At 36.9% G+C, this 72,089-nt stretch overlaps 1 protein-coding gene across 2 annotated transcripts; it reads left to right on the top strand.

The window, feature by feature from the left end:
• The first annotated feature begins 315 nt into the window (after positions 1-315).
• On the top strand, positions 316-34,027 carry ODF2L (outer dense fiber of sperm tails 2 like). Of its 2 annotated transcripts, XM_031465517.2 has the most exons (17): positions 316-688; positions 6,447-6,619; positions 8,443-8,575; positions 9,217-9,342; positions 10,333-10,392; positions 10,516-10,587; positions 11,146-11,262; positions 14,620-14,805; positions 17,963-18,072; positions 19,025-19,160; positions 23,761-23,871; positions 25,170-25,274; positions 27,202-27,360; positions 28,695-28,780; positions 28,864-29,026; positions 31,202-31,327; positions 33,443-34,027. In XM_031465517.2, the coding sequence occupies exons 1-17, from the start codon at positions 659-661 to the stop codon at positions 33,569-33,571; spliced, it is 2,022 nt and encodes a 673-aa protein (XP_031321377.1). In that variant the 5' UTR covers positions 316-658; the 3' UTR covers positions 33,572-34,027. The 2 variants fall into 2 exon arrangements, with proteins under 2 accessions (XP_031321377.1, XP_031321382.1); XM_031465522.2 differs by lacking the exon at positions 27,202-27,360 and having other exon boundaries at positions 317-688.
• Positions 34,028-72,089: the final 38,062 nt, after the last annotated feature.

Consider the following 72,089-nt stretch of genomic DNA (forward strand, 5'->3'; position numbering starts at 1 on the left):
CCTAGCTTTCACCCTCTGCCCTGTTCCCTGCGTCCCGCTCCCTCCTGGACGACCCAGGGCTGGAGAGCACAGGTACGCTTCCCGGGCTTGCACTAACGTGCGCCGAGTGTCAGACTTGGCGGCCCCTGCAGACTCCTCCACAGCGGAGCGGCGGCGGGCTGACGTCACGACGACGTGTCGACGCAGCTGTGGGGCGTGGGCGCGCCTTCGGAAGGGGAAGCTTAGATTTGCGTGACCGCCCAGGGGGCTCGGGGCGGGGGCGGGGCCGGGGCCGTGGGGTTCGCGGAAGTGAAAGGCCCTCAGTCCGCCCCGAGCTAGGCCTCAGCTCCTTTCTGCCTACATCCTCTCCTTCCCCCAGACAGACAGCTTGGGCTTGGGAAAGGCAGGCAGGCGCGTACTCTCCCTGAGGGTGTGGTCCCTGGGACTTAAGGGCATCGTAGCCGAGGGGTCTGGTCCAGAACGAAACATGGACCGGGCCGGCCCCAGGCATGGCAGCGTTTCTTTTCGAAATAGTGCTCCCTTACGTATTCGACTGGCGTTTAGGTGCACACCATGTAATATGCCGGACTCTGGTAGACTCCGGGGCTCTCTAAGTGAAGAATGCTCCAGGAAGCGTCAGGAAATAACTCCTTCTCCAGGGTTCTAGATTCCAGCCTCTATGGAAACTCCTCCAAGTGTGTGGCCTTGGGTAGGTCCCTAACGGGCTTCAGTTTCCTTATCTGTGAAATGAGGTTGGTGATAGTCAGTTTAGAGTAGTTGTGATGAAAGAGATTAACTAAACCAGTGCCAGATTTTGAGTAGGTGGTCAGTACGTGTTGCTTGCTTAGTGAGAAAACCATAGACTTTGGCCAAATGCTGGGGATAAAGTCTTCTGCAGAGAAAAAGTTCCCCTGTTCCCTCACATGGTAAAGTTTCAGGTGTTTTTGAATGAATGAGGTTTTTGGAGTAGTTTTAAGCACCACCTGGTTAGTTGTGGTTAAAATAATAAGACTGTAGGAAGCCTGTTTGGTTTTAAAATCAGTTTAATACCCTTCTGCTTACAATAAGATTGTCGCGGTATGTTTGCAATTCTTTAACTGCCAGGTATCCACTTCTTGCTTCTCTTTTTTTCTGATTTCACAGCTGATATGTATTAGTATAGTTTTTGCATCTCAAACACCCAAAGGTATGAGAAAATGACTTTGTTTATATTGCTACTAATCACTTCTTAGTTTGTACAAATGAGTGAGACCTAAGGAACTGGTATAGCAATGAGGTTGACATAGCAACTATCCCCTTGGGCACAGTTCTGCTGAAAGTTAATAATTGTTCCCCTGGTCTCTGGTTTAGTGGAACTTAGTGTTTTTGCTGCATTGAAGATGATTTGTAATAATTCTGCAAGAATGGATTTTGAAGGGATTGTTTTGAAGATAAGAGTTGTTTCTATACAGACCTCTCAGGCCTGCAGGTAATTTCAGGAATGGTGGTTGACTTGGGATGATATTTTTTTTTAAGATGAAAAAAAGAGAAGACCTGGTGGGAAAGCAGCCCCAACCAAGTGACCAAAGGAACCCTAAATTAAACGAACAAACAAGCAAACCCCACCTGCAAGTGGTCTACTTCATTCTGTTCAAACCTCAGCACAGCTTTGACTGGCAAAGTTCTCATTTTGTAGAAGAGAAAACCAAGGCCCAGTGAAGCTAAGGTTTTTCTGTGTCAGGTGGTTTGTAAGGACTGAGAACTGATGACTGTGGCCCAGTGTTTTTCATTTTCATGTGCCACCTCTGGACATCAAGGAAAGATTAAATTATGTTCAGTCCTCTGTACCCTAGGAAGGAAGAAATAATACATACTTTAAAAAGATTTTCTTCAAACTGGTCTAAGTTAATTTTGGTACTTAAAGGGATAAGGTACCATTTTCTGGGATTTATGTGTGGAGCAATCCATTCACATGGTCACAGGTAAATGAGGGGTGATAGGTGATCCCTTCTTTCTGTGCTGATCTCTTGCTGTTCCTGCATTCTGCTTCCTCCATTGTTTTTCAGGCTTTTATCACCAATGGGAACAACTTTTGATTTCTTCAGAAATTTTTTATTGGAAAAGAATGTTGGAATTTCATCTCTCATGAGACTTTCCCCTCCATATGTCTAGTCCATGTCCCAAAATACCACTGGATTTATCTCTTACAGATGCACTTCTGTCTGTCATTCCCCTGCTTAAGCTTATTTAATGGTCTGTCTTAACCTTTAGAAAAAAATTCAAGCTCTTGAGCTTGGCGTACAGTGACTGCTTCCAGTGTGTCCAGTCTCATCTTTTGCCTCGTGCCCTTTCAAGTCGTGTTCTGTCACAATTCCTTATTCTTCCTGGTCCTTTATCCTCTACCTGGAATACCTTTTTCTGTTCCCTCTTGCCAAGCTCAAGCTTGTTCTGCTGGACTCTTCTGAGGATCCTCCTCCTCTGGGAAGTCTCCCAGGATCCTGTCAGTGGTTATTAGGTCTCCTCCTGTACGCTGTCCTGGTGCCCTGCCAGGCCCCTATCACAGCCTTCAGCACACTGGCTTTGAGTGGTCTGCTCAGTGTCTGCGCTCTCTTTGGACTTGTAGTCTGTGCCTTCAAAGAGCTCAATCCTTCATTTCCTTTTACGGAGTTTTCTTTTTCTTTTTCTTTTTTTATTATATACTGAATTTTTAAATGTTGTTAAAACCTGACAAAATTAAGGCAAGTTTGTATGTTACATTCAGCTGTGTAGATGCTTATATTTTAGTGTCTGATGGCTTTTGGTTTAAAACTGAGATTCACCACTTCCTTACTTGTGATCTTGGGCAAGCTATTTAACCTTTCTGAAACTTGGTTTCCTCATTGTAACTTTTGGATGTTAATAGCAACCTTGTAGGCTTTATGTGAGATGACCTTTATGAGGTCAGTCAGTGCTCTGTTAATAAATGGCAGAATGTCTTCATGTTGAAGGAAGGGAAAATGTTTTCTGTTCATCTGATAAAGGGTGCTGACTATTTAGAGTTAGACAGTATTCCGAACATCTTTGGTCCAGTTTTTTTCCAGATAATTGGGCTTTTTGTGGGGCTCCCTTCATCTCAAAAGTGTTTCACTTTGAACAATAAATTGGTCACCCTAACTTATATATTAAAACCTAACCTATGCCTCTCACTGTGTTAGGTAATTTTTAAGGATGGAGGTTGATGGGTATATTTATCCTTACAGGTTTAGTAGAAAGGTTAAAGGAGAACTAAAATATGAGCATTTATGGAGCAATTAAATTCTAAACTGTATGATTCTGAAATATTACTAGATGTTGAGGATTCTTGGTTGCTGGATCAGTGAGAGGAACATTTTGAGAAGGAGAGGGGACTTGGGCCTTGAAAGTATGTATGTAACCTGCATTTATAAATCAGTCACTCTTGCAGTCCACTTTTTCCCCATTCTCCCCATTCTGCAACCCTTTTATATTTAAATTTCTTTATTCATTGAACAGAAGCATTAGCTAAATTACTTATCTAACTTAACGTCTCTATGTCCGAAAATATTTTTTTTCCAGTTTTGGTAGCTTTTACTCATAAGATCTATTTTCCACCTCTGGTTATTTTTACTCTCTTCCTACTTCCAAATTTCCTATACCTTTTTTTTTTTTTCATTATGGGGTCCAAAAAGTCATAAATTACTTCTCTAGTAAACTTTTGACTAGTATGTAGAATAGTGAAGGAAACAAACAGCATTCCTATATCTACTTGATGCTCTTTGCTGAATATTTCATAGTGAGTTTTTCAATAGAAGCTGTGTGCTTTTTGTTGGAAGCCAGTGGGAACTAGTTTTCCAAGAACTAGTGTTTGGCAAAACAAATTGAAATCTGGAAAATTCAAATGCTTTTCAGAGAGATTAGTTTTGAACACGTATTTGCAGGTGGTTAGTTTATTTAGAACAATCTTGGTGTTAAGGAAGGTTATGGACTGTAATCTTTCATTTCTCTGACCATGGCCAGTATCACAGTCCTGGAACAGCCATCCCTCAAATGCTTCTTGTTGGCCAAAATGGAACATAGTTTAGTGAGTGTAGCTGGATCAGCATAAACTCATGACCATGCCTGGAAAAAGCTTTAAGTATATGCCTTTTGGGTAAGGAACTGGTAAAGTCATCCTTATATAGGAAATTTAATTCCTTAGAGATTAAAACTATTTTAAATTACTGTTCTCTAGAAATTTGATCATTAAATATGTGTGCAGAATATGTCTCTCTGTTTTACCAGTAACAAGTTATACAAAAGTATAATACATTTGTAAATTGGCAGTTTATTCTACATAATTGAAAACATTTTCTTGTAAAACATCTGCTTTTCCAGACAAGAATCCATTTGGCCCAACAAAATGATGGCATTTTTTATAAAGGCAGGACTTTTTATACTAAAGAAAATTAAATTACATTGTTGTTCACACATATATTTTTGGTTATAGTATTGTCACAACACAAAATTAGTGGAGTATCTTGGAACCTCCAAACAATTTCTATCCTAAATTTATTTCTAGATCGTAAGAATATGATTGTTGATAATTTCTATGGAAATATTTGAGACATAACTCTTTCTGTTTTGTGTTTTGAGAAATCAGTAATGAAGATAACATTTTAGAATGTTGGGCTAAAAGTCATTCTAAAATCTCTATTTTTTACACTATGTTAATTTTATTTCTTTATCTTTTAAGATATGACACAGTTACTTTTTTAGAGATGATGAAGCAGAAAAATGCTGTATGATTTTATCATGTGATAAAACTTACAGAAAGCTTTCAGTAGCCCACAAAGTCAAGCAAGAACTCATTTGAAATACTGATACCAAATCTTATCTCATAAAATGTTTTCTGTAAATAGAAGATCCGTATCCTCTTACACTGATTTTTAAATTTTTATTTTAAATATAGGAACTATTTTTCTTTTAATGATTGCCAAAAAGATAATTCAAGGGGTGAAAAAGCAAGTCTTTATTCATCATATTCATTACATCATGAGCCATGAGTCCTCTCCTTCAATTACTGCTTAGCTTTTACAAGACTTACAGGTGCTGAGGATTCAAATAAATAAGGTATTCTTTTTTGAGCTTCCAGTGTACAGAGATAAATATTTAAACAAATGAATGGATGAAAGATAAATACCCAAATTGTAGATGATAATTCTCTTGATTGCAGTGACTTACCTGAGTATATTCTTCTTCACCTTTAGGTTTGGTTTTTCATTTGATTGTGTGTATCTATATATTTTTAATTCTTCTAGTCTACAGAGAGCTCAGAATTTGTTATGCTCTATTAACAGATGTTGCATGTTTTCAGAATTCAGGTGGATCATCTTAGACTATCTGTATCTTATTCAGCAATTCCATCTTGATATGACTTGCCAGTATATAAAAAATATGAGCATGCTTTTCATTGGCCTATATCCTAAATATTTATCTTTCTGGTATATAAACCCTTCAGACAAAAACACATACTTTTTTTTATAGACATTTTGAAAGGTTTCTGAATTGCTAATTGAATATTGTAAATAATTTTCAACCTTTCATATCTACCTAAAGTATTGAAAATTCTTGAACATATGTATTTTATGATACACATATATAAATATAAATTACAGAGAGGTAAAATATCTCTGAAAAAATGCAGAAAACCTTAAATATAACATTTGATTTTGTATAAAAAAATGAATTCAGGGAGACATATTACCATATATTAGAGTTGTGAAAACAGCCTTAATGATTGCTGAAGCACTGACTCATTACTTAAGATGGAATCGTTTTGAAGAAATTCATAAATATCCACGTTTTAAAAATGACATTTCCAGCTTTGAGAGAAAACAACTAGGTAATTTAGTTAAATTTACAAGTAATGTCATTTATCCATTATCACCAAAAATATCCTAGATTGAGCTTTTTTAATAGGATTTATTTATAGGAATAAATGAATTTAACTTTGAAAGGTCTACTTTCAAAAGAATAACTTACCTTCTTTGTAGCTATTGTTGCCAGATACTTTCGAAAGTATTTTAAATTTCTCCTGTTCTAGGTAGGAATAACATACATCTCTTGTTGGATGGATCTAATGAAATTGGGAATCATAGTTGTCCCGTGGTTTTTATATTCCTTTTCTAACCTGATTGGATTAAGATATTATTGTAATACTTCAAGAAATAGACCAGTAATTATTTCTGCATTCTTGTGTGTGTGTAGAAAATGGCAGGCTTTTTGGAAATTGTGTATGGAGGTTGGCAGTTGTTGAGTGGTTGTGCTATGCAATTTTGATACTGTTTGGAATTAGTACCCCAATGAGTAGCAGTTATAATTTCAGTTTTGTGTGTGAAATAGTATTCTTTTACACATCTTTAGGATTTTGATCATATATCGTAGGGTAATGACAAAAAAAGAATCTACTGAAATGATTCTTTAGTAACTGCAATAATTAAAATATTTCCTAGCTTTCAGCTTGTGTGGAGAAGTTGTTGTGGAAGCCACCTATAAATCCATTCACCGAATTTATGGAGGAACCTGCAAATGTTGGAAGTCATTCAGAAGAACTGGTTTCCCACTTTAAACGTAGACCAGAGAAAGAACATTTACCACAGCATGCCAGTGAAAATCAACTCAGCTGGTATTCTCAACAACAGCAGGGGATATCTTAATCTTTTGATTTCAGGGTTTCATGTTTTGTCTGTATTGTAAATTATTTGACTCAAACGCAGCATTCTTTCAAGACTATTTTCTTCCAGTTTAGTAATTCATATTTATTTAATCTGATTACAAATGTACTCATTTAGCAGAATTTGTCTAGTTAATTTGGAATTTTAACAAAAGCAATCAAAAATGAAAACCTTATCTATTAAGATTTTGTAAAGTATATAGCTTTTTAAGTAAGGTTAATGAAAATATAACTACTATGGAATATTGGAAATACAATTAGCGACCACTAATTCACTGCCATTTGGTATATTGCTCTCTAGCAAATACTGGTCATGTTTTGCTTCTTTAGAATGGGGAATGTGCTTATTATTTGTATAAGTCATTGCTCCCCAAAATGACAGTCTTAAAATGCCATTTTTGTTGCTATGGATAGCATAGTCCACTTCTAGTTTAGCTGGTTATAAATGGAAATGGTATTTGGTCACCTACAATCATTCTTGACTTTCTGTCCGTGGTTTTTAATGACAGTTGTCATTTGTAGCCAGTATCTTCTTAGGCCCATCATTTTAAGCCACTGGTGCTTAAAAATACAATCTACTTTTTGACATAGCCTCTAAGATGCCATCAGTTGTTACTGAGCCATTATATTATGTTCCCTAAAAGAAAAAGTGTCAGTTAAAGAAGGACACGATGCTTTCTCATCACTCGGAATTTGATTTGTAAACATTGGAGAAGCTCTTTCAAACTTAATTATACGTAGATTTTTAGTCCAAATAACTTTTAGCTCATATAAAAATAAGATGTAAATGAAATAAATTTGTTAAGGCATTCTCAAAACTTCTTTATACTCAAAGTCCAACTCTTCTGAGTCACTTTGTGACTGAGAGCTGGCCTTGCTGTTGAGAGGATTGGTGATACTGGCATTTCTGAGGAGCCTCTGTAACTGAAAGAAAGTTGGTTGGTCATAGGCTCTTCCTTGCAGTGTATGGCAGTGTACATTGGAGTCTTGCTTCTAGAATGTCGCTAAACGTTACTGCTTCACCAACTCCCTCATCCCTCTCTATGGCCCTTTGTTGCTGAAGGGTAAAAAATGCTGCACCCCATCTCTAGGTTATTCTTCAAAACTTTGGACACTCATTCTGAAAGTTTTGGGGACATACAGGAAAGACAGCACAAGACGAAACATCCCGATTTCAGGATGTAAAAATGTGAACCCCCCAAAAATGTACCTTACAGTGGTACACAGCATGTCTAGGTAAAACGCAGCCAAGAAGGCAAATCATATCAGTCTTATTCTGAGAGATGTATTAAGAGTTTTAGATATCTGGAGAGGTTTAATTTTTTGTGTTCAGTTTCTTCAGCTTACACATTCTTCTGGAGGAATTTTTTTATAAAGAACAGTGAGTTTCAAGAAAGGGCTTGGGAGTAAGGTCTAAAAAGGCAAATCTTTTAGGTTCGGAGTAAGGGAGAAGGGAATTTGAAAAAGACACTTTCACACAAGTCATTTTACAAAAGGGATGTTGAATAATTGGCAGATAACACAGTGATACATTGCTGTTGGTGCTCTTTGTGTTTCACATATCTTAGCATTTTAAAAACTCTATAGTTAAGTGTAGAAAAATATGGAACTGTAGGAAAAAATTTATACATTTTCAGTGGCAATTTACTGTTACTTTCTGGAGAGCAATTTATGAAACTATAATATTTAATCAGGCTGTGCTCTATTTGCATGAAAAGTATAGCTAGTTTATGTAACAGCTTTAACTTAAATTTTATTTGTGTGTATCTTATTAGCCTAAAGCAGGACATCCTAAATGAAAAGACTGAATTGGAAGCCACATTTAAGGAAGCGGAGATAGCAACTTGTTCTGTGGAATTACTTTTGCCATTGTTTAAGGAAACCATTGAAGAGATAAGTTTTGAAAATGTGAGTACTTGACTTGTGAACGTCTAATAAAATGAGAAGCTAGGATAACGCTCCGAATGCATTAACTGAGGTCTCGTACAGCAGTTATGCTCACGTATTGCTATTTGATGTACAAAAATGTAGATTTATCAGTGTTCTTTATTCCTATGTCATTAACTGCAGTTCTTTTCCTCAGAGGTAATCTCAGGCATGTACTTGGTAAGAAGCTGAGCTGGAAACTGTATACTTTAGTTCTTGACTTACCTGGAGTTAAACAAGAGTCAACTTTTCTCAAGAGTGAATTTAAAACTAAAATATTTTGAGGGATGAAATATATCTGTTTTCTACAGTGTTATGCAGAATAGAGACCGCTGTTCTAAAATTTCAGTGTTGGGGGCAAAAATTAGATTGTATTCTATTAGTTTTATTAAAATGCCTGAGCTACTTTAGGGTTTAAACCCTTATTTTGATTTCATTTTACTTTAGTGCACCATGTAACACGTACTAGTTACTGTGAATAAACTTGGCAAATTTTCCTTACTATGTGCAAAAGAATGGTTTTATTACTAGGAAAAAGTATTCTTTGATAATCGTAGCATTATATTTTAGAATGTCTTAATGCCATGTCTTAAAATGTGTTTGTGTTTCTTATATTTTGTCAGGCTAATCTTTCTGCATCTAATTTGAAGATTTCTAAACAGAAGGAAATATTAACAAAAGAATTAGACACTTTAAAATGTGTAAGACAAGCTTTAGAACATCATCTTAGAAAGAAAGAATACCAACAAGTAAGAAATACTAAGCACTATTTTAATAGTGATATTTCTCACTTGAAGGGTATATTATTTCTTAAATTGTGGAAATTAAAATATTGGAATATTTGAAATGGAAATAATTCTTGAATTTTTATTTGAAATGGCAATCATTAACCTCTCCTTTCAATGTTTCATTGTTTTACATGAAAGCAGCATGTTTTTATAAAAAATATATTTTTATTTATTATAATTCATTTTAGTTGATTATAATAAAATACTTCTAGAATTTAAGCTTTTGTGTACATTATACTTATACATTCATACATTAGTTCTTTAACAGTTTGATTGAGATATACTTCACATACCAAATAGTTCACCTGTTTAAAGTACACAATTCAGTGATATTTAGTGTATTCACAGAGTTGTGTGGCCATCGCCATTATCAACTTTAGAGCATTTTCATCACTACAAAAAGAAACCCTTGGCCCTTTAGAAGTCTGAGTCCTGTCCCCACACCCCTCTTTAGCCCATTGTCTACTTTTTCTGTCTCTATGGATTTGCTGATTTTGGATATTTCATATAAATGGAATCATATAATATGTATGGCCCTCAAAATGAATAAACATTTTTCTATGTTCTCATTTAAAATATTTACATAGAATTCTGTTACTGATTTGCTGTAATTCTTTAAGAAATTTCTTTTTCCTAGACTTTAGGTTGTTGATAATTTTTACCTATTTATGAACAGCACTGTGAGCTTTCTTTGTGTATAAGATTTTTGTGATTTTTGTGTCATTGACTTGTACTTTCAGAAGTATTATTTAGAAATTGTGGACAAAAATTGATTTGGAACACTTAAGCAAAAAATCCTTCTGATGGTTTTAACTTAAAAAAAAAAAAAACTAAACTGTGCATAGTAGTTGTCCATATTAGTTTCTTAAGTGATGCTTATTCCTCTTTCTGCTTTTTTATGTAGAGAAATACAGTTTGTGAACACTGATTTATAACATCTTTTTTCCACAGGTGGAGGGCAGTTTATCCAGCATGTTAGAGAAGCTGACTGATAATGAAAGTGAAAACGCTGTAAGTCTATACTTGGTGTCTGTTCTTCTGATATTTTTTGTTTATATGCTGGTTGGTTTTATAAAATTAACCAACATTATCCAAGTTGTGATATTTCTAACTCTTATGTTACATTTGCTGAAGAATCTTAAAAAGAAGCTACTTGAAAAGGAGACCTGTATCCAAGAACTTTCTTGTCTGTTTCAGAATGAAAAGGTAAGCACATTTGGAGTTTATTTCATCATATTTTCTTGATATTGACTCCCTCTTTCTCTTCTTTCCGTCCTGGCCCCCATTTCTTCAGAAATACACAGAGAAAGTTTTTTAAGATTATTTTGATATTCTTACAAGTTTTATGTATCAAATATAACATCTTATTTTTTTAAAGTTGTTTTTCCTTTAAAGATTTTTATGCTGTTTCCAGTTAGGGTACTTTGCATAAGTCAGGGACCTATGTGTAAATTTGTGTTTCAATTTTAGTATAAATGAAGGAATTTCAGTGTTTGTAGGAGCATTTTAGACATACCCATAGTTTTACCTAGGAAGATAGGTAGGATCTTTTTAAAAGAGAGAATTAGGAGTTATTAACTAAAAAGGGGGGAGGAGGAGACAGCATCCTGGTTTTATATAAAATCCATTTGCAATGGGGGGAGTGTTGTGGTTCATGTAAAGTAGTATTTTGCTCTTTATCAACTTTTTGGATCATGTCTAAATACAGTAAAGTTTAATATTGTGTAGAAATACATCAACCAACACATTTTTTTTCTGTTACAGGCAAATGCTTTGAAAGCAAACCGTTTTTCACAATCAGTAAAAGTAGTACATGAACGACTACAGTTCCAAGTTCATAAAAAGGAAGCAGAGAATGATAAATTAAAAGAATACATAAAGGTTATAAATATTCATCTTTTTATAGTTTAAGTATTAAAATTAATGAACGACTATGAAGTCTTTCCTTAGTTCTGGAATTTAGTGGTTTTGAAAGAATTCTATTTAAGTGTTGCCATGGGAAATACATATTTGAAGCAGGTCTTCAGCTTTCTGGTCTTTCTAAAGATTTGGCTCCAAATCCCAATATAAAAATGCTATCTTTTTAGTGCCAATCTAGGAAAGATTTGTGACTCTTCAAATACTTTAAAAATCTCTCCTTTTATTAGTTAATTTATGTTTATTGTGGAAAATTCGTTGAATATAAAAGAGAAAATTAAAATAGCTTAAAAATACTGAAACCATTAACATTTGATATATAGTATTCCAGACTTTTTTCTGCATCTATACATAGACATATATATGCTCACACATATTTAGTAAGCAGACAATGAATGTTTATTATTTTATATTTATTACTAATGACTTTAAAATCAGTTAACCTAGCTTTGGTGTTTGGATAATTGAGTAACCTCCTTGTTTTGCAGTTTTTTAGCAGGATAATTAAAGGGAATTTTCTAGCTTATACCGAGTAGTTGAAATATTCTTGTGGAAGCCTCACAGTCACTTTGAGATAGGAGTTTGAGATTGCTATGGTATGACACAAGCTAACTGGGTCTGCTGTCATTATTTTTGCCAAAGGAAAAGAAGCAGTGTTTCCACTTTTGGAAGAGGAGTGTACAAAACACACCCCACTCAGCATGAGGACTTCTGTGTTAAATTTCTGTCAGCTTTTGTACCCCTGAATCATGGCAGATGTCTGCAGCCAGAGCCCCTGCTTCAAGACTGCATACTGGGGGTGGTTTTTTTTTCTTCAATGACAAAAAGCCTTTGCCCATCAAAGGGACATTAAGCAGGCTTATGGGGTTATAAATTTTGTCCTTTGCCTATAGATGCTTTTAAGCACTTTCCCCCAAAGATTCCTTGTGTTCTTTGCATCGGTATCGTAGGCATTGCAGATGAACTAGGCTTGAAATTGCCATTGCTCTGTCACGGTAAAGACAAAAGAAAACGTGTAATTTAACATCTTAGATCATCTACTAAAATTTATGTTTCTTACACAATTTTTAATTATATCCTCAAACAGCAATTAGGGAAGTTCTTGAAAATATTTTTCCAGTTTAAAAATGAAATAATTTTTAAAAGTTAGCAGTTAAATCTGTATATTCATGATAATTTAGAGAGCAAATATAAGGCTAAAATCCTAAGATTTTGCCATGACATTCACCTGTCTAATGCTTTGAGTTCAAATCCCCTTCCAAAATGCTATTGTTTAGAAATGATTAAAAAGTTGCATTAGGTCATGGATTTTCTTACATTCCTTTTAACATACACTTTTGAAATTTAAGGCATTAAATAATTGGGGGTCAGAATTTAGTTCTGTTTAGGTTTACAAGTTTTTTTAAGGATACAAACACAATGAACTAACTCAATTTGTCAACATAAATTTTATATTTTTAGTATTGTTGGAGTCAATTCATTGTATTGGCTCTTTTAAAATTTTAAATTGCATTATAATTCTCTTGAGAACTACTCCAAAGATGGTTTGAACCCATTTTTCTTTCTAGATATTTATAATGTAATAGAAGTTAAGCTAGAATATTTTCACATTTTTAGAACAGACAGATAATTATCTTTATAATATGTTGCATGTATAATTCTTTGGAAATAGGAAAAGGCAAATAGTTGGCTTTATGTGTACGTTCATTTGGGAAATGACTGTGAGAGGTTATTTTGAAACTATAAAAATAATTTGATAGTTTCAGAACAATTCCTAATAGTGCCCAAGGTATGGGATTTGATCAATCTAGTGAGAAAGTTTTGACTGGAACCTTCTTCAAAAAATTTTATTTCGCCTTAAGTGTTAAAGGGTTTTTTAACTGCTAGTGCGGCAGTTATTCATGGTGTGATGATGACCCCCTGTGGTTTCTTAGAGGAATGACATCTGTGTTTCTTTGGAAGGAGAGGATTCTTTGTTTCTCTGAAGTAAACTTATTCTGTTCATACGTGTTTTCTCCAACTACTTATTGAAATGCTTCGTGGGATTTTTTTAGTTTAGATAGATTTTTAAAGACAACTTAAGAATGTTTTGTGGGATTTTTTTAGTTTGAATAGATTTTTAAATACAACAAGTATATTTTGCTTCTTCTCTTAGTCCATGGAATCACTTTTCAAAGAGATCAAAGTCTTTAGATCTCGTTTAAGATGTACTTTTTAACCTAAATTTTAGTGGAAGTTAAGAAGCATAGTTTTTGTTGATCATAGAGTTAAGTAGAAAAGCTCCATCTTTTACTGTGACATCTTTGATTTTTTTTTTTATTACAATGATCGTCCAAGGAATGGAAAACTAAAACTTAAATTCTGTAATAATTTTACATTCTTTTCAGTATTACATGACTTCCAAGGAATGTAAAAGCATTAAAATCTTAAGTCTTTAAATTTTTAGATAGTTAGTACTCAAATATTTTTAAATACAAAGTCTTCAAACAATTTGAAATAAAAACATGAGAGTTATCACACTAAATCATAGCCATCATCCGCCTAACCTAATATTCTGGGTCTAGTTCTATCACTAAAAGTTAGGTAAGGAAACAGGCATATCCGTTAACACTGTCAAACTCGATGGAAACGTGCCCTCAAACACTTTTTTACCCTCACTAACTCTTATGGATCTGAACCTGTTTGGTCTTGGAATAATAACTTTCACAAACTTACTACTCATTGGGCAAAGCAGTACTTTTATTAAACTCGATGTAACTTACTCAAATGTCAGGGCATGCCCCTTAATTCTGGTAAATTAAAATTTTGTAAATGTGTTGATCTCATCTTTACTCTTCATGAGCTGCAGATTTTGATCGTATATCCTTTACATATTTTTCATTCCAGCTAAAGAGTCCTAATATATTTGGGAAGCTGCTGATTCCTTTGAGCTTTGTGTACCTATTGTTTGAATTGTCTCCAGCTCAATTATGTTTTTTTGATTTGCAGTAACTACTATGTGTAATATGCTAGGTGTGAAATTTAAAAAAATTTTAGTTAATCAAAAAAGTTTTAAGGAAGTTAGTTTTTGTATCACCAATATTAATATTTATAGAAGGGGAATATTAGTTTTATATAGGCTTACATATTTTAAATTTGCGTTTTATAACTGGTTACAAATAAACATTAGTGAAGTCACCTTTCTTTACTGTTTTGCTTTCTATTACTCGCATGACTACTCTTTTTGATGAATTCTATATGGAAGATTACTTACATATTTTTACAATGTTTATGTAAACATTGAATTTCTGAAGTAATTTAATTATTGCTAATTTTTTTTAGAGCTTAGAAACCGAGATATCAGAATGGAACTTGCAATTGAGAAAGAGTAAGCGTGAGGCTGTAGCAATAAAAGAATCAAGTAGGCAAAAAGCTATAGCTTTAAAAAAGGCATCTAAAATTTACAAACAAAGGATTGAACATTTTACTGGAGACATGGGAAACCTTACTTCCCAAATTAGAGAGCAGGTAAGTATATGCATTCTTTCTTAAAGAATTGTTTTATGTACTTAGTTTATGTAGTTAACCTCATAGTGCTTAATATAATGTTGTTCTTCTCTTAATGCTGATACTAGAAAAACTTTACTCGTACTCTTTTGCTTCAGACTTTATTTTGAAAGATTACATAAAATGTCAAATTGGCATATTGAATTATATCAGCATTTCCTTGGGACTTTATTAGAAGAGTGTGTTAAGTGTGTTCCAAAGCATCTATGGCCAAGTAAGGGTAACACTTCGTGCATATTCACCCTTGGAAATTTACAGTGCACATTAACATTAAATTAAAGGCACATTAACTTAATATTAAAGGCTCTGAGAAGGCCTTCAGTAAAACTAAAGCAGTGTCATGGAGAGCGAGTATTGAATTCAGAGTTCCCCACCACTTATTTAAGCACTGAACTCTTCTTTTATCCACAAAGCAACTCTTGGAACTGGTTCTGAAGAATACCAGTTTGGGAAATGCTGATTTATGTTATTAGACCATATGACTTTATTCAGTAATTCACTTCACTTAAACTCTGTAATGCATTTAAAACCATTTGCTGACGTAAACCCACCATGTGAAAGTGATCTTTGGGTGTATTACAAAGTTGAAATGTACTTAGTGCTTTGTTGTTTTTAATGAATTATATTTATTCAATTACCAGTTAATAAAACATTTACTCTCTTAAGTATCTTACTGATATCTTGCCTCTTAAGAACTTATGCTGTGGCTTATAGAATTATTAGAGGCTTTTAGAAATGCAGACAGAGTTGCATAAATGCTTGTATAAATAAAACAACTCAATATTTTATGAGTTTAACTCTTAACATTTTAAGACTCTAATATTTAACCTACATTCAGAAGAACTTAATTAGATAAAAAATAGAGGACTAAGTTCAAAATCTAGAAGGTTGTAGGCCTACTTGAATGCCTAAAAATATTGACTGGCAAAAGCTAACTGAATCGTTAACACACTTGGAAGTTTCCTATTTAACTAGCATCGTATCACTCATGCCCCAAATCATAATATAGGAAGGTTCCTCCACTTGTGCCTCTGGGTAAGGTACATACCTCCTCTAAGCTTCAGTTTCCTTATCTATAAAATAGGGGCTAATAGTACTGCCTATCTCGTATGATTGTGAGGGGGAATAAATGAGAACATACATGCCGGACCACAGTGCCTGGCCAGACTGCGTTTTTGCCATACTGGCCTCCTTGTGGTTCCTCTAATGCTTGGAGTGTGTTTGCTTCATTGTTCCGTGCTGTTGCCTCTGGCTGCAATGTTCTTCTCAGGCTCAATAATAGCTGGTTCTTTTAAACATCATTCTGGTATCTTTTTAACTGACATTTCTTCAGAGGGACCTTATTTTACTACTCCTTTTGAAAAAAGTCCCACAACAGTTAATCACATCAGTGTCTTAAATTTTCTTTTTAGCATTTATTTCATAAGTAAAATTTCTGAATATCTTAATTTATATTCTAATATAATTGTCCTATGTACACTTCATAGTGCATATTAATATTTATTTTACATAAAATATGAAAACAAACAGTCTTTCTTCAACATATCAAAACCATTACTGGTAAAATGTAAACAAAAAATGTCTTGCACATAGTAGATGCTGAATAAATACTTTTTCAGCGTGTGGATGAGTGATGGAAGGAAAGAAGGAAACAGTAAATGTTGACTGTTAACATTGTTACTTCTAGGTCTTCTGATTAGTAATTACTGGCACTTCTGTCACTCTAGTGTGTTTGTTTTTCTGTAGATTATAGAGGTGGGTACAGTGGCTGTAGCTCTCAAGGTGGATTTGTAGACAGTAGATTCATTTGACAGTTACTTACCGAGAGTCTGCTGTATGCCAGGCACTACTCAAGACTCTAAGCAATGAACAAAACAATCCATCTCTGGGAGCTCACATTCAAGGTGGATAACCCACCACTACCGCTTTCATTTCTTTGCTGACAGTTCTAGTGTTTGAAGGCCAATGGGTGATCTCCACAAAACAGCTTGGCATAGAACTACATATGGCCCAGCAGTTGCTCTCCTGGGTATTTATCCCCCCAAAGTGGGAACACTAATTCAAAAAGATACATGCACCCTAATGTTCATAGAAGCATTATTTAAATTGCCAAGATACGGAAGCAACCTAAGTGTCCATCAGCAGATAAATGGATAAAGAAGTTGTGATACACACACACACACACACGAATATTACTGAGGCATCAAAAAGAATGACTTTTTGCCATTTGCAACAACAGGGATGGACTTGTATGCTAAGTGTTTTATGCTAAGTAAAATAAAGTATTATGCTAAGTGAAATAAGTCACATAGAGAAAGACAAATACTGTATGATATCATTGATATATGGAATCTAAAAAATAAACTGGTGAATATAATAAAAAAGAAACAGATTCACAGATATGGAGAACAAACTACTGGTTACTAGTGGGGAGAAAAGGGGGGAGGGGCAAGATAAAGACAAGGAATTAAGAGGTACAAACTACTATGTATAAAATAAGCTACAAGGATATATTGTACAACAGAGGGGATATAACTAATATTTTATAATAACTGTAAATGGAATATAACCTTTAAAAATTGTTAATCACTATGTTGTACACCTGAAACTTATGTAATATGGTACATCAAACTATACCTCAATTTAAAAAAAACAGCTTGGCATCTAAAAGATATATAGGCTGCATCATTGAATGTTGGGGAATTGGGGAATTGCAAGCAGTTTCTCTGTATACCATAGAGGGCGTCTTTCTCTGATGCTTATGTGGTTGTCAGCATCTACTGTAGATAGAATGCCAAATGAAAAGTTTAATAAATGTAAAGGGAATTATCTTCAGTAATTACAAAACGTTATTTGAAAATAGTTCCATCAATATCCTTAAAATGTTAAGTTAGAACTGCCACTATGTGCCTATGAAATAATAGTAATATCGAGTCATTATTAAAGGTTACTTTAAAATTTTCCTGTGTTCAGAGCTGTACACTGAAATTCTCTGTAACGGAAGTTCCAAAGTTTATAGGATGGGTGTTTCCTTGTTTATAATGTATTTGTGTTTAGGGCCCTGAACAAAACCTAAGTGTTATTAAATTACAAAATGAGTATTTTATGTGTTTTTTAGGAAGCCAAGTTGTCTGAGACAATTTCAGCTTCCAATGCCTGGAAAAGTCATCATGACAAAATTGTAATAGAAAAAAACGAATTGGAAGTTCAGATCGAAACAATGAAAAAGTAAGAAAAAAATTTAGAGTTTTTTAATGTTTAATAAGTATTTTTAGTTCTTTCCTCTTTGAGTGGTTAGTATTTTGGTTTTTTTGGATTACATGTGGTAAAGCTGTTGTCTATATGATTTGATAATTTTGCTATTTATAATTCTGTAAGCTTTCGTTACTCTACTCTAAAAATACAATGAAAACGATTACCCACTAAAAGTGCATTGGTGTTCACATTTTGAAATTTTGAACTTGTAGGTTAGTATTTGATGTTTGAGTATGTGTCATCTATTGTTTGCAGTAAATGTTAACATTGACCTTGTCTTGAAATGGAAGTGATATTTCTCTACTAAAAATAATATTTAAGTAGCTATATATAACAAAGTTTATAATAAAAACATAAATGCTTCCAAATTTCTAAAAATTATTTTTCCTTAAAGTGTCTTATTGTATAACAAAGAAAATCAGTGAGGGAAAATATGGATATTTTATGATTTGAAATTTATTCATAAGCCCCAACAATAATGAACTCTGAATATTTGCTTTTGAATGCTTCATTTTCTGTATATTTTCTTCAATTTTATCATTGAAAACTAATGCATATACTTTGCTTCTAAAGATTATTTATTACATCACTTGATCCTTTATTTAAACTTGTCCCTGAAATTGTGCATATGTGTGTGCACATGTGTAAATGACAGACAGACCTAACTGTGGGTGGTAGTTTAGGTGTTTCATTGACTAGCAAAGAGAATGTTGTATAATTTCTCACTGGCATCATAAATGGTTAATTATTTCTAATCAAAGTTGCTCAGGTAGTAGTAATCATACAGGTTACCGCTTCCTATTTCCTTGGTTGTATGAGTTCTACTAACTTTTGAAACAGTGTACCCTACCAAAATAATTTCAGGAACACTCTTAAAATATATTGTTTGAAAATTTCTGTGACTTTTATAAAATATTTTATAAAGGCAAATCATTAATCTTTTGGAAGACCTGAAGAAAATGGAAGACCATGGAAAAAATTCATGTGAAGAAATTCTTAGAAAACTTCACACAATTGAATGTGAAAATGAATCTCTGAATCTTGAGAACACAAAATTAAAGGTACTATGTGTTTGTGTGTGTGTGTGTGTTTGTAATGACAGCTTAGTTTACTTGGTAGAAGTAGCTTCAGATAACAGCATGTTTGGAACAGTGCTCTTGCATCATTTTGTCCCTTATGTCTCTCAGAGTGTTAGAGAATAATTAGTGTCATGATAACAAGTCACTTCTAAAACTATCTATCTGTACATACCATACATACACAGATACTTAGATATCGATTTTTTAATGTTTATAATTATTTACACATACATGTAAAAATTGTTTTCAGCAGCATTAAATAAGATTTATAAAGTTGAGTAACTCTGTCTCAACCTAAAAAAATTTATTTATTTGCCAATTTTAGCAGTTAGATGAATCATCCAAAATTACATTAACTTTAATACATAAGATTATTTCTAGGTGTCATGGTTACGATAGGATATAACCTCAGGCCTGGTCTGTTTGAAACCAGAAAGTATGTTCTTGGCCACTTCATAACCAGAAAGAATTTTCCAACTTAATCAAATCCCAGGGGTGATTGGTTTTTATGTGTAGCCGAGAAAAGATGGGGAAGAAGTTTTTATACTTTCTGAGAAAAAGAATATTTGAGTTACCAATCATAGAAACATGTAACCTGATGAGACTTGACTAAAGACTTTGGCATCATTTTCACTTCCATAATACTGTTTTTGGAGGATGATAATTTGGAGGACAGTAAATAGAGGACAGAAAAGAATCTGTTGATGGAAAAGAAGGCCAGAATTGGCAGTTCAGAGCCGGTACGGTGTCAGAGAACCTAGCTACTTGTTAGCTCTCTACTCTGCCGTTCCTAGGTTGTGACCCTCATCTTCATGATTCAGAATGGCTGCTGGGGCTCCATCCATTATAGCTAAATTTCAGACAACAGGTTGGAGGGAATCAAAAGATGAATTGTGTCCCTTTTCCCCATCGCTCCTTTCTGGGGAGACTTCCTGAAAGCGCCCTACCACTCAGCGCTTCTCCTTTTTCAGTCAGAGGATGCTGTCTTGCAGTCATCCTGAACTCTAGCCAAATAAGAGCACTCACTGTTTCCTGCACTATGTTTATGTTTTCCTCTGTCTATTCCTATATTTTTACTCTTTGTACAGTTTGGGATGCTATTTTTCTCAGTATATAAATCCTACCTTTCCTTTAAAGTTCAGTTCAAATGCTGCTTCCCATCGAAGTCTTCTCAGTTGGGATGAGTCTTTCCTCATAAACGCCCATCTCTGTTCGCCCAGGATGCCCTGGGGAGGTGTGACATATACTTCGCTGTCTATGAATATTTATTGAATGAATTTCTTAAATGTTTTATCCACGAAGAGGAAGCAATTTTGTGTATTTTTATTTTCTTAATTTCCTTGGTATCCTTCAGAGAGAGGGGTAAGAAGGATATTTCATTAATTATAAATCTAGTTTTTAATTACATGGTAATGAAATTAATTTTAAATTACACAAGTATAAATTGAGTTGAAGTTTATATATTATTATAATTAATAATTCTGAAACATATTTTAAATGCATTATTCTCTGGATTTTAAGGAAAAATATCTAAGTATACTTGGCATATGTTATTTACAATGTAAAATTGCCTAGATGTTGTATATTGTTATTTTCAATTACTTTAGAATAATTTTAGATTTTAGTTTCAAATGAAGAAGATGCTAGCTAATACTGTTTCCAAGGCCCAGTGACCTCCTCTAATAAAAACAATGAAAGTTATCTTGAGGGTTATAAAGTTCTATTTGGTGATTATAGAAAGTGTAAAAAACAGAAAAGCACAAAAGGAAAAATTTTAAAAATCACCTATAATCTCACAACCAAAAGATAAGTAGGGTTACTCTTTTAGCATATATGTAATTTTTGGGGACCACTTCCAGTTTTTTTGCTATTGTAAGTAAAAATGTGGATAATTTGAGTCTTTTTATGTCTGTTTTCTTAGGATAAATTTCTAGAGGTGGAATTACATGCTCAAAAGGGTGTTCATTCTTTGTTTTGTTTTGTTTTTTAATTTTATTTTATTGAGTTATAGTCAGTTTACAATGTTGTGTCAATTTCCAGTGTAGAGCACAGTTTTTCAGTTACATGTGAACATACATATGTTCAGCATCACATTCCCATTCGTAATGTTAGTGTTATGTATTTCCAATTACCCATCATAAATGGATCCCTGTACTTTTTCCAGTACTCCAAATATCTCCAAATTTTATAGGTGATCTTATCTAGTGTTGGGGCTTTAAATGCCATCTATATTATGGGCGCTCTCAAATCTCTCTAACCTAGACCTTGCTTCTGAAGTCCCAAAACACAGCTCCTGTACTCCCCAGTGTGCTCCATGCTACAGTTTTCAGTTTCTCAGCTAATGGCAATCATCCTTTCTGTTACTTGACTCCTTTCTCTCACACCTGCTTCTAGTTTGTCAGCAGATCTACTTCTAATATATCCAGAATTTGATCACTTCTCACCAGCATCACTGCCGTTATTCTGGTTCAAGCCGCCATCATCTTTCGTTGTTAGAGTGACATCCTAATTCTTTTTGCTTCTGCCCTTTTCCCTGCAGTCAGCATTCAGTGTAGCCATAGCATAATTCCTATAAAAATATAAATCAGACCATGTCACTGCTCAGCTCAAAACCCTTCAATGATATCTTGTTTCATAGAGTAGACATCTACAAGGCTTTACACCTTCTGGCTTTCCTTTATGTCTCTGACCTCGTGTCTTTCCATGCTCCTCTCTGTTTTCTTGCTTCCTGCCACATTGGCTTTCTTGCTGTTTTTCCCTGAGTGGCCAGGCTTTCTCCTACCCTTGCTTTTCTCTTTGAGACTCCTCTTACCTCAGAGAGCCACACTTCCTTTTGGTGTCTACTCAGAAGTCCCTTTCACAGGGGGCCTCCCTGGCCCATTCCCAACTTGTCCTTCCTACCCTGCTTTCATGTATGATATATTTTACTTCTTATTCTTATTTTTCATCCATCTACTCCTTGTTTCTACACATCTATACATGGGGTACAGTAAGCTCATGACAGAAGGGAATTTTGTCTCTTTTATTCACTGCTAGAAGACTATACAGTGCCTAGAGCATTTTTTAATGACTAGTGAACATATTTTTTTCATGTATTGATCATTTATGTTTCTGCCTTTTTGAATAACCTATGCCCTTTATATGTCTTTGTTCCTAATTATTATGTAAGAACTCTTTATATATTAAGCGTATTAATCTTCTGTCATAATTTTTTACTTTTTTTGCATTTTGTTTGCCTTTTAAATTTTTCAAGGGGCTATGAAATTTTGCTGATATATGTATACATATATATGTGTATGTATTTGTGTGTGTGTGTGTGTGTGTGTGTGTGTATCTTTTTCCTTTATGGCTGCTTTTGTGAGTCTCTCCCATTTCTGCACATCTTGCAAGCCCAAGTACTGACCGCCTGTGATTCAGATCCAGACTATCTTTTCAAGGATGTTTGTATAGTGAACATCTTTGGAAGATAACAATGTTTCCATCTACCAAAAGGCGTGCTTCTTCCTGTTATAAGAGATTTGGGTTCCCTAGACTCAGGGTTGCTCCTCCATACATCCCACTCGTGTACAGGTGTCATCTGGCCCTCTTTGTATTGCCCTGTGGGAAGTGGGGCTTACAAAACTAACACAAATGCTGATATCTGGCTACTGCTATTGCTGTAATAAAGTGATTAAGGCTCTGAGCCAGGAGTCTTGTGTCTTCTGCTAGTATCCATGAAACTGTGCTAGGCTGTCTCGTAAACTTGGAGGGTAAAATGTCAGACCCTTACAGTTCTTGATATTTTCTTTTGATTTTATACTTAGTTGGGTTTTTGCTATCCTGAAATCAAATAAAATTTTACCTGGATCATCTGTGAAAAAATTTAAAGCTTTATTTTTCATATTTAGTATATTTAAATAAATTTATAATTAATATAAAAATTGTGTTTTCATAATCTGTTTTGTCCTAATAGTTATCTTATTACCATTATATAGTGATCCATATTTTCCCTATTTTATTTAAAAATCCAACCTTTGTCATGTACTAAACATAATTTTAGTGTATTTTTCTTTTTTTATTCCATAGACTTATATACTACTCTCTTAGTACCTTAATGATTTTAGTTATTTATACATTTTAATATCTAGTAAGTACTGAGATTCTCTATTTAGAATTCCTTTAAAAATTTTGTTAGCCTCTATTTTTTCATATGAACTTTAAATTAATTTTGTCATATTCCTCATTCCCTCAACTGTTACACTCTTGGTTGTAATTGTGGTAAAGTGTTATGATTTGGAAAAAAACTGGTATGTCAGTAGTATTGAGTACTCCCTTCCAGAAACATAGTCTTTCTATTTTCCAAGTCTTTTTTGGCAAATAAAGTTCTAAAGTTTAAATATGTATGTCTTAAGTAAGTCTTTTTAAGGTTGCTCATAAATATTACTCGCTTTTTGAAATTCCTAAGTTTTAGATGGTAATTATTTGCAATCAGAAATAATTATTTTATTACTTTTGTTGATAAACTATTCGTTTTTATAATACTATAGCACTGAAGTATAAGTGAATTCTAATTTATAAAATCTTTTTATATATTCCTTAATAGACTGCACTTGCTGCTTTGAAGGACGAGGTTGTTTCTGTTGAAAATGAACTCTTAGAATTACAAGAAGTAGAAAAACAACAGAAAACCCTTATTGAAGTTTATAAAACTCAGGTGACCATTGCATATATTTTAATGTTTGTTAAATTTGGTAGATAATTTAAAACACTGCATTTGTTTATGATCTAAATAAGCAGAACTGTAGAAATGTAGAGTTATTATTTGTGATAGAATATATAAATACAATATATCCCCAATATTTCTTAAGGTCCCAAATAGTTTTATAAAATGATGATTCTGCTGATTCCTGATTTAAACATTACCTGTGTTTGTATTGGATAACTCCTACGAGTAAATCTGAAATTAATAACATAGGTATAATTGTGAACCTTATGTATAATCTTGCTAATCTTGGTTATGTTTGTTTTCTTACATTTTTAATGGTATTGATTTAGAATAATGGCTCCCTTCAAGGATCATTAAAGCCTAATATTTCCTCTTTCCAACTAAATAAAGTATAATTCAGATTTACTCACATGAAAGACCTGGAAAAGAACTTATGACGATATATATGAAAGAAAGCATGTGTTCAATGGTAATTTATAGAAAAGCTTATGTTTTGGAAATGTAGTATTTAAGAAAAACTTAATTTGATGGGACTTACTTGGGTCCTTGAATGATGGGTAACAAACTAGTCAATAAAGAACTTGATTTTCTCAGAAGACAGTGTTTGAATTGAAGAATAATGAACTAAAGTTTAAAGCTTACGGGGGGCATACTGTAGGTAAGCAGGAAGGGCTCCATCCCAATGGTTTCTAAACTGGTTTTCTAATGGGAAAATGGAGTTGAGACATCCAGTTAGGATATTGCTGGCGTCCTGGCTGGAGGTAAGAATGGAGGCTGTGATGGACTGTGGGACATGTTACTGAGAATGTCGTCTGGGTCTTCCAGCCAATTGTTCCAGTTTAATCCCTCAGCAAGAATACTGTGGATCAGTTACCATATTCTTGGCTCTGGGCCTTGTATAAAGTCTTCAGATATTTTTTGAGCAGATTTTGACTTGGAGAGTAAAATAACTGGTTTAGGAGCTAGTTTGGACCAGGGACTGATTCTTTAGAGTGATATTGACCAGCAAATGAATCTCTCTTGCTGATATTCAGAGCTCAAGATTCTAGAAGTATTGATGGGAGAAGACAGGTCAATCACAAAAGGATTGTGGATTAGATCACTGAGGGATTCCCATATTTAAAGAAGGAATAATGTTAGATAAACATAGAGTATTAATAGGGAAATAAGGATTTGTTTAAAATTGAAATTTTAAAATTTAAATGTAGATTGTTTGCTTTTATTTCATATATTGGTCCTAATAATAAAATAATTCATGTTACTCTAATAATGTTTTTTATTTTCAGATACAAAAGTTGCAAGAAGCAGCTGAAATGGTGAAAAGCAGATGTGAAAATTTGCTACAAGAAAATAACCTAATAACAAAAAACAAAAATAAAAAATTAAAGAAGGTAAGTTTGACAATTTAAAGAATAAAATAATATTTTAATTATATGTTTTGTGCTTTATAAATTTTATATACATCTTTTTGGTCATTTTCTGTAGTTTAGACCTAGAATTATCTGTCCTGGATTTCTGTGGCAGTTTGTTTTTTGAGGAAATAATGTTTCTTCCTGGCTTGAAATGTTTGTTTGTATGAATGTTTTTTAACTTTTTCCAAAATATTTGGAAAATAGCATAAATGTTTAATTTTTCTCATACAAGAGCAGACCTAAATAGCACAAAAATGGTTATTTGTCAGTGAGCTTCATGCAAACGTGAATACCTCTCATTTTCAATCTCACTTTTTTTTCTTCTGGTATTAAATCTTTTGTGTAAAAGAGCAAAGTAAATAAATATTCTCCACAAAATGCTTTTTTGGAAGAAAAATAACATCATTAAAAAAAAACAGTATCTTTCCCTTCTTTTCATCTTATTGCAAAAAAATGAGGGGAAGGTCAATGTTGGCAAGTTATGATGTTTTTGTGAATATTTTTAAGTTTTTAAATGAAACCGCATCCCTTTCTGGGTCTTTTCAAAGTTGTTTTGGTAAGGAAGCAGTGAAAGTCATAGGACGCTGCCTCCCAGCTGCAGAGGTCATGGGATGTTGCTGGTCAGTTTCAACTGAGTGTAATAAGGTGACTGTCTCTGGGTTGCCCCCACGTCTTGGAACTGAGAAATCTGAGTAAGTCTTACCAATGTGAAGACGAGGTCAGCCAGAGCAGGCATTCTGCTGGTTAAACAGAGATCAAGATAGCCCATCAAATGTGCAACTTACTGCTCAGAATTACTTTTCGCCTAGTTTTAGCAGCCCAGAGAAGAGATCATTTCACATCTCTTGATCTCTTTTTCTCATGAGACGCACCAATGCAAGTGTTTCCTCCTTTGTAGGCAGCACTGTAAATAAAAGCCTATTACAAAACCTGTCTGAGAGGCCAGTGGGGCAGGAGCCTGTGGGTTTTAGATACTGTGAGGTCACAATGTTTTCTTACTGGTATTAAAGTAGACAGTCATTTTTTTTAATGAAATGCTTCCTTTTTCTTTTTCACTGTTTCAAGTCCCCTGGTTTTCTCATGGGCTCTTAGATGTTTGGGGACCCAGAGGTAGGCTTTGTTCTCGTCTTACCTTCAAGGATGCTAGATGTTGCACAGCAGCTCCAGGTGTTCCCTGGGTCGGGGAAAGAATCTCACTCTTGTTTTTCCTCCCAGTGAACATCCTAAATACCCTGTGTCTTGTCATTTTTTCTTAATTAGCAGTACAAACATTTCTTAGGGTTGCTTCTTGTCACATCTCCACAAAAGTGCCACAGCAGCCAAAGAGATTAATATGGATACAATTAGATTTGTTCATAGCAACATTGATGATCAAATTATAGTCTAATGAGGACTGATGGTATTAGCTTTCTTGAAATTACATACAGTAAACTCTACTGATTTGGACTAAGATGGGTGCAGCAAAGCTGCTCTAATTGAAATATCTGAGTTACAAGATTGAATGAGAAAAAGTGACAGTTGCTTTAGACTGATGGCTGGACAGTAGAAAACCACCATGCCAGTTTTATTAGTAATATCCATGCTTGAATAGAAATGACAGGATTCAAAAAAGTTTGCTTTCCTAAGTAGTTTAGACATTCTCCCTGCAAGCTAATATTACCATATTTCATTTACTCAACAGACTTTTTGGAAACCAATTAAAATCCAGCCCACTTTTGAATTATATGTTTTTATTTAGCAGAGTCTAACTTAAAGTTAATTTATGTTTATTTGTTTGAATCTTTTTGTTTAAAACTATTATACCTGAAAATACTTATTATATTGCAAGCATATCTAGTATTTAAGATAGTAAAACATTAATGCTGAATGTGTGATCTTGCACTTATTTCCCTAATGCTACACTCAGATGAGAGGCCAGATGGAGTCTCATCTGAAGGAGTTAGAGCACGTCCGTGATTCCTTGACGGCGGCGGAACAGAGGCTTCACGAGTGTCAGGAGAGCCTGCAGCACTGCAAGGGGAAGTGTGCAGACCAGGCACACACCGTTAGGGAGCTTCAGGGCCAGGTGTCCCGCCGTCACTCTGATTTTTGCCAGATGTGTTAAATGCTTTGGAATAATTTCACCAGTTGAGGGCACTCATGTCTGGGGTTGATAATTTTACTCTCATCTAAATAAGCTGATAAAATATCGTTTCATGCAAATACTGTAATATTATTTTGCAAGCTATTCTTGCTCTTTTAGTATTGTATAGTGAAAAATTGGTAACTGAAATTGATGATTTAGTTTGTTTTTACAAGGCTATATTTAGACATTTGAGGACATAGTAATAGCATGAACAAAGGAGTAAAGCTGTGTTTACATGTATAATTTTTGTTGTTAGGATAAGGTAAATTATGGTAATTTATCTTACACAATTAGAATTTATTTTACTTAGAATTATGCATCAACTTTATCTGGATTATTCTCAATAATTTTTTTCAACATATACTTTTTTACTCTATCAGAAAAGGGATCATGGGTGCCCTGTTAGTCACCATATAGCCACCTCTTAATTTAATGCCTAACACATACTAAGCACTTAATAATTTTTTAATCAATCACTTTTGTTTTTCAAAGAAGCATGTCCAAGGATGGTAGCAAGTCTTTTTCTTTATCTGCAAAATAATTTTAGGAAGGATTCCCTATCTTCCAAATATAATCTGGATTTCAATATTGAAATGCATTCTGTTTTTTAAAACATGCAAATAAAACTTTGCTGAATTTAAGTTCCTGAGAAGAGATTTTTCTAGGAAAATGTTAAATCCCATAGATAACCCAAATTACTAAATTGAAATTATGAGAAGAATTCTTTGTTTTCCCCAAAACTTCTTGAACTATTTAAATACAGCTTTTGAAGCAATGGGAAGAATATTCTGTCTTAGCATGGGCAAATGTTTGCTGATTTTATTCTGCTTCTCATGAACGTGGTTTTTACTCATAGTTACAACTTCTCTGATATTCAGTTATCAGACTATCTGCAGGTGAAATAAAAAACTGTAAGAGTAACGCTAAGTTTTAAACAACAGGAGATTACTGTTTAAAATCTTCACATTTACTTAAAAAAGTCTTCTTTTTCAATAAAACATTATTCAGAATGTTTTAATTACCACCTTTCAGTAAAACTTTTAGTCAATGATTTTCGACTAAACATATTTTGAGGCAACGTAGTTTTTTAAACTTAACCAGGAATTTAAGAACTTGTGTTTTGATGATGTAATATTTCTTGGTGTCTCTCTGTATAGGAGTAATAATAATATTTATACCTGCTTTTTTTTTTATAACTGTTCTAATGTTAAATATATTGATTTCTTTGGAAGTTGATTATAAAGAAAGTAACCAAGAAAACTTTTTTCTTTTAGGTTGATGGAAATCATAATCTTCTGACAAAGCTTTCTCTGGAAGAGGAAAATTATCTTATTCAGTTGAAGTGTGAAAACCTACAACAGTAAGTATTAAATTGACTTCAAATTGGTGTTAACATTTATTCCCTACACACTATAATTTAAAATATATGTCTTCTGTAAAAAGAAAATTAGAACAGATGGATGCAGAAAATAAAGAGCTTGAAAAGAAGCTAGCAAACCAAGAAGAATATCTTAAGCACAGCAATCTTAAGTTTAAAGAGAAATCCGCAGAATATACAGCATTGGCCAGACAGCTGGAAGCTGCTTTAGAAGAAGGAAGACAAAAGGTACAGATGGCCTTTATTTAGAAACTTTTTAATTAGTTTACCAAAGAGTCATCTTTTTAAACAGACAATATCTCATCTTGCCAAACCTATGGTTATTGTTTTTATCCTGATGACAGGGTGAAGGGAGCAATTACATTTTTGTTTTTTACCTACTTGTCCCTCTTGGAGCTAAAAAGATACGTTACTGGTCCAGAGTTACTTCACTAGATAAATGATGATGTGGCAGGTAAATGGCAGACGTGGAAAACACTTCAAAGGAGTCCTCCTTCTTTGTTTTTTTGTTTTGTTTTGTTTATTTTTTGATTTTTTTTTAAAGAAAAAAAGCAAATATGTAAATTATTGAACATTTTGATCAGGATCTGGTAAGCTGTAAAGTTCAACTCCCTGGTTTTTTTGGCAAATGTTGTATAAATAAATACATGTAAGAATTAAATGCAGGAAATGTGACGATGCAGAGAAGGTACAAGGTACATCGGGGGCGTGGTTAGTTCAATCTGGACATGAGGGGACTCATTTAAGAATATCTCGGTAAAGAGAGAAATTTATCAAATGCTTTGAAAATGTAGTCTTTTAAGGACACAAGGTGGGCTTTGGAATCCACAAGAAGTGGATTTGAATTCTGGCTCTGACACATTCTACCCTGACCCAGGGCAAGCTACTTCTGTAAACTTCAGTTTCTTAATTCGTAACATGGGGGTGAAGAGTTTCCTCATAGGACTGAATGATGCTAAAAAGAGACCTTCTATATATCCTGATGACTCTCCGGTGTATACTTTACCCAAGACTGTTCTCTCCCCTGAAATCTAGATTCACACATTCTGCTACTTACTTGACACCCCCACTTAATTTCAGGATCGCAGTCTTAACACATCCAACACCAAATTCTGGATCTTTCCCTCTAAACTCTCTTCCACCCATGGTCTTTCCCAAGCCTGTTAAAGGCACTTCCACAAGTCAGATTCAAATCTGGTATCCTTGAAATATGGCTATTAAATCATGTGTCATATAGATATATGGTTATTTTTTTAACTCTAGGAAAACAATTTAAATTGATTCTAAAAGACACACATTTGAATGAAAGCTGAGTAGTAAAACTTACTGCCAGTGGTGGAAATGTAACTCAGATTTCTCAGCCCCAACTTGTAGGAGGAAAAGAAGTGACTTTATCCTGGGTTCAACCTAAATGGACTTTGAAAGTGCTAGATGCTCTCAGATTCCTTCATAGAAGTGCTTAGAGTCCCCAGCGATGTGTCTGCCCTCTCCTTTCTTTCCTGCTGCAGAGGAACACAAGCTGTCCCTAGTTCCTGCCACGTGAGGAGTGCATCACTGCACTGTCCTTGTCCACACTGAGGGACACTGAAAGACACACTTGTCCTGAGGGCTCTTCTGCCACAGCTTCAGATCCTGCTAGCATTCCTCACTTGGCATTTGTGCACAAGAGATCTTTGTAAATAACTTGATAGTAACGTAAACCTTAGTGCATGGAGTTAGATTAGAGGATGGTCCTTCCTATTAGCTCCTTGCTCCTGAACTAGTCCCTGCCTCCACTTCCCATTCCTGTGCTTTCAACCCAGGATCCTGCAGATAGGCTCTTGCACACCTGAATCCCTGGAGAAACACAGCTAAGCTAGACTTCCTGCTAAAGTAAGCCATCAGAGAGATACGAAAACTCAAATTCAGACCACTTTGGGAGTGAATGAATGAAAAAACCAATCTCTTTTTTGTGTCTGTCTGTCTGTGGAGTATAAGTACCACCTGCCCTGTCCCTAATTCTATCCATGTTAGTCTGTAATCAGCATTGATCGTGAACTTCCTATGCTCCACCACCACTCTAGACGCTGTGGTGACTATAAATACTGTAAAACGTGGCCATTGGTCTCAGTAGGTTACAGAAATGCAGTACTGGGGAGAACCTGCCTAAGTCACAGAGCAGTGCAAATCCACACGCTCTTCCACCCGAGCTGATTTTTCAGATACTTACTCAGCAAAGAGGAGTATACATGCTTATGCTATCTGTGTTTCTCCAGATAGAACATCTTTAAACACTTTCCAGCTAATTGTCTAATATCTAAATAATATCTACTTGGAAAGAAGAGATACAGTATAACTATGTCAAGGCTTTAGTTCATACCTTAAAGCACATTTAGTTATTTTATCTTTTAATTAAAATTACAGGTTTCTGAAGAAATAGAAAAAATGTCATCTGGAGAAAGGGCTTTACAAATTAAAATATTAGATCTGGAAACTGAACTTAGAAAGAAAAATGAAGAACAAAATCAACTTGTTTGCAAAATGAACAGTGTAAGTATTAGTATGACAATGTATTTTCATAAAAAAAAGTTAGCATTTAACATTCTTACAGTGGAGTGTAGTTTAAAGTACAAAGTGAGGGGAATCAGGGCTATTGCTTTACTGATAATATTAAAAATAAAGACTAATATAAATCATAAAAAATTAAAATGTCAGCATTGTACTGAAGAATTATTATCCTGCATCCTTGGTAGCTTCTGTCCCGTTTCCCCCAAAGCCTTGTCAGGCCCTGTCCCTGCATGTTACTTTTGCATGACAGATGCTTAATGGAAGTTACAGATATTGTTTACTTATTTTCTTTCTAGTATGTTTATTTTTTTAAGACAGATACTATTATTATGAGCTGGATTTTGATATGTCTTAAATAATGACTTATATTTTAGAAAATTATAAGTTGGTGTTAAATAAATATTTTATATCTGTATATGAAGTGGGTACTTGGATCTACTCAACCGTGAAATGAGGATACCAAATTGGCAGTGCTTAATCAGTCTTCTAACGTTTTTTCCTAACTATTCATGAAATAGTCAGTTGGCATAACATACTGTGAAAGCCAGCGCTAGTTGTGACTGAATTACTTGAAAACTATCTGCTTAACAATGACATAGGAAATAATGATACTTTTATTTTTTCCAGGAGCCAGACTCTATTAAAACTACTTTTTCATTCCCAAGTGTCTCAAATGTTGAAAACCTGAAAGGTTCAAAAGTTAAATAATTCTTGACATGCAATGTTAGTTTAATTTTATTACCATCAAAAGTTCCATGATAGTTTAATCAGATCAAAACATTTCTAGGGTAGGGGGTGTATAGCTCAGTAGCAGAGTGCATGCCTAGCATGCACAAGGGTTCAATCCCCAGTACCTCCATTAAAAACAAACAAACAAACAAACAAACAAACAAATAAAAGCCTAATTACTTCCACAAAATTAAAAAATAATAATTTTTTAAAAATTTTAAAAAGACAAAACATTTCTCACTTTTAATTTAGCACAAGGCTTCCCTTTATTTCAATACTTTTTTTTAACTCATAGTTAATTGTGTGCTAGTGTCTTCCATGGTGCCCTGCCCACAACAGCAGGCCTCTGCAGATTTTCTGCCCAAGTCCTCCAGTGGGAGGGTGAAGTGGGTACACAGACTTAAGGGTAACCCTTGGCAGCTTAACCTGGACCAAAAAGCCTGAAATGTCTTTGGAATCTAATGTGTTATACCAAAATCCATGTACATTTTACATTCTACTTTACAGTATAAGTGTGTTTGTATTAACGTTTTTTCCCTCCAAGTTGTTGAGTAAAATCAATATTCCTCAGAGATTCATTGTATTCATTCTGTGACTTTGCATAGCTCAGCCGAGACCATGTTTCATATCACCACACTTCCCTGGGGGGCATCGGTCAGTTTCAGAAGGTCTCAGATGTCACTGAATACCCAATAGGAGATAAAAGATTTTTCTTCCCAAGATGCCTGCATTTAAGTTGGAAGCTGGATGATCTTTGCGGCCTATCTAAAGTATTTTCAGTGAACAAATCTACTTGGGAATTTATATGCAACTGAATATTTTTAAAAAATATTAGATTTTAAAGTTTTTTCCTCAAAGAACACTTATGATATTGAGGGTTCTTTATTTTTTAAAAGATCCTAAAAATAAAATGTTTATATTATTAAAACTAGAATTCTGTCAATTTTTAAGATACCCAAAGTCATTCTTATGGTATAAAATACAAATTTTTAGGCAAAGAAAATAGCAAAAACTAGTATTAAAATATGTTGTTAAATGTAATGGAAATTAATTGTGACAGTTTTAAATAAAACCAATTTAACCAATTTAAGTTAATCATGTTAAATATGTAATAATCTAGGGCTAAGTGAATGTGTATTGTAACAAACTCTACCACAGTAGAGATCAACCATGTATGTGCTTTATTTACTCTGGATTTTAAATAAAAATGAACTCTAAGATAAGTTAATAATGAACACATCAGATGTTAGGATTCTTTTAAAAAATTAAAAATCATGTGCTCAATTATTGTGTATATAAATTTTATATCATGACTTTCCTTTGATGTGAGTGTCATTATTAATTATCTTTATTTCTTTTTTTATTTAGAAAGCACAACATCAGGAAGTATGTTTGAAAGAAATACAACATAGTCTTGAAAAGTCGGAGAATCAAAATGAGAGTATTAAGAATTATTTACAGTTTCTTAAAACTTCTTATGTAACAATGTTTGGATGAATTGTTCGATTTATTTTCTATAAACTAGCTTTTTACTATGAGTCTAAAAAGTAATTAGGTAAAAAATAAATATACTATCTGTTGTTACACTTTATAATTTATGGGTGGTAGTATTAGTGTTTTTATGTAAAGATTTTTGAAACATAATTTATTATCCAGCTGAAACTTTAAAACAAGGTACATGTTAGTACTCCTTTTTTGCTAGGTAATTTTCATTTAGCTCTGGGTTAATTTGTATTTAATTTATTTTGGTTTTTAGAAAATTTTACACAGACATGGAAGAGAAGTGAGAATGATTCTTTGTGACTGTTGCCACCATTCAAGTGAGTTTGTAATAAACCTAGGCCAATTGTGGGCCCAATACATGATTTTAAATAATGTGCATAATTGTTTCATATTATGGTGCTGTATATGTATATATAAATTAATATAATAAAGGAAATATCCTGGATGTTATTTTTTTATAATGATGTCTCAGTAGACTTAGTATTGTTTCAAGTATCTGCTAAGATGCCATTATAACCTCTGTGAGGTTTTAAACATAGAATTTTAAGCCATGGCTACTAAATGACAACTGGTGGTGACAGATGAAAACACGTTGGCATGCGCTGTTTCTTTAAAAAGAATAGGCCTTTAGGCTGTCCTGTGAATTCGTAGGCTCTTTCGTTCTTCATCTTATGTTAGTAATTCTCTGATATTATTAGTGTAGACATTCTGAAGCCCCTGAGTTAACTAGAAGATTAAAGGGGAGCAACTTGTCCCACCCCTTCCCATGGCCACTCACATGGGATGATCAAAACAAGCACTTTCAATACCAAGAAGCCTTAGGGTAAGGTCTTTGTTATTGGGATGATGTTGACGAGATACCAAGAACGTGTCTTTTGTAATCTCCTACCCTGTGTGTCGAGGGTGGAAGTAGCTGACAAAGGATCAAGTAATAGTCATTCCTCTCGGAGAATGGCTTGAGAGCGGTTTATTCAAAGGACGCTCAGGTCTGGAAAGATCGTTCAAAGAGGCAAGTTGTGTTCTACACTGTCCAGCCTATGAAGAGAGCTCAGTCTCTCCGGAGTGTTTTATTCTCTCCTCTGACCAGAAATGGGGCCCTGCTTTTCTGCGGTCCCCTCACTCCTAAGACTGCTATATCATCTGCAGGGGCTTACTTCCCAGTGACCCAACTGCTTCACAGTATTTTTCTTAAAATAGTAAAATACAGTAACTTCAGAAACTGGCCTCATTTTTTGCCCAACAGTTGGTAACAACATTAGTGTTGCCCCCTTTATTTTCTTTTAAATCGTAGTTCTTGTGGCACTACAACGCATGCTTGAGGCTCATGGTCCTTTTTTTGTCTCCTAAGGCAAAGGGAACCTTAAGAAATATTCAACGTGGAAGAAAATTAAGGTTCATGAGTATTGCCTACTAGGCTGTGAGCTCTTTAAGGGCAGAACTGTACCTTATTCATGGCTCTGCTTCAGCCACTACACACTCCCTGGTGTATGGACACTCAGTTGATGTTTGTGGATGGATAGATAGATGGATGGGCGTTAAAAGAGGGAGGTATTCATATTCCTGTCTCAGATATGAAAAAATATAACCACAGAAGAGTTAACTACTGCGGCTGTGGTATAAAACACTTTAGGTTTTAAAGCTGGCATTTGAACTCAAGTCTTCTGACTCTAAAACTGAAGTTCTCTGCACAATCTGTTTTCCTGTTGCAAGCAGTGACCGTGGCCGCAGCCCAGCAGCACCATTGCTATTATTTATTGAGCTCTTTGCCAAAGTTCTGACTGTGGTACATGTGTTAATTTATTTACTCTTTACGCCTGAGATAGGTGTTACTCATTACATTTACTTCTCGGGAAACCAGAAGACAGAAAGGGTAAGTAACTTGCTCACGGTCACACAGCTAGCCAGCAGCAGGCACCCACAGTCTCTGCTCTTAACCAAGACTAGACCTCCTTCATGTGTATTTCATGAATAAACAATCCTGCATTCAATGTCTCTACAAATACTTTCTCTTTTTTATATTTTTAATTTTTAATCAATGCAATTTGTGCACATGGCATTTAAAAATTGGTCCCCACAGTGTTTTAGATAGACTGTGGAAGGGAAGACTTACCAAAAAGTCCCTAAGGTTGCTATTCAGAGGCTAGTCACACAATAACAAAGGAAGTTTGCCAGAGCCTGGAAGAACTTTAACAATCTCTGTGCTTAAAGTTTCATGTGAAGCATTAAGCACAGACATTGTGTGTGACCCCAACTCAGCATCCGGGAGGCCCAGAGTCAGTCCCCTGTGCCCCTAAGCAGTGTCGGCTTCCAGCTTCCCATCATCCCAGAAAGCCCTTGTTCCCACTGCTCACAGGCCAGCAGAATTTTCTCTTTTCCTCGATATTCAGGGCCTCAGAACTTTCTTAAGTTCTAAAAGTTTCTTTCCATTGTTTATGTAATTATTATCTCTCCACATGTTTCTTCACTCTTCCTCGTTTGTCTCCTCGATCTGACCTCCTCACAACTTGCCTTTTCCCTCGGGGTGTCTCCCTCTGGGTTCCTAGTGAGGTATTTCTTCCACCCGATTTTTCTGACCATTTATATGGTCCTCAAAGGCAGTCATTCTCTTTTTAGTTGGATACGGGAATTTCTAAATAAGAAATCATGACTTTTATTTCCTGAAAGTGATTTTTTTTTGCACTGTAATTCCATTCCATTTTCATTAAAATTCTCTTGTTTCTTCCATTAGTTCTACTTCAGTGGGCATCTCCTGTTTCTGTTCTGTTGGCTATCTTTCTTTCCGAGCGCCATAAATGAGTCTTAATTCGCCCCGCCTGCTTTTGGTTGCGGTCTCCTCGGTACCTGCCAGCAGCCTGCCTTGCATATTTCCTGGGCAGTAGCAGACTAAGTGGTGAAAGGCGCGAGGCCTTCGGTTCTCATGGGCCTGAAACCTGCTCCGCTTTGCTGCAGTGCTGTGGGAAACCATGCTGCTCCCAGACTTTCTCAGTCACAAGCATCAGAGTTTTTCCAACCACCAAGATTGGAAGCACTTCACTCCACTGAAGAGTCTGCTTCGAGTTTTTCTGGAGTCAGCAAGTTTGTTGCAGCAAACAACTGAAGTCCCTTGTGGTGGGAAACCGTGGGCAGCAGCTGTACCTGGAATGGCGCGCAGCACTTTAAAGAATGAATTCAGTCTATCTGCTGGCCTGAGATGTGTTCGTGAGTTTTATTTTTAGGTAAAGAAAAGTCACAGAATTTTGTGTTAGGCATCATTCACTTTTTGTAATCAAAGCAGGCGTCTCTGTTTATGTATGTAAGTTCACATGCATTGGTATGAGCATGGAGGATGGTGTAGGGAAGCCTACATGCCTTGATAGGGATGGAGGAAATAGTAATAACTTTTTACTTATCCTGATGAAATTATATTTCAGTTTTTTCCTAATCAGAGAATAAAAAATGCAAAGGTTGGAGGACAGGCATGATGGGTGTAGAGAATGGGAAAGTAGGCTGGATGAGAGGCTGTGGTCTGAGGAGGAAATGCCGGAATTTGGTTTTCAGAGGTGGAGTAGTTTGGGACTCAAGGAGAAGCTGAAGAGAGGCCTGCTTGAGGAGGGGCTGGAGGTCCTGGAGTCTGGATGTTGAGGAACTGAGGAGAAGCCTTGGGTGTTGAAGCTAGCCGAGCTGCCGAAGGAATCAGGGTCGAGCTGAAGGACAAGCATTCTGGTTAAATGTGAGCAGACGAGTAGACGACTGTGGTGAGGAATAAAGTTTTAAAACTCTACCAATATTTTCTGCTTGAATTTAGAACAAAAGACAAAGTCCGAACATGACCCTCAAGGCCCTGCATGGTCTGGTCCTCGCATTCATGGCCTCAAGGCCCTGCCCACCTCGTCACACCCTCAGACCACTCCTCACCCACTTGCCCAGTTGCACTTGGTTTCCTTGGGAACTGAGTTGATTCTTTCCTCCTTTTCTCATCTTAAAGTGCTCTCCCTCACCCTTGGCCTGACTGAATCCTGCTGGTTCTCGTGCACCTTCTTGTTCTTTCCTTTCACAATCTACAGCTATTTGTGAGATGTTTTGTATTTGTCTTACTAGGTTTCAACCTCTGAGGGCTTGCTGTCTGTAGCCCGCATCTAACACAGTGCCTGGCACGTAGCAGGCACCAAGTACTTACTTCTGTTTGTTGGCTGGGTAGACAGACGGAGGGTTAGTGATACTGCTGCCAGTCCTGAGCTTCACGGCAGGGAGAGGGGATTTGCTTCAAAGAGAGGGAGAATGAGGAGCTTTCACTCCCGAGGGCTGCAGGGGCGCAGTCTCCTGAGGGGTCAGGCTCCCACAGGGCAGAGGTGGACACTGATGAGATTTGGGGTGTAGAGACCTTGTTTACAATCAGGTACGGGTTCCAGGGGCCACAGTGGAAGATGGGAGGGAGCTGGTATTGGGAGTCAGGAAGGAAGGATGGGTTCACTGACAGCTGTTTGCTTCAGAGTTAAACAGGAATTTCTCTCTTTTTTTCTTGTCTAAGAATTATTAAAAGTCCCATGTGTTTTCTTTCTTTTTTCTGATACTACTGAATTGGGAAGTTGGTTAAATCCAATGTGCTTACTGTTCCGTTATCTCTGGATGCATCATGACACATTAATTACTGCCCCATCGTTGGGTAGTTATGTTTATTCCATGTTTCTGCTGTGAGTAGCATCATGCACAGTTCACTGTCTGCATCACATTATTACTTTAAAATAAATGCCTAGATGTGAATTATTGTATCAAATGCCATGAAAAATGTCAAGGTTCTTGAAACACGGAATTGTTCGTGCCATTTGCTACAGTGATTTGCAGTTTAGCCATTTATCCTGAAGTAACAATCCGAGGCTAACAGGGATTACTTCTGTTACGGCACTCCATCGCTTAGCCGATGCCCAGCACCTAGAAGAACAATCTTGTCATTTGATGTTCAATGAATGTCAATTTGGTCAAGTCATCTCTCCGTCTTAGTTATAACTGTCAAGTAGGAGTGTGAGCCTGCTTTGAAAATTACATGCAGTTCTGCAGTTGTAAATTTTAATACTTGTTCATAGTTTTTGAAGTGTTACATTTTATTTCTCACTAATATTTAGTTGATAGCAGTTTAAGTGATACCTGAAGCTGGTGTTTATTCTCCCACACCTCTATTTATTTGATTATGCATTTATATTAAAATTCTCTTATGTCATTAAAAGTCAAGTTAGGTTGTATTTGGTGTAAAATAAATTTCAGAAATGAGTGTTTTCTCCTTCTCTGTGAATTGCCTTTCACTTAATTAACCGTGACTGTGATGACTCCAGGGTTTTTGTTTGTTTTTTGAATTTCACATGAAATTTATTAAGATGGGAATTAACCAGAGTTTTAAAATAAATATCAATATTTGTGGTCATGAGGGGTAACAGTCCTATCTCGGGTTCTTCTTACCCTCTCCTGCATTTACATTAGAACTGCCTGAGTAGCAAATTTGTTTTTTTAATTGAGATGTCATTGACCTACAACACCATGTTAATTCCAGGTGTACAGCATAGTGATTTGATATTTCTATACGTTGTAAAAAGATCACCAGAATAAGATTAGTCATCATCTGTCATGATGTAAAGTTACCACAGTATTACTGACTACATGCTCTATTTTGTACATCTCATCCCCATAACTCATTTATTTTGTAACTGGAAGTTTGTCCCTCTTAATCAGAGTTTTTAATTTCAATGTTGTGTCTGTAAGGATTCTCCAGATAAACAGAGTTTACATGGTATGGGCTCATGTGATCATGGAGCCTGAGAAGTCCCGTGGTCTGCTCTTTGCAAGCTGGAGTCCCGGGAATGCTGGTGGAATTCTTTAGAGGCCTGAGAGCCAGGGGTATAGATTCCAGTCTGAGTCTGAGGCCTGAAGGCCAGGAGTGCTGAGGGCAAACAAAGGCTGGTGTCCCAGCTCCTGTACTCAGGCACAGAGCCAGTGAATCTTCCCTTCCTCCACTGTTTTTCGTTCTATTCTGGACCTCAGTGGACCGGATGATGCCCGCCCACATTGGAGAGGACGGTCTGCTTTACACATGCTTTGTATGTGAAATTTCTCTCTAAGCACGGGTTATCTGCATCCCACAAAGTTTGGCGTATCACCTTCTTCATTATCATTCAGTTTAAAGTATTTCTAGCTTTCTATTTTGACTTAATATTCAATCCATGAATTACTTATAAATGGCAGTTCTAGTTTCCAGGCAGTTGGTGTTTTTCTAATTATCTAATGTCTAATTTCCTAACACATGGAGATGTTTCAGATATCTTTCTGTAATTGTTTTCCAGTTAAATTATTTTGTGATCAGAGTATATGGCTTGGATGGCTTCTGTCCTTTGAAATTTGCTGAGATTTGTTTTAGGTCAAATTAGTTGATAGTATTTCTCAGGTCTTCTATAGTCTTACTATTTTCTGTCTATTTGTTTCAATTACTGAAAGAGTTGTGTTAAAGTCCCCAACTATAATCGGGAATTTATCTATTTTTCCTCTCTGTTTGACTAGTTTCTGCTTTATATATTTTGAAGCTCTGTTGTTAAGTGTTTATACAATTAGGATTGTTATGTCTTGGTAAATTGACCCTTAACATTATATGATGTTCCTCTTTATCTCTAATAACATTCCTTGTTCTGAAGTCAGCTTTGTTTCATTTTAATAGAGCCAAGCCAGCTTTCTGTTAATTAGTGACTGCATGCTACATTTACTTTTACTACTTTTTTTATTTTGGTCTCTCCATGCCTTTACACTGAAAGGAATTTTCTTGTTGATAACAGTCTGACAATCTCTGCTTTTTAATTGAAGTGTTTAGACAATTTGCATTTCATATAATTAATAATACGGTTGAATTTCAATCTGCCATCTTGCTCACTGTTTTCTAATTGTCCCATTTGTTACTTAGTTTCCTTTACTCCTGTATATGGTATAAACGTCACCATACATTGTTAATATTTTTGCTTTGACAGTTATCTTTCAGAGTGATTGAGAATAAGAAAAAAGTGTGTTTTCTGTTTGCCCTCATTCCTACCCTTTCTGGCACTTTTAATTTCTGTTTTAAGATACATTTTTCCAGTTGGTATCATACTCCTCATGTCTGAAAAAATCCTTTAATGTGTTTTGCAGTGTAAGTATGTTGGAAATAAATTCTCCAACTTTATCTTTTTCTGGCAAAAACTATTTAGTCTTCATTTTTGAAAGATATCTTCACTTAATTCACACAGAATTTTAGGTTAACTTGTTTTTCTTTCATTTCTCTAATGTATTTCATTGTCTCCTGACTGCCATAACTTCTGACAAGACGTACAGGCCAGTCCTCTGTCTCTGTATTGATTCTTTCTTGTTTTCTTCCTCTGCACTATCTTCAAGGCTTTCTCTTTATCTTTGGTTTTCTGCAGTTTAACTATGATGTGTCTAGGTTTTTCCTTTTTATTTTATTTTATTTTTTTATCATCCTTAGAGTTCTCTTAGATCTTGGAGGGTTTTTGTCTTTAATTAATTTCAGAAAATTTTTAGCCATTGTGTTTTCAAATGTTTCTCCTGCTTTGTTTTCCCTTTGTCTTCAATCCAGGACTAATTTCATGTATGTTAGACTTTTGATTTTTCCCACAGCTCTTAGATGCTCCAACTTCTCTTTCTCATCCACCCATCCATCCATCCATTCATTCTCTCTGTCTCTCTTTCTCTTGTCTTTTCCCTTTTTGCCTTGTTTGTCTAGATAATTTCTGTTCACCTATCTCTTGGTTCATTGATCCTTTCCTTAGTTAGGTCGTCTGTCAGTAAGCCTTTTGAAGTAGTTCTTTCTCTCTGATATCATGCTTTTATTTGTAGCATATTTAATTTTTTTTAAGTTTCCATTTGTCTGCTGAAATTTCCCATTTGTTTATGCATATTGTCCACATTTTTTCACTAGTTCCTTTAACATAATCATAGCTATTTTAAAGTCCCTGTCTAGTAATGCCAACATTCAGATCATCACTAGATCTAGTTTTGTTATCTCCTGACAATGGGTTTTTTAAAATCTTGCTTTTTTTCTGTATAATTTTTGATTGAATAATGTACATTGTGGACAGACAAATAGTAGACATACATATACATAGTATTTATGCCCAGAATTGGGTACAAGTCTTCTTTTGTCAGGTCATTAGTGTGGAGGGATGAGTCAAGGTACTCAGTAGTTGCACTTGGTTTAAGTATCCCTGTTGTGACAGTTACCTTCAGAGCCCACACATTTCAAATCCCTCCAGCAGTTACCTTGTGTTTATTGTGGAATTTGGGGGTGCCAAATAATTTTTCTCAGAACTCCACTTCCCTTTCAACTTTCAGCAGTCCCTGCACACCTGCACCATAGAGGAGGTCACTCTTTACTCTCTTGTCCCTTCCCCAGCAGACTGTGGTTTGCTACTCAGTGACAGACTTGTGATCGAGCAAGAGCTGTCTCAGTTTTGCTGGTCCTGCCTCAGTCTTCAGCAGTCTTTTAGCTAGAGTCTCACAGTAGGGAGGGTTAGCAGTGTTCTTTTTCTTCCTCCCTATGACAGCCAAATTCTGCTTTCTATCTGTATGTTTATATGTTGACAGGTTGAGGGGGTAAATCAGGAGAGCAATTTTCTCTACCTCCCCCAGTGGCATCAAATTTCTGGATAGTAAAGGTATGCAAAAATCTCTCACTATTACTGTGTTTTTCTATTTCTCATTTTAATTCTGTCAGTTTTCTCTGTGTCTGTTTTGACCTTTGCTATTGTTTGCGTACAAATTCTGAATTGTGACGTTCTCCTATGGGTTAACCCCCTTATGGTTATTAGATGTCTTTATCTCTAATAATGCTTCTTGCTTTAAAGTCTATAGTCTGATATTAATATAGTCATACCAGCTTTCATTTGTTTAGTGGTTGCATAGTGTATCTTTTTTCATCATTTTATTTCCAACCTTTCTATGACTTCATATTTTATATGGTCTAAGCCACAAAATATATTTTGTTTGTCTGCTTGTTGCTTTTTCAACTTGATAATCCCAGTCTAAATACTGTAGCCTATTTACATGTAATTTCTAATATTGTTGGGTTTGCACTGACCTTTTTTTCTTACTTGATCCACGTGTTTTATGTCCCTTTTTCTCTCCTTTGATTCATTTTCTATGTCAATCAAGTATCTTTTATTCTAAATTTTCTTCTATTAAAAGAGCTGTAGAAGCTAAAGGTGATCCATATTTCACCAGAGAAGGCTTACCCTTTTCCTGTTAGGCAGACTGAGTGAGGACAGGCTGGCTGCCTTAATCCAGTCAGCTGATTTGAGGCTGGGTTATTGTTTTGGTAAGACTCGGTCTACCTCTGGTCATCCCTTGTTCAGTGGCTTGTCTCTTTTGGCCTTTGAAGTGAGAGTCTGACAGGTCTTTTTCTCTTCAGCACTGATTGACTGCAGGTAATTCTGCTCTGTTCCTCACAGGTTTTCAGGCTACGATTTTAGCCAATTTGCCCCACTTAGGCTTCAGAGTTAAGGAAATGGTTTAACGAGGGAACATGCTGTGTGTTTGAGACCCTTAAGCCTCCAATACCTTCCTCTATTTCCCACCAACACACCAAAATCTCTGCTGGTTTCTCTGAACCCTAGAAGCCAGGGGCCAAGCCTGAATTCTCAGCTTCTAGCCATGTGCAGCCATGGCAGCTGCCCCCTCAGAAAACATGGCTGCTAGATGTTGAACATACAAGGATGATTAAGACCTGTTTCCTTCCCTTGCAGCAGTGCTTCCCAACCTTTTAAAAACCATGGCACATATAGAAAATAGTGTCAAACTATCATAAATAGAGGAGGATGCTTAGAGCCAGAAGTTTCTGGCCCGGAGCTCTAGCCAACACAGGCCTTGACTAGATCACTTTATGGGTTGAGAAGATCAGTATCTCTATATCTGTAACCCGTTTGTGGCATTGGTTAGGACACTTTGCCCTAAGAAACTCACGCTAAGCTGGCATTTCCTTTTATGGTCTAGCTTTTCTCTTGTGAAAGACACTGTGAACTTCTCATGTCCCTTGGGGGAGAAGTGGCACTAACTCCAGATGCCTTTGGGTCTCAGGTGATGGATAGGTGGGCAGGAATCCCTTTGCCCTTCCTCAGTCTGGGTCTCTAATCCATGGCTCATCTAGACTCCTCATAGCCTGTTCCATGGAAGTGGAATCCTGTTTACCACCTCAGTTTCTTCTCTATTCTCTTTCTGTGTATTACATATTTTCTTTCATCCAGAGAAACACATAGTTTTCCTTGTTGGAGTGCAGTGTAATTTGGCTTTGAAATTGCCGGGGTAAAGTTGTCATTTGCAATGAGACAATGACTGAAGCAAAATGATATGTGTGGTTGAGTTTATGCTTATTTATAATTTTATTAGCTTTCTTAATTCTAAGTCTGTGGATAACTTTTTTAGTATTTTATGGTTGATTAATGCAGGTTCGCTGTACAGTTCTCAGAAAATCTCTTGGTTTATTAAAAATGTAAGCCTATGTCTAGTTCACAAATGTTTAATTTATATATAACTGAACCAACAATAAATTGAGAGTTTACTTTGACAGTTAGCTGAGGGGTGATGTGGAAGATTATTAGAATGTTTTCACACATTAGAGTTTAACTGAATCAATGTGATGTCTTTTATGGGATGATAAATATAGAGAGAGACCATGAGCCTATGATTATGGCATTAACTTCTGCTAGAATTAGGTTATAACTGGACATTGTAATCACTGTTAATACTCAGATTGCGGTAACTGGAATGGCCAGGACAAGAGTCCCTGAGCTGGTCTGTAGTCATGGGGCTGGTGCTGTTGGTGGGCGTTATAGATGATGGGCTGCTGTGATTGGTAGTAGTGAACACTGGCCAAGCAGAGCCATGCTCAGTGAGGCTCGGCCATAGGAGATGACAAAGGCCGTGGCCCCCATTGTAAAGCCTTATGAGGCTGCTACAACTTCCTAACCCTAAGCAGTTCAGAAATGAATTAGCAAACCCCAAATCATTAAAAGCAAAAGGACCCAGTTATGGTTCTCCATCCAACTGCTAATAATAAGGCGATTCTGGAACCACATGCTTCCATTGATGATTTTGGGACTCCCAAGTAAAGGGGGACATTTCTACTAAAATAAACAAATAATCAAGTCACCTACTGTATGTTACTGAATAATAGATTGATAAGAGTAAAGAATTGAGGTGTATTGTAAGATTGTAAATGTGTAAGAGCACACTTAATGTTTAATGATTATCAAAGCAGTGGGAGAGAGTATAAAATAGGGTTTCTTACCCCTAATTCTCAATTAAAGTATTTCTATTTATCAGTGTAAGTTTTAGTTTTCTTCAAAGTGCTTACACTTAATTCTTTGTAAAATTATTTCTTAAGTATTTCAGAGCTTTTGTGCAGTCTCAAGAACAATCAACTTCTAACTAGTGATTAATAGTGTACATGGACATGTAATTTGTATCTTGTTTTTAGTCGCATTACTGATTACCTCTTTTCCAACTGATACTCTTGCCTTTTCTAAAATAGGCAGTTTAAGATTGAAATGAGCATTATTAATACTTAACATTGTACTTTTATTAAGTATCATCTGCATTTAAAACGTCTTTTTACAAATGACTTACTCATATCAGGATCCAAACAAAATCCACACATTGCATTTGGTGGACGTGTCTCCTGACTCTATGCAGTTCTCCTTCATTTTTTATTTATTCATGAAACATTTACATTTATGTATGGAATACATTGGATCATTTGCCCTAGAGAATTTCTTACAGTCTGCACTTGGCTGCTTATATTCTCATGGCATTATTTAACATATTTCTCCATCTCCTGTCTTTCCCGTAAACCAGTAGTTAGGTCCAAAGTCTTGACTGAGTTCAGTTTTAAATCTTTCTGGCAAGAATAGTTCATTGGTGGTGCTGTGTGCTTTCAGTTGCGTCACACTGGGAGCAATGTAATGTCTGGTTGTCCTACTATTAGGAAGGTTAAAATGGATCAGTGGATTCAGATGATGTCAGACTGATTCATTTATTAAAAAAGAATTACATCACCTTTTACCAAATGCTTTTAAGCAGCCAATGATGATCATTGCCAAGTCCATTATTTCATTAGGAAATCTTAAAATTGTGATTTTCTAATTCTACTACCCTTCTGCATTTTTTCATTACTCTTTTTCTATTAAAAAAAAAAAAAAAAAAAAGCTTTACCTCGTCAACTGATTAATTATCCTGAGACAGAAAGCTGAAATGCTTGGTTCAATTTTTAGAATAATGAGTGGGTGCTTAGCAGCCTCCAAACATGACAAATAAGATTTTGGTTTTTTGGTATATTCTTACAAACACATAGATTATATATGTCTGTTTTAACCCATTGCAGTAATTAATTTTTATTCTGTTTAAATAATGAAAGACTCTAATGCTTTCAACTTCTATCTGGCCACTTCCCCTAGTAGCGTGGGAGGTGTGTGGGTGGGTATGTGTGTGCCTGGTTTGCATTTTTTGGTTTGTTTATATTTTTCTTATTTCATACATGTGTTTTTAAAGATGTTCTTGCTTTCATTTTAGTATTACAGTAAAAATATGGTCTTTGTGATTTCTGCTGTTAGGAATTTATGAAGTATGTTTTTTCCTCCATTAGTAGTTTTCCAGTTCTTCCTTATTTTGTCTGTTTTATCTGTCATAGAGTAATGCTGATGTGTGCTAACATCTCCCACTGCATGTGGGCTTCTCTCCATTTTTCCTTCTACATGCAATGTTTTTATTCTATGTAATTTAATGTTATTATTTGGATATTATCCACTCCTATTAAAAGACGTCTGAGGCCATTCACTTTTTAATCCTTTCTGGTAGCCACTACTTAAATAGGCTTCATTGTCTTATTTTATGCTTTTTTTGCCTTGAATTATAATTCAGTGGTATAAATATTGCCATCTCTGCATACTTTTTTCTTCATATTTGCCTGATAAATTGTGCCTTTTTAAAAATTTTATTTCAGTGACTTTTGCTGAGAACAAGGAATTTGCTACTTTTTCCATCCTCTCAGACCCTTCTCAGTCCTTGATAATTTAGTCTGGGATTGTAAATTCCATCATTTATTGGTTTTATAATAGTGCAATATAAATATTACTTTAAAATAAAAATTAATGTTGTAAAATTGTCATTTAAATTTATATTTTTATCTTTAATGATTTCACAGGGGTCCACACCTAGCTCGCTCGGAAACCCTGGTAATAAAAGCATGTTAATGAGACTTCAAAACTACTACAAAAAAGATGAGGAAAATGCTTTTTTTCCTTTTCTTTCCAAGTCAACTGACATTTAATAAAGAATTTGGTATTTCTTGATTTTTAGGATAGATTTTTTAAAAAATTATAACAAAATAACATGTAATTATTTCAGTTTTTCCATTTAGTCTTAAGATTATAATTCTAGATCCAAGTTGAGTCTTACTGTTTTAAAACTTGTTCTTATCATAAATGAAGCTACTTTCCAAGTTTCCATCAAAGTAATTCTTTTTCATGACTTCTTTTTCAGTTTCTTCAGTGATTTTTGGTCTCACATGTTTTTTTAACTTAATTTTAGCATTAATAATTTAAGTATGAAGATAATAAATGTTTATTTAAAAATAAATTCAGATGGTACTGAAGAATAAAATGTGAAAAGTATTATTTCAGCCACTTCTCATCCCAGATTCCACTCCCCAGAGTAGCCACTGGTAGTTGCCTCATTATGCTGTTTACCCTTTAAAAAAGCCTAATTCTTTAAGAAAGAAAGAAACAGTATCTGGTTCTTTCACAAATAACAAGAATTAGTTTTAAATACTTTTAAATTTTAGTAGCTCACAAAGCTAGAGATTACTGAATAATATTTAAAATGTTTGTTAATGATGAAATGGCTAAGTAAACATTTATCTGTAATTTATCTTCCATCGTTTTAAATAAGAGCATAAGCTACCCTTTTGAAAAAGATGTTTTTCTATATTTCTAATAGGTATAGCAAGTTTCACTATTCACGTAAAATCAATATATAATTTTAGTGATTTCCAGTTCTATTTAAAAAATGAAAGTATGGTTTATCAGTGGCCTTTTATGTTTTTCATTGATAATGCAATCCTTTTAAGGCCATGCATTCCAGTATTCAAGTTTTAAAGTAGTTTGTATACACCCAACAGGCAAGGCCATGACTTTAATCGTTTCCTCACCAGAACTTCAATTATGCCAAGCACTTTTTAATTATCCTGTAGCCCACAAGTCTATTCTTAGTAAAAAGTCTGACTTGTACACAGGCAGTATATTTCTCTGTGGCAAAATTCAACTCACCACTTTGCAACCCCACCCATGAAAAAGCCCTGTGAATTAAAAGCTACTAAATTAAGTGTGTATTTTTAACAGCTTCAATTTTGAAGTCAATTTTGGCATAAAGGTTGAAGACATTTTTTTGAAGTACAAAAATGCTATGTTGGCATTTCATGGTATTTTCAGAATGCAGTTTGTTTCTCTGGTTGTCTCTGTTACAAAGCTAGTTTCTCCTAACATCACTTTTTTCCTAAAGAGAATATAAATAATCATCTTGCCCTATCACTTTTCATTTTTATGTTATTTAAGAAAGAAAATTCTGAACCCCCCCCCCAAAAATTATAGAAAAAGGACTTACTTATGTGTGATGACAGTGCCATAGGGTAGCAGGAAAGATCTGGAGGCCCAGGAGTTGGCGGGGGAAGCACAGAGCTGAAGTGTAGCTGGGCTTAGCAATTCATGCACAGATTAAAACTTGGAATAAAATCCTGAAATTAAGAGAAGAGTAAATGACATAGAATTATTGTGTTTTACTCTTTTTGCCTTCTAGTAATGGAAAATCTGTTTTTCCAATGTATGCAAATAGAATACAAAGTCATTTTAGGAAAAAAATGCTTATATGAGGTTAATGCTTATATAATATATTCATTCAAGAAACAGTTAATGAGAACCTGTTACATGTAAGGCTCTGTGCTGCTTTTATGTCCTATTGTAGCTCCAATAATTTATTGCCTCATGATCTATCTTAAGAGAATGTAGTATTCAAAATCTGTACTTAGGAAACGTGCCAGAAACTGTGGGCTCCAACAGCACAGTTTTCCTTGCTTTTTTGGCTTTCATCTATTGTAGAGGCTAGGATGTCTAAAAACTCAGTTACCAAGCTTGCCTTTCAGCTAGAAGTCGCGTGAAAGGATTCTGGCCAGTGAGGTGTAAAGAGAAGGCCGCTGGTGCCACGCGGTCTCTTTCCGCTGGAGGGCCCTGGAAGTGCTTCTGTCATCTCCAAGGGCGGCAGAGCTGACAGCCAGGAGCCTGGGGCCTTGAAGGTACCCTTGACCACCATGCAGCTGTGGACTGCCTGCTCTGGGGCTTCTTACGATGTGAAATAAAGGAACCCTTCCCTTGTTTAAATCACCATTTCAAGCACTCCTGTTACTCTTAGCTGCATACATTACTAACTGACTCAAGGAAAACTTTACTTTGGCAAAAAGCACGACAGTGGTCTTCATACTCCAAACTGTGGTGGTCGGTCTCCAAGTTGGCCTACAGTGATCCCCACCCCCTTCACACCTTGTGCAGTCCCCTCCCACACTCTGCCAGGGTCACTGCTACAGCCTTGTGACACCGTAAAATTACAAATTTAACAATAACTGTAAGATAATTTATATTTCCTTTTTATGGAATGCCATTTTTCTTTTTATATATGACATGCTTTCTGGTCAATTATATATGTATCCTTTATTAAAATGGAAAAAAAATTTACATAATTTCTAAAAACCGCTTACATAATATGATATGCCAGGCTCTCTTCTCTGTTAACTTTATTAACTCCCTTTTTTTTTCTTCAAATAACTTCTTGAGATATTCTATCAACCACTTTGCATTTGGAGAGACTGAGGCAGAGAAGTTAAAAATCCTGCCCAAGGCTACACACCTAGGAAGTGGCAGAGCCGGGACTTGAGCCTAGACGGGCTGGTTTCGGCATCTGTGATGCTCTCACCACATAGAAATCACCTGCAATCCTCCTAACCAGATAAAACTGGCCTCCTTTCTATACATATGCTTAAGCAGTTGTGATGTGTAAGTTGCTTGTAGCATGACCAGTCAGTTTATTCACGGTTCCTTAAGTATCATTGCTCCTCTGGGCTTTCAGCACCTATGGGAGTGCTGAATGTCACCAGTATTCTGCTGGGATAGCCAACTTTGTCAGTTACTGTCCACTCAGGCCATCAGGACCGACAGAGGGAATGTAGTGCAGGACAGTGACTGTAAAGGCTGGAGGAGCGAAAAAAGGAAGGTGTTAAGTTTACCTAAAGAACAGTGACTGCTGGCAGCCACTGCTACGCCTAAGACGAGAGGAGCAAAAAGGAAGCCGTGGCCACCAGACCCCGCCCACAGTCCCTGCACCCCAGGCTGCTGGAACCCCACTGCCGCTGAGGCACAGGAGAGGGAGTTCTGCAGTGTTGGAAATGAGGCTCCGCAGGTTTCATTACATCCTACAACGTGAAGCATTTTATTACCCTTCTGGGTTATATTTCCATCACAATGACTGATAGAGAAACTTCAAAACCACGGCATGACAGTCTTACGCTTCTTTGGCCATGTACTTAGAATAGAGCCTTTTCTAAATTGTCCTTTGACTTCTATGAAAATAAAATGATCGTTCAAAAACCGAAACGAAAAACATCCTGCCGACGTTACAGAGTCCAGGAACCCTACTGCTCAAACCGTGTCGCTTGTCAGGGGCTCAGGCTTACCTGCTGCTGCTGTCGTGTTTGTCGGCACTACCTCCAGAAAAGGAGAAATCCTCCTATTTGCACTTGGCCAGAGTATGAAAAAGCCCGGAGTACACAGACTTGTGGCTCCCTGCAGCACGTGTGGGGGACGGAGGGGGCGGGGGGGGGCAGAGAAGTGCAGAAATGGAACCAAGGGTGCGTGGCCAACAAGCAGACCTGTTTTTAGAACGTTTATCCTCCCTTAACATGTTTTTCATTTTATTAACTATTCTACAAATAATGGCTGCATCATATTCTTTGTTACTATTATGTTTATTTGGTTCTGGTTATGTTTATTTGCTTTGTGTTAATTTTTCTCATTGTATCTGAAATTTTCATTTGAGGGTTTATCTTACGTGGATATTTCATCCTTCTTCCCGCCAAGCTTCCATGTTTATCAGTGTTTTGGTTGCCTCCACCCTCCCTTCTCCCACCCTCTCTAGCCTGGGGCATGGTCTTAGTTGGTGGCTTGAGCTCTTGTCCCTCTCTGACTGGCGATATCGGACATCTAGTCATTGAGCTGGCAAAGGGCACACTGTCCTTGCTTCCAGCTTTGGGAAGGATGCCTTGCCCTGTCATCCTACGCAAGTCCAACTCTGGGCTGCCTGGGGCTTCAGCTCCTGCATACTGCTGCAGCTCTGCATTATCCTACTTTTGAATATGATTGTGACTTTTCTTTATATTAAAAAAAAATCTATCTTTGCTATGCTTAGAGTAGAGGGAGGAATGTAAAGCACAAATGCATAGTGTTATAGAAATGATAAATCTGTCTTAATACATTTAGTTGATTTGCTTGGGTTTTCCAGGTAAATAATCGAATTACCCAAGAATAACAAGAATTGGAGCCACCACTTTATCAGTACTTACTGCATGGTGGGTACACTCTGCCATGCACTCTATCTACATGTCAGGACTTGGAAGTGGGCAAAGAGGATTACTGGTATATTTCACTGGAGTGCTGGGCATTGGCCAGGTGACCCTCAGGGCATTATCTGATTGTAGGAATGTGCACATTCAACTGACTTCCTTTTGATTGGATTATTTTATAGCTCCTTAGAGGTAGCTATTAAATTGTGAAAAACAAATAGCAATGCAAGTAGTTTCTGTTCATACCAATGCAAATGAATTCTGACTGGTAAATTATAAAGTTTTGAAAGTCAGATTCCCATTTGAGTAGGTCTTACCATCTTATTGGTTCCCTGAGTAATTCCTTGAATAAAAGCTTTGATGCATGTCCATTTTATATTTATATGAGTCATGATTTTAATTTTTTGATAATTATGCTTTAGCATACATAGTATCTTTTAACAGACACAACCTGAGAAATAGGTATTATTCGCATTTAATAGATGAGAAAACTGAAACTTAGATCAAATGACTTACCTGCTCAATGTAAGTGGCCAAACTGGGACTTAAGCACCAAATTTTGCTGCTTCAAGATCTGTGCTCTTACGTATTACTGCCTGCCTTGGAAAAACTCCATTTGCTCACAAAGAAAATGATTTCTTTTTCAAAAACATCTTAACATCAGCAAAACAATAATATCTAATTGTTTACCATGTGTCATGCACCAAACTAAATGCTTACGTGGATTAACTAATTTAACCAACAGATGAGAAAACTGAGTTTATAGAGTTCCAGCAACTTGCTCAAGGTTTCCATGCTGCTGCTTTCCCTTCTTTGTCCTAACTCAGCAGCTCTCAGCTTCAGCTGCACGTTACAATTATCTAGAGAGCACTTAAAAATCAGTTTATCACGATTTTTTAAAAGCTCCCTCAGTGATTCTAATATGTAGAATCACCATATAAATGAGACCATTTAGCATCTTGCATTCATGTCTAGATGATACTTAAGAGAATTAGACAAACCCGTATTGTTTTTCCCAATACAGCTTGGAATGGGGATAATGGGCTGAGACCTGTGCTGTCCTGAAGTCTGAATGTTTAGAAGTGTCCAGGGTTTAAATAAAAGCACTTGAAAAACTGAGCTCAGCTGAAGGTCAAATCATAATAGGAGCTTATCATATTCAGAAAACATCTCAGTGGTAAGTAAATGATAACGCTGACTCGTTAAATCAGTAAGATCTGCCTCGTACTGCCAAACAGTAACACTTAATAAATGTCAGTATTTGCTAAGGAAATGTTCTCTTTCTGTGATTTAGAATATTTGGATGGCCTGTTAATACTTTTTAAATAAAATTGCTCATCCTCTTGCCCACAGAGGCTGACAAGGTGGCTTAAAAGCCATTCGCAGTCTTTCACTCTTGCCCTTTTTCTACACAGTGGCTTGAAAGCTAAAATACTCAGCTTTTACAATAATCTTTCCACTAGCGGTGACCATGTGACCCAGCTCTAGCCAGTGATATGGAAGTCGCTGGATGCAACTTTGAAACAGCATTTGAAAAGGGCTAAACTAAGCTGCCCTGGTCCTGCAGGGAGATAAGTCACGAGGTGGTACAGCCATCTCATGACCCGTGTGGAGAAAACTTGACAAATAAAATTGTAAGATATTTAGAGTGTACATCATAGTGATTTAAAATACATATACATTGTGAAAGGATTCCTCCCACCTACCATCTAGTTCGTTCCTCCCATCCATCACCTCAATTTATCTTTTTTTTTTTGGTAAAAGTATTTAAGTTCTACTCTCAGAAAATTTCAACTATACCATACAGTGTTATCAACTCTAATCACCATGTTATACATTAGATCCTCACACCTTATTTATCTTATAGCTGAAAGCTTGAGAAAGCTTTCTTATATCATCGTTATGTCTACAATTTCAGCCTTTTCCTCGGAAGAGAGAATTCACTTCTCAAAAGTGAGTAAATTGTTATATAAAACTCATTCTGATTGATGCAAGTAACTCATCCTTTTCTGTATGGATTGTCCTTATTGTCTTGATTATTAACGGATTAATGGAGAGAAACACAACCATTACAATTTTCTCAAATTGTGGAGATGGGCAAGCTGTGGGCAGGTGTTTTTGAATAAACATGTCATCTCATCATAAGGGCTTTATTGAACATGTTCACTAATGTCTTGCACCAGTGGAATTTTATATCTGTCAGAATCCATGATCCCATTCAGTCGACGTGAAATGTAGGTTGACAGTATCAATGCTGCCAGAGAAGACTGTGCAGAGGATTGCACCTCACCCTCTCCAGAAACGTGTTGCTTGATAATGGAGCTATGAAATTCCTTTGGCATCATCTCATGATGTGAGGTTTGCATACATAGTGTGCCATTTGTTATAAAATTCCTGGATAAAGAGATCAAGTCTCATGTATTATTTTTAATTTTTGAATATATATTACTGGCATTTTAACAGTTGAGATATTAATAGGTATCAGGAAAACAAGCACAAAACATTATGTTGTATTGAACACCTTTTGGCCAGCAGGGAAGGAACCAGGAGCAGTGAGCCACATAAAGAGCCTGACTTGGGATTGGGCAGGCAGGTCCAGGATGAGGTCCAAGAGGAGTAGAATCTTAGCTCTAATTGCAGTGAAGTTTGGCCATGAGTGTTTGGACATGGACACAGCATTTGGGGAACCTCCTTCACAGAACAGGAGAATGAGATAAGAACTCTCCAGCTTTCTTCCATTCCACCCATGAGCTCATGTGGGTCCCAGTCATCCTTCCTTGCATCACACCCGCCACCCTGGAATCACTCTGCCTCCCCCTGTCTGAACCTCATCCCTCCCCCGTGCCCTGAATCCCGGTCCTTTGGTGCATGCTCAGACCTTGGTCAGGAAGTCATCCCTCCTCTCGCCCGTCTTCATTCTCTAAGCATTTACATATATTTGAGGTTTTGCCTCTCATCCTCCTCCTCTCTCCCCTTTCTAAAGCAAGGTTTCTTTATGCAGTGCTGACTGTCTCCACTTCCGTATCTCCCCAAAATTCTCTCCTCAGTGTGCTAAGCCTGCCTTCTGCCCCCACGGCTCCACAGCAACTGCTCAGGCCCCCCTGCTCCACCAGCCATCTCCGCCTACGACCTGCCAGCCCACGTGATCCAGCCTCATCTCCTGCACTCTCCCCCTCACTCCAGCCCATCCAACCCCCACCCCCGGCCTCCTTTTTAGAACCCAAATCCCACAAACCCTCGCCCATTTCCAGACCTTGCTACTTGTTCTTCCCCCAAATCCCAGATTCTCTCCCCCAGCTCTCACATGGCTGGTTCATTCTCATCCCGCAGGTCCTGGCCCAGAAATCCACTCTCAGAGACGCCTTTCCTGAACCATCTATGGTGTGTGACTTTGGGAATGTCACTCAGCCTCTCTGTTCAGTTGCTCACCTATAACTAGGAAATAACTGTACCTATCCCCTATGGTGGCTGTAAGGATTAAATAAGATTATACACATAGTCTCTAGAACAAGACCTGACACACAGCAGTAATTTAGGATTAATTACTGTTATAGGCAACATCTTCATCTTATTTTCCTATTTTCTTCCTTTGTTGCACTTAGGAGCTGTGATTACACTATTTATTCACTTACTGTGTGGGGTGTGGTCGGATGCAAGGTCCAAAGGACAAGGGACTCATCTGCCTCGGTTTTTCTACCCTTTACTTCTTGCTTGAGCCTGGATCACGGTCGGGCTCAACGCTTTAGACACTTCAACCACTCTCTTACCTTGGGCTACACTAGTCATTGTTGGCCATGCTGTTCTTTCTGAAACCCTTTCTCTCTATTTCCTTTCACTTCCTTGTCTTTCTCTGCTCCCTTTAAAATACCAGGGCATGTCTGAGAGGGCCCAGGATAGAACAGGGGTAGGGGAATGGGTGGATGAGATTAGGGTAAGGTGCTGCTGCCCCAGACAAGAAGCTGGGTTCACAGGAGCTCTAGTAAGAGGAGGGAAGGATGCGTGGACCTGCTGATCATAACTGAGGAAGGAAAGCTGGGACTGGGCCTACATGGGGTGACGCTGGGAGTGAAGGGCTGGGACTTGCTCTTAAGGCTCTAGACTAATTCATCATCTATCAAGCACCCCATGTGCCGGACTGAGCTAAATGTTAGGTTAAAAATATAAATAATATATACATCAGATATGTTGATGTATAAACACAAACACATACTTGCAATTTACAAACAGGAAGTGCTCTGCAGAGACGTGCACAATGTGCAAGTTAGGCAATTAGGAGGTGATCAGATGTCTGGGGGTGCTGGAAGTTTCAAGAGGAGAAATATGAAATGGGCCTTAAATTTATCAGATAAAACAAGGAGAGAAATCCCAAGTTGAGGAAACAGCACATGCAAAAGTATAGACAGTCTTCTTATCAGTATTCAGCATGGTGGATGGAGCTGACATGAAGACCCACCTCCTACTGTTCCTCTCCCCAATCAAACAAAAATATTTAGCATCCCTGAGATTGTTATAAAGTTGATACAATTTTTAAAATTTAATTTTTACGAAAGTGTAGTTGATTTCCAATGTTAGTTTCAGGTATACAGCAAAGCAATTCGGTTATGCATACATATGTTATATTTTCTTTTCAGATTCTTTTCCATTACATTATTACAAGAAATTGAATATAGTTCCCTGTGCTGTATCCCTATATATAGTAGGCCCTTGTTGTTTATTTTATTTATAGTAGTGTGTATCTGTTAATCCCAAACTTCTAATTTATCCCTCCCCTACCCTTTCACCTTTGGTAACCAGTTTGTTTTCTATGTGCCTGAGTCTGTTTTTGGTTTGTAAATAGAATTTGTATCATTCCTTTTTTAGATTTCATATATAAGTGATACCATATGATATTTGTGTTTCTCTGTCTGACTTCACTTAATATGATAATCTGTATGTCTATCCTTGTTGCTGCAGATAGCATTATTTCTTTTTATGGTTGAGTAATATTTCATTGTGTGTATATACATATATATGTATAAACACACATACATACACATATACATATATATTATATCTTCTTTATCCAGTCATCTGTCGATGGACATTTAGATTGTTTCCATGTCTTGGCTACTGTAAATGGTGCTGCTATGAATGTTAGGGTGTGTGTGTCTTTTTGAATTACAGTTTTCTCTGGATATATGCCCAGAAGTGGGATTGCTGGATCATATGCTAAGTATGTATTTAGTTTTTTTAAGGAACCTCCACATTGTCCTCCATAGTGGCTGTACCAATTTACATTCCCACCAACAGTGTAGGAGGGTTCCTTTTTCTCCACACACTCTCCAGCATTTATTATTTGTAGACTTTTTAATGATGGCCATTCTAACTGGTGTGAGGTGATACCTCATTGTAATTTTGATTTTCATTTCTCTAATCAGTGATACATAATAATTAGCAATATTGAGCATCTTTTCATGTGCCTGTTGGCCATCTGCATGTCTTCTTTAGAGAAATGTCTGTTTAGGTCTTCTGCCCATTTTTTGATTTTTTTTTATATTAAACTGTATGAGCTATTTGCATATTTTGGAAGTTTGTCCTTTGTTGGTCACATCATTTGCAAATATTTTCTCCCATTCTGCAGGTTGTCTTTTCATTTTGTTAAGTTGATGCAACTTTTTGAGGAGAAAACTTTATGTGGATTTTAAACTATCTTTATTTTGGAGTAAATCCCTTCTCTAATTTATGGTTTGTTGTGCTAGATGGCTGCAAGGCAATCTTAAGGCTTCTGACTATTAGATTCCAGTTTTAGAAGGGAGTAAGGTTAGAGAGATGAGTGGGAGGGGGGAATGGGTGAGTTGACTGGATTTGGGGGTGGACAGGTGGGAGGATGAGGCATGGATGCCAAGGTATCCAATAGAGAATTGGGGTGGTGTTGCTTTATTTAAAGTTTCAGTTGGGTGATGTACCCAAATGCTGGGGTAACCTGGGAAAGCCATTCACATGTTTCTATAAAAAAAATTTGATCTTATTATCATAATAACAGTTACTGAATATCTACCATGTGTTAAATATTATTCCAGGTTCTTTTTATATATTGTCTTTGCCCTGTAAGGACAGCCTGAGAATCTGAGATTTGGAGAAAGTAATTTATTTACTCAAGATAACACAGCAAGTAGACCTACTTAAATCTAAAGTAGATTTTTTCCATGTTTTTCCTACCATATCAGGGGGACAATTCCTCCTTCTTTCTTAACAAGGAAATTTACTTGCATTCTCCACTCTCAAACCTAATCATGGCTCTGCTTCAACAATTCTTGTGATGTAAAGGGAAGTGAAGAGGGGCACAGCTATTCTGTTTTTATGATGATTCTCTTTTGGTGTAATTGGTTTTTTTTCTAACACAGAATGAATTTCTGCACTGTATAATGCTTTATTTTGTGTCTGAACGGTGGCCACCACAGTCAATTTACTCCTGGAATCTTCCTTTTTCATGCCTCTCCAAAGAGAATTATTCTACTGTATCCATTGTGGTTTCTGGTGTTTGCAACTGAGCCCTTCTGGTTGGGCCAAGGGAATTACTGCCTGCCATTAGCTGGTTTATAAAATTATTGGAAGGGCTGTAAGAGGAGGCTCTAGGCTGAGCTTCTAGGGACAACTCCCAGTTTCCAAAGTCACACAGCTTCTGCATGGCCAAGAACCTCACAGTCTCTTCCTGACTTTTCTGCAGGAAACTGATGACAGAAGAACCTTACTGCCCTCGCCAGTATCCACTGGGCATAAAGTGGAAGCCTCTCACCCTTCCTCTCCACTCAGGACCAGCTTCATGAACATGCAACCTGCGCAGCTGTTCAAGGTCCCACACTTAGTAGGGCACCACTTCTGGAGTTTAACTCTCTGTGGTTGCCATCTTGAAATTCTTAATTTATCTTTAAATTTGTGTTTTGAAAAGAGATGCTTTGGGACAGTGGATTGTTCACTAGGAGCTTGGAGCCTCAGCTCCCTCCTCCTGCCACCCCCTGTGACAAGCTATCCCCTACGCCCCAGCACCCCGGGCCTCCCCTTCCCTGCCGCTGCGCAGCGCCCGCCTCCTCCCTGGCCCCGGGGAGGCCCGGCCTCGCGAGCGAGGAAGACCGGGCGCGGCTCGCGTCAGGCGCATGCGCCCCGCCATCGGCGCGCGGGGCGGCGCAGCGGCGTCCGCGGCCCTCGTGGCCGCACAGACATGGAGAGTTAGCGGCAGAGGTGAGCCTCGTACCTGCCTCTGTCCCGGTGCCTGGTGCATCGGGGCGTGGAGGTGGTGGTCCTCTCAGCGGTCACCCACCCTCCGTGTGTCGGGGTGGCGGCCCTGGCGAAAGGGAGACGTGTGACTGGACTTCTGGAGGCTTCGGCCCCGCAGCCCGGGCGGCACGTGCGCGCCCAGCCGGGGGCGGGGCCTGGGCGCCGGCGGTGTCGGCGGTCGGCGCTCGCGTCTCGGTGGGCGTCCCCGCGTGCGGGGAGCGCTGCACTGAACAGCGTGCTAGAAGGCGGTGGCGCGAGAAACCACCCGGACAAAGTATGGAAAAGGCAGCAATTTATATTGGGTCCCACAAATTCTGTAGGTAGCCCAGGCTCCACTTAGTTTGAATGCAGGTCTTTTGGTAAGTGTATCTGGTGGAATCCAAATCGCAAAGTTCTGTTCATAAGGGAGTCCGGGAAGGGTAGTTTTTAGCTTTCCAACCTAAGTATTACAGGAAGCACTGCAGCACAGGAAGGAGGTTGGAATTCATACTGAGTAAAACATCCTGCTTCATCACCAGCGTCGTGAGTCTGGCACGAGCAGTTCCTTGTCTGTACACTGGAATCCGTGGGCCAGGGTCTGGATCTGGGCCATTCACTCCTCTATTCGCAGTTCAGGATACAGGGCCTATCACATGATAAGATCCCAGTATTTGTACGGTCGAATTGCTAATCACCCATTTCTTTTTTTGTATGCTCTAGCTATTAACTTGTACATCTAATGATATATTTTTTCTTGCTGTAGTTTATAGTAACTGGAGGGCTTCATTACTAGTGACAAATTCATATTCAAATACAGTAGGTTAGTAAAAAAAAAAGTATATGAATTGTACTTAGGATTTATTTTCATGTACTGGGTGTAGCTAATACAAACATGGTACCATATGTCTGTGGTGCTTAGTGAATTAAACCACTTATCATGCCATTATGAAACAATTCATAATGTTTACTCAGCCACAGAAACCACCAATGTGAAATTACATTCCCTCTAGTCTTCACCTTTTGAATTTAACAAACTGAAATTAATTTCAAAGGGAATGTGCCTGGCTGAGGTGTATTAAGAGGTGGCAAATCACAGAATAGTCTATGGAAAAAGTAGTTTGATTTAAAAGAGGAATGCCCTGTGCAGAATCAAAACTTTTTATTTACGTCTCACCATCTCCAAAATGGAAAGTAAGGGAATTTCCACCAAAAAGTTTTAATTTAAAAGGCTTTTGGGGTGTGAGTGTGTGTTTAAAAATGTCACTTAATTACGGAGATTAAAGTTAAAGCTTATACCTGGGATTTAATGAACAGTCTAAATTGTGTAGCTATGGATCAGATGACGATGAGGGGACAGCTGGGAATATGTTGGATGATCAGATCATCCAACTCAATTCAGGAAGCAGAGCTGCACCTTTCAGAATTTATCTGGCTATCCCAGAAGTGATGTGGGGTCGAGGGCTTATTCCAGAAATTCTTTAAATGTAATAGGTTAAAAGAGGTCTTTGGAATCTCCATCCTTAAATGTTCACTTCAGGGGCTGCACGTGGAGATTTGGCCTGACAGTCTGACAGGTCCTGAATTAGGTCTAGTTATAACTCAGAGCATATGAGTTACTTAATGGGAATCAATGAGGCAATTGTGTGAATAACTGGTTGTGGTTGCCTAAAGGCACAGTCTGGCCTTTGAGCCAAGGTAGGGAATAATGGAATTCTGGTTCATTCAGGAAAGGCGGGGCAGAGAATGTTGATTTATATTATCCAGGTAATCCTGCCGTTCATATCAATTTGGCTGCAGGATTTATCCTAATCTGTTGTGCCTCTAAATTAAATAGTTACATTGACAAAGTGTTACCCTGATTCAACTCTAAATTGTAACTGCAGTAAAGATTATCCACACAGTTAATCCAGAGTAATCTTCCCATCTCAAAATCTTTAACTTAATTACAAAGTCTGTCTTGGCCATATAAGGTAATATTCATAGTTCCAGGAATTAGGACATGGATATCTTTGAGGAGAGGGGGACATTATTCAGCCTAACATGCATGTTGTCCAAAAATTCACTAAAACTCAAATCTGTTTATTTACTCTGAACAGAACATTTAAGTATGGAGCGTCCAAAGACCTATTTTATTTTTGCCTAGCAGTCATAACCCTAGGTTTCTAAAGAAGTTTATTTTAAAAGAGGGTTGTTTTAGGGAACATTTGGCAATATAATTTCTGTTTTTAACTATCCAGACTAATTTAGATACAGTGTTCAAAACCCCTAAGGGTCAGATTGGGATTAAATTTTATTGTGGTCATTTGGTATGTTATTGAATTTCTTAAATTTTCATGTGCTTCTGTGTGGTTTTGATCAGCATGAGAAAGCTATAAGACATTAAATCTGGAATGATTTAACTTTATTTAATTTTTGTCACCCTGGGACTGATAGGTTACACTTTGAACTAGATTATGGCTGAATTAATAATTTTTTTTCTGTCAGTTTACACCTAACATATCCTTTAGCATATCCTGACTTTGAGCATAGTTATTGAATTATTATTGCTGATGTTTAAATGAAATGGCAGTTGCCTTGTTTCAGGACCCAGACTTTAAATACAAAGGCTGTCCACATCTTTTTTCTTGTTGTGACATTCTGAATACATGTCTCTCACTAAATAATTTTTTTTGCCCTTTTTTTTTTTGTTAAATATTTTGGTGAATTAGAAAACGTAGCCTTCATAGCCCCTTCATAACTTCTCTTGGATTGAAACTATTTTCTGCTGTTGTTTTAAATGTTAGTTATAACACCCGTGACTGAATTTGGGACTTGTAGTTCTGGTTCTTTTAATGGCAACATGCCTGTGATACACTTGGCACTTCTATCAAGCACAGACTCAATGCCAACCACAGTGCCAAGGGGCAGGTGGGTATAAAGAGATCTGAGGCTTGGTCTGCCTCCTCTGGACTGTGATCTCCACGCTGAGACCTGGACTTATTTTACCTTAATCTCCAGCAACTATTCCCCTCTCTGGCACATAGTTAGCTCAGAGTAAATGTCTGTGTTCTGTTTTGCTTAAAAAAACTTTTTATTGAGATATAGTTGATGTTATATTATATTAGTTTTCAGGTGAACAACATAATGATTTGATATTTGTATATATTGCAAAATGATCATTATAATAAGTCTAGTCATCATCAGTCACCATACAGAGGTACAAAAACTTTTTTTCCTTGTGATGAGAACTTTTAAGATCTCCCTTAGCAACTTTCAGATACGCAATTCAGTATTATTAAAAATAGTCACCATGCCGTACATTACATCCCCATGGCTTACTTATTTTATAACTAGAAGTTTATACCTTTTGATCCCCTTCATCTATTTTTGCCTCCTCCATAAATGCCTGTTTAATGAAGAAACTTTTGTTTAATAAGTGACTGTTGAATGAATAAACTGTCCAGAAATTGAGCTACTTACGAAATCAAATAACTGAGATGAAAGGCTTCTGTCTTTAGATGACTTCTAGGTGATGTATGATGGTATGAACAGGGTGTAATGGGACCCACCAGTTCAAGCAAGGAGGGTCAGAGAAGGCTTTGCAGAAAAACAGTCATATGAGTGAGGTCTGGGAGGAAATGAGTCCAATTTTCCGAATAACCACTTCTATGGATTTATGTGTTGCTTTTCACTACTTAGTTTTGATGAGCTAGTTTTTATTTTGTCTCCATAATAGCATTCGAAGGAATATTGAGTTTGTCTCTGCCCCAGCTCCTTGCTGCTGGCACTGAAGGCGCAGGGATGGAATGACTGCTTGGGAAGAGAGAGGGAGCGGAGGCAGCACAGAGCACGGCCCTCCCGGGGAGCAAGGAGACTGCAGAGATGAGGAGAAAGGGCGCAGAGTGTCTAGGGAAATGAAGGAGGGGCCTGGGGGCAGCTTCTTATTTAATAATGTTGCTGCATTCGAGAATCTATTCTTTGTGAATACGTGTTCCTTATGAATGTATCCTTTTGCTCTTGGCCATGACTTGCCTCTCTTGGGAAGCAGTGTGTGCTGACCCTCCTCTTCCTCTTGCCCCTGATAGAAGTCCTCACTCTGTCCCAGCCCTTTCCAGCTGCAGCAGCAGGAATCTGGGTAGAGACAAAGTAAACATTCCTTAAAATGCTGTTACGAAAACAGAATGAAAACTGGTGAACTAGAAGTTTACATAAAATTTTAAAAGCTATTAAAAGTATCCCATCCAATGTGAGTTGTTGTAAACCTTATAAACAGTTCAAAGGAACAAGAAAATTTGGCAAATTGGCCTTGTGGAAAGTTGGCTTTCTGCAGTTGACTTTTGGCAAATTGACCTAGAACCAGTACGAAAAATTAACACATATTCACCTAGCAGAAATGGGGGAGGGTATTCTGAGTACAGAGACAAGATCAGAAGTAAGTTTGGCAGGAACAGATTCGTTTGTTTATTCACAGCCTCCCTTGTGAAGTGAACAGTCCTACCCTCATGAAGCTTCTGTTGTTTCTTTTGTATAAACGTCTGCCAAATCACTGGTTTTAACACGCACACACATGCACACACACGCACACATGCACACTCTCTCTCTCTTTCTCCAGAGAGAAACTTTTTAGATGTTGGATATGAGTTGTGACAGGCAAACAGTAGAGACAGAACATAGAATGATGGTAATTGAAATGAAACAAATGTCTCAAGAAGCTAGAAAAGATCACAGAAATTGAACAAAATTACCATAGAAGAAAGCAAAAATTAATAAGTAATATCAAGAGCCAGTTTTTATAAAAGTCCAATAAAATAGATAAGAGTTTGGCAAGTTCTGACCAACAAAAAAAGATTAAAGAACATAAATGCAAATGTTATGAATGATGTAGGGTATATAACAATAGATAGGAATTAAAGATACAATGAAAATGGGCATGCACAACTTTGTCATTAAAAAAAAAATCTAGGTAGGAAGGATTATTTAAGGTAACCAAAATCAACTTAAGAAAAGGTCAGAAATTGAAATAAACCAGTAACTATAGAAGAAATTTAGAAGGTTTAAAAATTTACTTTCTTAGAGACACCAGAATGAGTTGTTTTAACTGGTGAGTTCTACAGATCAACAGCAAAGATGGTGCCAAAAACATCAAATTCTGTAGCCCAATCTCAGGTGCAGTAATGCATCTGAGAAATAAATTCAAAATAAATTGCTGAAATATATCACATTCACAAGCATGTAAACAAAATTATAGACTCTAATAGTAAACTTCAACTTAGTAAGGTTTTCCTCCTGCAGTGCAAGAATGGTTCAAAGTAGGAAATTCATTGATACAATAAGCTAGTAATGAATTAAAGGGGAAAAAACTAGGCACTCATTTCTATAGATATTAAAAGACAAAATTCCACATTCCTTCCTGATAAAAAACTCATGGTAAACTTGTAATAAAAGAAAACTTGCTCAATATGATAGAAAAATTTTGCACAAGTCAATGGGAACCGCAAAAACAAGAATCATGCCTAGTGCTACAATCTAGAGGCATTCTTGTGCAAGTGAGGAATACGACAAGGAAACGGTTACTAAGGGTATTCAAAATATTTTATTTCTTTTCCTTCCGGGCGTCTGGTAGGGTTACACTGTTCTCAACCCCTTTGACTTTGATATTTGATGTGGCTTGTTTTAGCCAATGAGTTGTGGCCAGAAGTCATTTGGCTTCTTCAAGGTCAGAATAATTGTTTCTGGCTGGAGACCTCTGCTCCTCCCTGCTGTGGTGATTGTGGAAGCATATGTTGAAATGGAGGCCCCATCGGTCTGGGTCCCTGAGTGACCATGCTGAGCAGAGCGCCTGTCAGTCTGTGTTGGAAAGGTGGGTGAGGGGGAGATGCACCTTTGCTGCATCAGGACGCTGGGACACCGAGGCACAGCTCAGCCCACCCTGTCTGACATAGGGGCCTACTATTCTTCTGTTCTATGTTCTTTGTAGTACTGTTTTAACATTTTACCCTAATTTTTAATAATTTATGAATTATTTCTTTTTCTTGTGTGAGATACAATAATTTTTAATGTATAATCAGAAATAATTATTAAATTGTGTCATTTTTATCCTACAGTAGGACCCCCCGGGCATGGTTGTTTTGTTTTGTTTTGGACTCCCCTGTTGTGCTCTTCCTTTTTTATGTCTGCCAAAGCTACACGGATAGCGATTGTGAAGATGGCTTTGGAGCTAGACTGTCTAGGCTAGAATTCCATGTACATCATTTACTAGCTGCTTAATTTTAGCCAAACATATTCTTTCTAGGTCTTAGTTTCCCCTAGACTAAGTATTGGGTATTTAATATACGACCTACTTTGTAGGGTTTGGAGGAGACTTCAGTGGGATAAGCTGTGTGAAGCACTTAGCGCAGTGTCTGGCACACAGTAAGCCTTGTGCTTTTCCAAGGATGTTTTAGCACTCTAACCCAAATATAAAACATCTTCTCAGTTTAAAAGTTTTCCTCTTTACTCGTTTTTTAATTATTGGTGAAGGGTTAGCAAATAGGTTTCTACTTATGAGGCAACACAATCTAGTGGCCATAGCAAATGGGTCAGAGCAGGCACGTAAGGAGAGGAAGCATTTATTGTCCAGTGCTAATTCAGTCATTTCCCTTAATTATTAACACTGTTTGCTGCAGACGGAAAAGGAATCCTGCATTGGTTAAGACTGATTAGAATCTTTGGTTAGAATCAAAAGACACAGTTCCAGAATGACATAATATAAGAAAAATAAGTGAATTAGAATAGCTAACCTTTGACTAAAAAGTTTTGATCAATGACATAATTTAAAAAATACATCACTTATATTACCCTGAGGCTATAAAGCAATGATCAAAAAGATAGTTGTGGAGGTAGGTATAGCTCAGTGGTAGAGTGCCTGAGTGCTCAGCATGCACAAGGTCCTGGGTTCAATCCCCAGTACCTCCGTTAAAAAAAGATGAATAAACCTAATTACCCCTCCATAAAAAACACCCCCCCCAAATAAGGGTCATGGTTCTGAACAAGATGGAGTAATAGGGACTGTATTCTCCTTACCAGTAACAACTGAGGAAAAAAATACAAAATATAGGAAACTGGTTTTCAAGACAGTGGGCGTCAGGCTACAAAGGATAGTGGCCCCTGAGAGACCAGAGAGAAGGTGAGCCTGACGCGGCTCACCGTCTTCAGAGGGTTTCCAGACCGCAGTATGGGCGGGGGGGATCTCCGGAGAGTGCGGTGGACTCTGAGCTGAGGAGACTGAGCTGAGAGTCCCTGGACTAAGATGGCTAGAGTGCGGGGACAGAGTACTGAGGAGGAGAGGGCCGCACGGGGCGAGGACGTGGGATCAGGTACTGAGCGGAGGACTGACCGGCCTGTGAGGAGACGCCTGGGGCTGGGGAAGGCACACCTAATCATACTGGGGGGCAGAAGTGCCCAGTGCTCACGTGGGGCCGGAAATAGTTCCCTCTCCCACCAGCCAGGCTGGGAAACCCCATGGTTCACAGAGCACTGGATACAGAAGGGGCTTGCCTCAGGGGTGGGGAGTGAGTAGCTCTAGGCTGATCATTGGTCTGGGCCAGTCTGGCAAGACATGAAAAGGACAAAGCTGTTTCTAAGTAATTTCACTGTTTCCCAGAACAAAGCTCTAGAATATTTAAAGGAGCACAAAAATACCCACCACCCAACAAGACAACATTTACAGTATCTGCTAGTTACTAAAAACTTGCTGTGCAAAGCGGGAACACATGAACCATAGTGGAAGAACAAATTGAATTGAAACTTACTCTGTAAAGATTGAAGGCAGTCTCGGTCGTAATCCCAGGAGGCTGTTATGTAGAAAGTGATAAACCAATTCTAAAATTCATATTGAAAAGGGAAAGACCGAGAAGAGCCAAAACAACTTTGAAAAGAACAAATTTGAATGACTAACACAACTTGATTTAAAGGTTAATCTATTGTTACAGTTATCAGAACAGTGTGGTACTAGTGTAAATAGAGAAATAGATAAGTGGAACAAAATAGAGTCCTGAAGCAGACCCACAGATTTATAGACAACTCGTTTGCAGTCTTTTTAACAAATGGTGAGGGAGAAAAAGGAACCTCAATCTATATTTTACAAAAATTCACTTAGAATGGGTCATAGACCTAAATGAAAAATCTTAAACTGTAGACCTTTTAGAAGGAAACGTAGGCGAGAACATTTTTGTTGCCACGTATTAAGCAAAGATTTCTTAGATACTACAAGATCTGTACAAAATGTGTGTATTGATATATTGGATTCCTTCTTGCTGTGTCTTCGTGTGGTCCTTTCTCTGTGCATGCCCATCCCTGATGTCTCTTTGTGGACAGCAGCCAGTCTGGATTAGGACCCACCCTAACTGCCTCATTTTAATTTAATCACCTCCTTAAAGGCTCTGTCTCCAAATGTAATGTCATATTCTGAGGTAATGGGGTTTAGGACTGTAACGTAAGAATTTTAGGGGAACATAGTTCAGCCCATAACACCATACAAACAGTTGTGCATAAGAGTTCATAGCAGCTTTATTAGTAATAGCTAAAAACTGAAAACAACCCACATGTCTATAAACAGATGGGTAGCTAAACTATGGTATAGCTGTATAATATACTACTACTCAATAAAAAGGAATGAATTATTGATGTATGCTGCAGCATGGATGAATCTCAAAATAATTATGCTGAGTGAAAAAAATGACCAAAAACAGAATACATGTTGTATGATTACATTTATTTAAAATTCTGGAAAATTCAGACTAACCTATGTGGCATTAGGAGATCAGTGGTTTCCAGAGGATCTGGGTTTTAGGATTACACAGGCAGTGGAGAAACTTTTGGGGTCAATAGACGTGTTCATTGTTTTGATTGTGATGATGGTTTCATGGGTGTGTACATTTATCAAAACTTGAAAGGGCATACATTCTAAACGTGTAGTTTATGGTGTGTCAATTATACCTCAGTAAAACTGTTTGAAAAAGATTGTACCTGAAGGCATAGTAAAACCACTGGCTTTTGGAGGTCGGATTTCTATATCTTCAAGTCTCTGGTACGTGGATATACACACAGACATTTCTTGGAAAGCATGCTGGAATGGCTTTCACAAAGCCGCAGCACTCTAGCTTCCTGGACTAAGTAAATTCCTTACTCCCTAGGTGAACTCAGAAACCCTCTGAACTTGCTTAATTTCACTTGACACATAACTTCAGTTAAGCTCAGTAAATTATAAAAAGTATTTGAAAAGAGGTGGCATCCACACATTTGTGGAGTGTCAGTGGAAAGTGGTTGCCAGTACAGTAGGAAGAGAAAAGAACTTTGAAAAGTACTTAGAATTTCACTCTGCAAACAATGGCTGGTGATGAGCATTCACTGAGATAACTGAAGACAGTGTCTTCTTTTTAACTATGCAGGTAAGAATATAATAGACTACAGAGAAAATTTCTAACAAAAATGAGAAGAAAAATGTTTTAAATGTGGAAGAGGTAATTTTCAGCTATATGAAAATCTGAAAGTAAATACCTCATTGATTCACAACAAAGTACCTTTGAGGAAAGTCATAAAAATTACAGAAAACATTGAATTCAAACTAAGTCAGGCATTAGAAAGAATGCCAAAGACTATCCCAGCATTAAAAGTAAAACAGACAGGCTCACTTCAGTCTTTTTTCTTCACAACCGTTCATGTTTCTTTGGTTCCCTAAAGTGCTTTCAGCGTTTGAATTGACAGAGAGGAAGGAACAAGTCTTCATGTTTATGGCTCCAAGATCTGGTTTCCAGTTGATTCACATGTGGCTCAGAATGTTAATAATTGAAATTGATCTATTTTGACTCCTTGCCAACTTTACGACTGAAACGTTTTCTTTGACTATAAATCTTGTCCTTTCAGGGACAGTTGTGGAATTAGGCTCGGAACTGTGGCAGGATGACTCGTCTGTTACTGAAGATTACATTCTACTCTCTAAAGCATTTTGTTATGCTAAGCCTATAATGAAAAATTTTGAAACCGTGTTTCTAGGAACCCCTAAAGAAGAAATGGGTTATTCAGTGATATCACTGAGAGCAAGTGAAAGTACTGAACACTCCAACAGACTGAAACAAAAGCTTCTTTACAGGAGACGTTAACTCCAGAAAGGAAAGAGAGCTGAGAAGATCAGTGCCTTATAGTCCGAGCCCACGCTGGCCCGGCCCAGAGAGACAGGACTCAGCCGAGCTCTGTGGGCAGCTCCCACACTCATCTCTCACAGTTCAGCAGGTCAGCAGAGAACTCGGCAATGGATGATGTCGTGGGGGGCTCTGCATAGTGTGCTGGCAACAGTGGGATTTCCTCTGGGATAAGGCTGTAGTGAGCTGGACGTTTTCTCTGGCTACGTAGCTCTTGACAGTGTATAATCCAAGATAGTTTCCTTCTCATTCCCAAATGTTCCATAAGCCACCTAATGGGCTGTAATAAATAAATCCCTTTCTTCTTAAAATTGGTAGGGTAGATTTTGTTATCTGCAGAACAAATCCTGCAACTAAGAACCCCACCAATAATGGTTCCATTATTAAGGAGTAAGCTTAGCCGCTGTTGAAAGGTGACTCCAAGTACAGTGACTTAAATGTTTGAGAAGCTTCTTCCTCTCATATCACAGCTCAAGATGGATAATTGTGCTGTGCTCTGCAGAGACATCCAAGGACCCAGGCTGGTGGGGTGACTGCTTCCTGCTCCATCTGGCTTTTCTCTCTGGCTCTGAGGTGTTTGCTCCATCCAGTTGTCTTCAGCTGCACTGCTCTGCGCCCACGTTCCAGGCCATGGGAGAGAAAAAGAGAAAATATGCGGAGTCAACAGCTTCGTTTGGAAGGACATGAAGCAGAAGATATTGCTAAAAGCAAGTGGCTAAAACCAAGACTCAAAGCCTCATGAAGGTTCGAGGGAAGATTGGAAATTTCTAACTGGAGTGGTCTTTAGCCTGGCCCAGACTCGATGGGTGTGGGCAGTTCTAGTTAGTAAAAGAAGAAGGGGACGATGGATATGGAGAAAATTCCAAAACTTAATTCAAGAGCACATCATCACGCTTTTAAACCTTGGAGGCCCCTGCAAATAGGCTTTTGCTCTAACTCTTCTTTCCAAAGCAAGGACACCTGCAAGAAGCAGCACAGCAGTGGGAACTTCGGAAGAAATTTCTCTTGGCCCCTCTATTAAGTGTAATGTGACAGTGAGATAGGCCCATCGTTATTTTGACCCTCTGAATAAAACAGAAATAAAGCATCTAGATTTTAAAACATACCAAGTCCTTCACTGGATGTAGTGAGTACCTGCTATATGTTGACACTATAAGATACAGAAGTAAACAAGGCGACCTTGGCTGCTGCCCTTCCATCATTCTGGGATGGAAGACATGCACTAAACAGTTTGTTATGAATTGATTAGTTATGGTAAATGCTTCAAGGACATACAGGAGGGGGGAGTAAGTATGTATATAAATATAGAAGGTATACAAATGTTGTCCTAGGCTGCAGAGATCAGGAGATGCATTTTCTTTTAAAAGTGATACTTATCTGCAAAAAAGTTATTGGCAGATTTACTAGTAAAATAAATTTATCTCTGCTAGTTGGAAAACTGTTTGCAGACTATCCTATTTCACCTTTTGCTTATAATTAGATTAGGTCTTTTATCATTAAAATATGTTATTAACTTACCTTTTTGAATAAATACTCATTTACCGGGTTTAAACATCAGCAGGTGTAAAGATGAATACAGCTAAAATTCTCCCTCACATCCTTGACCTCAGCCAATCAGTTCCTATAGCTCCTCAGAGGGTGCCCACTTTTATTCAAGGTTATTATCCTTGACAAGAATTTTTATTTATATGCAAGCTAATAGAAATATATATTTTTTATTTCTTCTTTTAAAGTACAGATAGTAACATACTATACACACTTTACTGCTCCTTGTCTTTTTCACTTAATATAGCTGGGAGGTCTTTTGATATAATATATTAAAAAATATTTTCTTACACAAAATTGTGGTATTCTGTTTTATAGATATGTTATTTAATCAGTCCCACATTGGTGAGTATTGAGGTTGTCAGTGTGTTGCTTCAGTGCTTTAATTGATCATTTTAAAATGGCATTTTATTCTTATGTGTTTGTTTCTATAGGTTAAATTCCTAGCCCATTTGGGATTTATCTTGGGTTATGATGTAAGGTATAGATCAAGCCATATTTTTTTCTCCACATGGCTTCCTGGTTGTTCCCAGATGATTGGTAGTATTTGTTTGTTTGTAGTAGTGTTTCTGTTGACTTCCTTGGGTTTTGTAGGTGTGTTGTTGTATGATCTGCATGTAGTGATAATCTTGTCTCATTTTTAATTTTTACATCTCAAATTTCTTTCTCTTACGTAATTGCATTGGCTAGTACTGCTGGTACAATGTTAAATAACTGTAGTGACAGGACCATTCTTGCTTGTTCCTGTGTGGGGATGTGCTTGTGTTTCTCCCTTAAATGTAATACTGATTGGGGCTGAAATAAAAATATTTTAATATTTAAAGATGTATCTGTTGATAAATACTTTCTTAAGAATTTCATCAAGAATGGACCTTGAATTTGGTCAGATGCCTTTTTAGCGTATATGAAGATGATCATATGATTCTCCTACTTATGCCTACAAATTGATAGATTATATATAACAGTAGATTAGTAGATCTTTTAGTAGTGAAGATCCTTTGCAGACTTGTAATAAATCCGACTTGGAAATGATGCATTATTATTTTTAATGTGCTGCTGGACTTATTTAGGAATCTTCTTCAGTATTCATACATGAGATTGGAGATAGTTTTCTCTTTTATTGTGCTTTGTCAGATTTTACAGTCAATTTCCTGCTTGTTTCAAAAAAGAATCTTAAATTCTTTTTCTATATTCTAAAACAGTTTAAGTAGCATGAGAAATATCTGTATTTTGAAGGTATTATAGAATTCCTCTGAGAAATCATTTCTGCTGGTATTTTCACTGGGGAAAATGGGCAATAGGTAGTGGTAGGTCTTTGATGAATTTCTATTTCTTTTGTGGAAATTTTGCTGATTAGATTTTATCTTTTTTCTAAGATCAGTTTTTTTGTATTTTTGTTTTTGAGAAAATAATTTATCAGGATTTTGTCTTTTTTTCATTTTTGTGGTTATTTTTCCCTTATCGCTTAGTTTATTAGCACATTAATTTTTTCTTTTTGTGTGTGAGGGAGATATAATTAGGTTTATTTATTCATTTATTTTTAATGGAGGTACTGGGTATTGAACCCAGGACCCAATGCATGCTAAGCACGCAGTCTGCCACTGAGCTATACTTTCCACCCCCACCAAATTTTTTCTTGACTAAGTTAGCTAGTAGTTTATCCACTTAACTGAATTTTTTCAAAGCACCAGGTTTTCAAAAGTCCATTCCACCATTCTGTCAAGCCAGCTGCTTTAGGATGGTACAGAATAGTAAAACTAGTGAATTCCATGAACATGGGCTCATTGCCTCACTTCTTTTGCTGTGAAGTGAGTTTTTTGATCAAAAGCAATGCTGTGTGCAGTACCATTTTGGTGGATAAAGCATGCCATAAAATCCATGAATTGTAGTTGTGGCAGAAATACTGCATGCAGAAAAGGCA

The sequence above is a fragment of the Camelus dromedarius genome, chromosome 14, assembly GCF_036321535.1.
Source record: "Camelus dromedarius isolate mCamDro1 chromosome 14, mCamDro1.pat, whole genome shotgun sequence".
NCBI lineage: Eukaryota > Metazoa > Chordata > Mammalia > Artiodactyla > Camelidae > Camelus > Camelus dromedarius.

Coding starts and splice junctions, on each gene's coding strand:
- ODF2L (XM_031465517.2), top strand. CDS start 659: ATGGAAACTCCTCCAAGTGTGTGGCCTTGG. Junction 9,343..10,332: donor GAAAGAAAGAATACCAACAA/GTAAGAAATACT, acceptor TTTTTTCCACAG/GTGGAGGGCAGTTTATCCAG. Junction 10,393..10,515: donor ATAATGAAAGTGAAAACGCT/GTAAGTCTATAC, acceptor CATTTGCTGAAG/AATCTTAAAAAGAAGCTACT.